At 34.4% G+C, this 72,089-nt stretch overlaps 1 pseudogene across 1 annotated transcript; it reads left to right on the top strand.

The window, feature by feature from the left end:
- Positions 1-43,297: 43,297 nt before the first annotated feature.
- On the top strand, positions 43,298-44,371 carry LOC307053745 (cytochrome P450 7A1-like; annotated as a pseudogene). The gene has a single exon. The product of its transcript is annotated as a cytochrome P450 7A1-like (transcript).
- The last annotated feature ends 27,718 nt before the right edge of the window (positions 44,372-72,089 follow it).

Raw genomic sequence — 72,089 nt, 5'->3', positions numbered from 1 at the left:
ATAATATACTTTTATAATTATTACAATCTACAAAAATACAAATTCTCAAGAAAACAAGTATTGTTTACTTAGAAATTTTTTAAGTTGACAATGAAAAGTCAGTCTAGGTTTATATAACAGGATAATGTCAAAGAACTTTATATTATATATCACATAATAATAAATTTTATTTTTCAGAAAGAAAACTAAATATGCCATGATAAAATTATTGATGGAAACTGAAATGTTAACCACAATTTTAGAAAGCCAACACTAAGTTTTAGAAATCCTACTAATGCTTCTAAAATATTATTATACCACTCTTAATTTAGACTGAAATAGCCTTGAGAACTGAGTCTTAGTTTAGACTAACAGATTAAGCTCTATGAATCCTTTGATTGAGATTTTCTATTGGTAGCTGGCAGCTCTCTGTGATAAAAAAAAAAAAAAAATCAAGTTCAGAAGCCTTTGTAGGGCAATCTGTTTGGTTTTGCAAGACTCTCTCTCCCTGCTAAAAGATTAAAAATATGACCTATGATTTGTGTCTCTTGCCCAGGATGTTATTTCATGATAATATACAGATTTTTATTTTGATTGCATTTCAGGCAATAAGAGATGTTACTAAAGGTTTTATTTTATATGCAGGTACATGTACAACATTTGTTTATATATCTCACTCCTAGGAAGCACTAGTATGATTTTCTTAAAGTCAAAATTAATGAGAAAATAATGGAGAATTATAGGCATAGCCATTATTCATAGATTAGATCATTAGATCATAGAAAAAGATCATTATCTTTTTTTTTCTTTTTTTTTGTGATATGCGGACCTCTCATTGTTGTGACCTCCCCCATTGCGGAGCACAGGTTCCGGATGTGCAGGCTTAGCGGCCGTGGCTCACGGGCGCAGCCTCTCCATGGCATGTGGGACCTTCACAGACTGGGGCACGAACCCGTGTCCCTTGCATCAGCAGGTGGACTCTCAACCACTGTGCCACCAGGGAAGCCCTATCATTATCTTTTATATATACAAAAGATTCTAAAAATATAACTTGGATTTATATGACAACTTCTTTCTTCTGTGTTTCCCTGTCTCCTTTTTAAAAAAATATCTTAAGTTCTTTTGGATTTAGGACTAGAGCCCCCTAATTTCTTGTGGGAAAACATTTCTAAATCTGTTTGTCATGTGTTACTCTTATATGATTCTTAACAATAAATTCAGTATCATAATTCTTAAAACTTCACCTTGACATCATGCATCAAATTTTATTGTCTCCTCTGCTGGCCTGAAATTACTAACGAGAGCCTGAATGTCACAAGGCAATGAGGATTGCCCATCAGTTGCAGAGCTCAGTCAACTGTGTAATGAACAGACTGTGTTTGTCTGCTTTCTTTTTTATAGCACTTAGTGAATTGCGGCACATTTTCAGCAGCTTAGTGATATTATTGCTCATTTCATCACTTCTAAACTTTTGCATCATTTTACAAACCATTACTGAACTTTATTTCATTCTGTATATCTAGTAAGGCAGTGCCAAAGTAATTGGCACTAGAGCAGCTAATAGGCAGTAAAATAGGATAATAACACTAGTACAAGATAAAGCATCAAAGATGATAAGAAACTGAAAACTACATTTACCATATTTCTTTACATATTTTTAAGGGTTTTAGCTAAAGTAAAAAGCAAATATATGCTTAGTATTAAAAATAAATACATACATAAATAAAAGGATTATAGAACAAAATATGTAAGTCCCCTTTTGATATATCTTTCCCATTCCTAATTTTAATAGTCTGGTTTGTATCCTTCTCAATGTTTTTCCTTTATAGGCTCAGAGCCTGACTTGATTTGAATTAAAGAAAAAGAAGTAAGGTGTCATACATATATTGCACAGATGAATCCTAGTACCAAAATTTAAATATGTCAGATAAATTTATAAGTAAAATACATTTCCTAGTTTTGATATTATATAAATGAGATTATACTTTTTAAAATCTTCGGATTGTTTTTAAGATAAACATACCATATTTCACTTAACCATTTATCATTGATGGGCATGTAACATTTTTCAGTTTTTCATTCTTGCCAACAGTGCTGTAAATAACATACATTTTATATATATTAAGGTATTTCTGTAAGATAGATTCCTTTCTCGGACAAAGAATATGCACATTTAAAACTGTCCTTCAAAAGGTGTGTACCAATATATGCTAAAACTTAAACTGTATGCTAGTCCCATTTCTTTAGGATCTCAGTTTAAAAAAAATAAAATTGCCAGTACACCAGTTGATACATATAAACATGAAACAAATAAGCATTGTAAACTTGCCTGTTATCTTAGAATCTCACATTATTTAAACTTATCATTTGTGGATAATATTAGATGACAATATAATATCATGTATAATATCAGGAATAGGTACTGAATTAGATCAAATATTTTTTTAGAAGTTGGAGATTTTTGATAACCTTTTCAATGTTATCTAAATTGTTAATTCTATTCATATATTTTTACCTTTTTCATCAAATTTGGTAATTAGGATATAATAAGAAATTGTCTGATAATGTAAAATCTCAAGGTTATTAGCTTAAAGTTATACAAAGTCTTCCCTGACATTTAAAAATATGTAATTATAGTTATGTTCTTATCCTATCCCTTATGTAGTTCATTATAGTATTTTTTTTAAAATTTGGCTAGTCCAAAAAATGTTTCTATTTTATTTATAATTCTTAAAGCCCACACTCTGTTTTATTGCTTGAATTTATTACTGTTGTCTAATTAAGACTACTACTGTTACTTCATCTTTATTATTTCATCCTTTTCACTTTCATTAGGCTCTTTGTTCTTTTAGTTTCTTGAGATAAAAATTTCATTTATTTTCAACCTCTATTTTCATGACAAATATTTTAAGACTAAAACTTTTCAGTTGAGTGCCATTTTGGCTAGATTCATAGATTTGTGAGATGGATTATTTTTACTCTTTTATTTCTAAGTAGTCTATAATTTCTGTTTTGATTTCTTCTTAAACCACCAAGAGTATTCTAAAATTTTGCAAGTTTATTATCCTTTGAGTTTTTTGTTGTTGTTAATTTCTATTAACAAATTAATTTATAGATTTGTTAATTTTGAGCTGCATTTTACTTTGGTTTGATCATATTACCACTATCATTTCCATTTTTTTCTTTGTGGAATAGCTTGAAATTATCTTCTCAGCCTAATGCATGTTCTTATTTTGTAAAGTTAGCATGACTATTTGAAAAACAAATATATTTTTTTGTATTAGGTACAAAATATCATGGTTATTATTTTTAACACTCAGTTTTTAAATAATTATGATTTTGTCCTGAAAGACATCTATTTATATATAAGCCTGCAATTTAATTTTTGAATAAAGTTTGATTTATGGAGATTTTTTTTCTTTCTATAGTTATAAAGATTAAAATATAAATAATATATTCTATGACAAAATTTATGATTGTTATCTGTTATATATTTTTGATAGTGTCTACCTTTTATTAATATAAACTATCTTTTTTTCCTATTGAATCGTTTTGCTTTGAATTCTATTTTCTTAGTATATTTATGATTCCCTTTATTTTCCACCTTTTTAGCACTCTACTTTTAATACTTGTATATAGAATCTCAGCAATTTTTAGAAGTCCGACCATGATTCTTTATTTTTTAAGTTCAAGAAACGTTAATTATGTCCTATCACATGTGTTCACACACATAACCTGCACCAAATATTTTAAATACAGAAGACTTTCTGCCTGTAAGAACTAACAAACTACTCTTTTTTTTTCATTTTAAAGTTTCCATTTTAATTAATATGTCATAGTATAAATAGTATTAGTACAGCAGTGGCATGGTTATACTTTATAAATGAGTGAGTAATTATACATTTTTGGTATGCCTTCAGCAATTTTTTATTAATAGAACTTTATTGGAGTATAATTGCTTCACAATACTGTGTTAGTTTCTGTTGTACATCAAAGTTAATCAGCCATATGCATACATATTTCCACATATCTCCTCTCTCTTGAGCTTCCCTCCCACCCTCCTTAATCCACCCTTCTACGTCATCACAAAGCACCGAGCTGATCTCCCTGTGGTGTGCTGCTTCTTCCCACTAGCTAACTATTTTACATTTGGTAGTGTATATATGTCAATTCTACTCACTTCACCCCAGTTTCCCCCTCCGCTACTGTGTCTTCAAGTCCATTCTCTATGTCTACGTCTTTATTCCTGCCCTCCCACTAGGTTCATCAGTACCTTTTTTTTTTTTTTTTTTAGATTCCATATATATGCATTAGCATATGGTATTTGTTTTTCTCTTTCTGACTTACTTACTGACTTACTCTGTATGAGAAACTCTAGGTCCATCCACCTCACTACCAATAACTCAATTTCATTTCTTTTTATGGATGAGTAATATTCCACTGTATATATGTGCCACATCTTCTTTATCCATTCATTTGTTGATGGACATTTAAGTTGGTTCCACTTCCTGGCTATTGTAAATAGTGCTGCGATGAACACTGTGGTACATGTCTCTTTTTGAATTATGGTTTTCTCAAGGTATTTCCCAGTAGTGGGTTTGCTGGTTCCTATGATAGTTCTATTTTTAGTTTTTTAAGGCACCTCCATACTGTTTTCCATAGTGGTTATATCAATTTACATTCCCACCAACATTGCAGGAAGGTTCCCTTTTCACCACATCCTTTCCAGCATTTACTGTTTCTAGGTTTTTTGATAATGGCCATTCTGACTGGTGTGAGGTGATACCTCATTGTAGTTTGGATTTACATTTCTCTAATAATTAGTGATTTGGAGCATCTCCTCATGCACCTCTTGGCCATCTGTATGTCTTCTTTGGTGAAATTTCTATTTAGGTTTTCCACCCATTTTTTAATTGAATTGTTGGTTTTTTTGATAATGAGCTGCATGAGCTGTTTGTATATATTGGAGATTAATCCTTTGTCTGTTGTTTCCTTTGCAAATATTTTCTCCCATTCTGAGCATTGTCTTTTCATCTTGTTTATGATTTCCTTTGCTGTGCAAAAGCTTTGAAGTTTCATTAGGTCCCATTTGTTTATTTTTGTTTTTATGTCCATTTCTCTAGGAGGTGGGTCAAAAAAATCTTGCTGTGGTTTATGTCAAAGAGTGTTTTTCCTATGTTTTCCTCTAAGAGTTTTATAGTGTCTGGTCTTAAATTTAGGTCTTTAATCCATTTTGAGTTTATTTTTGTGTATGGTGTTCGGTAGTGTTCTAATTTAATTCTTTTACATGTAGCTGCCCAGTTTTCCCAGCACAGCTTATTGAAGAGGCTGTCTTTTCTCTATTGTATGTTCTTTCCTCCTTTGTCATAAATTAGGTGACCATATGTACATGGGTTTATCTCTGGGCTTTCTATCCTGTACCATTGATCTATATTTCTGTTTTTGTGCCAGTAACATACTGTCTTGATTACTGTAGTATAGTTTGAAGTCAGGGAGCCTGATTCCTCCAGCTCCGTTTTTCTTTTTCAAGATTGTTTTGGCTATTCGGGGTCTTTTGTGTTTCCATAAATATTGTAAAATTTTTTGTACTAATTCTGTGAAGAATGCCATTGGTAGTTGGATAGGGATTTCATTGAATCTGTAGATTGCTTTGAGTAGTATAGTCATTTTCACAATATTGATTCTTCCAGTCCAAAAATATGGTATATTTCTCCATCTGTTTATATCATTGTTGATTTCTTTCATCAGTGTTTTATAGTTTTCTGAGTACAAGTCTTTCACCTCCTTAAGTAGGTTTATTCTTAGGTATATTATTCTTTTTATTGCGATGGTAAATGGGATTGTTTTCTTAATTTCTCTTTCTGATTTTTTGTTGTTAGTGTATAAGAATGCAAGAGATTTCTGTGCATTAATTTTGTATATTGAAACCTTACCAAATTCATTGACTAGCTCTAGCAATTTTCTGGTGGCATCTTTAAGATTCTCTATGTATAGTATCATGTCATCTGCAAACAGTGACAGTTTTACTTCTTCTTTTCCAATTTGTATTCCTTTTATGTCTTTTTCTTCTCTGATTGCTGTGGCTAGGACTTCCAAAGCTATGTTGAGTAATAGTAGTTAGAGTGAACATCCTTGTCTTGTTCCTGATCTTAGTGGAAATACTTTTGGTTTTTCACAATTGATTATGACGTTTGCTGTGGGTTTGTCATATATGGCCTTTATTATGTTAAGGTAGGTTCCCTCTATGCCGATTTTCTGGAGAGTTTTTATCATGAATAGCTGTTGAATTTTGTCAAAAGCATTTTCTGCATCGATTGAGATGATCATATAGTTTTTATTATTCAGTTTGTTAATATGGTGTATCACATTGATTGATTTGCATATATTGAAGAATCCTTGCATCCCTCAAATAAATCCCATTTGATCATGGTGTGTGATCCTTTTAATGTGCTGTTGGATTCTGTTTGCTAGTATTTGGCTTAGGATTTTTGCGTCTATGTTCATCAGTGATATTGGTCTATAATTTTCTATTTTTCTGTAACATCTTTTACTTGTTTTGGTATCATGGTGATGGTGGCTTCATAGAATGCATTTAGGAGTGTTCCTCCCTCTGCAATGTTTTGGAAGAATTCGAGAAGGATGGGTGTTAGCTCTTCTCTAAATGTTTTATAGAATTCGCCTGTGAAGCCATCTGGTCCTGGGTTTTTGTTTGTTGGAAGATTTTCAATTATAGTTTCAATTTCATTACTTGTGATAGGTCTGTTTATATTTTCTAATTCTTCCTGGTTCAGTCTTGGAAAATTGTACCTTTCCAAGAATTTGTCCATTTCTTCATGGTTGTCCATTTTATTAGCATACAGTTGTTTGTAGTACTCTCTTATAATCCTTTGTATTTCTGTGGTGTCAGTTGTGATTTCTCCTTTTTCATTTCTCATTTTATTGATTTACGTCCTCTCCCTTTTTTTCTTGAGGAGTCTGGCTAAGGGTTTATCAATTTTCTTTATCTTTTCAAAGAACCAGGTTTTAGTTTTATTGATCTTTGTTATTGTTTTCTTCATTTCTACTTCATTTATTTCTTCTCTGATCTTTATGATTTCTTTCCTTCTACTGACTTTGTGTTTTCTTTGTTCTTCTTTCTCTAGTTGCTTTAAGTTAGGGTTAGATTGTTTATTTGATATTTTTTCTTTTTTCTTGAGGTTAGATTGAATTGCTCTAAACTTCCCTCTTAGAACTGCTTTTGCTATTTCCCATAGGTTCTGGGTTGTCCTGTTTTCATTGTCAATTTTTCTGTGTATTTTTTAAATTTCTTCTTTGATTTCTTCAGTGATCTCTTGGTTACTTAGTAGCACACTGTTTAACCTCCATGTATTTGTGCTTTTACAGTTTTTTTTTCCTGTAATTGATTTCCAGTCTCATAGCATTATGGTCAGAAAACATGCTTGTTATTATTTCAATTTTCTTAAATTTTCTGAGGCTTGATTTGTGACCCAAGATGTGATCTATCCTGGAGAATATTCCCTGTGCACTTAAGAAGAAAGTGTATTCTGCCACTTTCCAGTGGAATGTTGTATAAATATCAATTAAATCTATCTGGTCTATTGTGTCATTTACAGCTTGTGTTTCCTTATTTATTTTCTGTTTGTATGATCTGTCCATTGGTGTAAGTGGGATGTTAAAGTCCCCTACTATTATTGTGTTACTGTCAATTTCCCCTTTCATGGTTGTTCGCATTTGACTGATGTATTGTGGTTCTCCTATGTTGGGTACATAAACATTTATAATTGTTATATCTTTTCTTGGATTGATCCCTTGATCATTATGTAGTGTCCTTCCTTATCTCTTGTAAAAGTCTTTATTTTAAAGTCTGTTTTATCTGATACAAGTATTGCTACTCCAGTTTTCTTTTGATTTCCATTTGCATGGAATATGTTTTTCCATCCCTTCACTTTCAGTCTGTATGTTTCCCTAGGTCTGAAATGGGTCTCTTGTAATCAGCATATCTATGGGTCTTATTTTTGTATCCATTCAGCCAGACTGTTTCTTTTGGTTGGGCATTTAATCCATTTACATTCAAGGTTATTATTGATATGTGTGTTCTTATTATGATTTTCTTAATTGTTTTCGGTTTGTTTTTGTGGGTCTCTTTCTTCCCTTGTGTTTCCAACCTAGAGTTTCTTTAGCATTTTCTGTAAAGCTGGTTTGATGGTGCTGAATTCTCTTAGCTTTTGCTTGTCTAAAATGTTTTTTTATTTCCTCATCGAATCTGAATGAGATCCTTGCTGGGGAGAGTAATCTTTGTTGTAGGTTTTTCTCTTTCATCACTTTAAGTCAATCCTGCCACTCCCTTCTGGCCTGCAGAGTTTCTGCTGAAAAATCAGCTGATAACCTTATGGGGATTCCTTTGTATGTTATTTTTTGTTTTTGCTGCTTTTAATATTTTTTTCTTTGAATTTAGTTTTTGTTATTTTGATTAATATGTGTCTTGGTTTGTTTCTCCTAATGTTTAACCTGTATGGGACTCTCTGTGTTTCCTGGTCTTGGGTGACTCTTTTCTTTCCCATGATAAGGAAGTTTTCAACTATAATCTCTTCAAATATTTTCTCATAACCTTTCTTTTTCTCTTCTTCTTCTGGGACCTCCATAATTCATGTGTTAAGTGTTGTGCCAGAGGTCTCAGAGATTGTGTTCAATTCTTTTCATTCTTTTTTCTTTATTCTGCTCCTTGGCAGTTATTGCCACCATTTTGTCTTCCATCTCACTTATTCGTTTTTCTGCCTCAGTTATTCTGTTATTGATTCCTTCTAGTGTATTTTTCATTTCAGTTATTGTGTTGTTCATCTCTGTTTGTTTGGTCTTTAGTTCTTCTAGATCTTAGTTAAACATTTCTTGTATTTTCTCAGTCCATGCCTCCATTCTATTTCTGAGATTCTGTATCATCTTCACTATCATTACTCTGAATTCTGTTTCAGGTAGGTTGCCTATTTCCTTTCCATTTATTTGGTCATATAGGTTTTTACCTTGCTCCTTCATCTGTGACATATTTTTTTTGCCATCTTATTTTTTTTTTCCTTTCTTTTATGAGTGGGATTTTGTTCCTGTCTTACTGGTTGTTTGGCTTGAGATTTCCACCACTGGAGTTTGTAGGCTGTTTGGTAGAGCTGGTTCTTTGTGCTAAGATGAGGACCTCTGGGAGATATCACTCCAATAAATATTCCCTGGGGTCTGTGGTTCTCTGTTATGCCAGTGATTCAGACTCAGGGCTTGCACCACAGGAGCTTCAGCCTGACCCCCAGTTTGTGAACCAAGATCTTACAAATTGCATGGGGTGCCAAAATAAGAAAGAAAGAAAAAGAAAATGGAAAACAATAACAAAGTAAAAAATAAAATTAGACTAGGAAACTAACAGATACATTAGAAAAAAATAAAATAAAAATATAGATGAAACAACAACCAGAATTTAAAACATAACCACAATAGTGAAAAAGAGGAGGAGAAAAAAAAAAGGTGGAAAAGGCCTTGGCTGTGGAGGGCAGGGCCTCAAGTGGGGGGAGCTTTGGGTGGTGGGTAGGTCCTATGCTTAGGACCCACAGGGCTGGAAAAGGCTCTGGAGAGTGTGGGGGTTTGTGGCTTAGGCTCAACAGAACAGAAAGGGTCCAGGCACAGAAGGGGACCAGGAGTGTTTCCTGCCTCTGGCCTCAGAGGGTGGGAGACCCCACCTGGGATCCCAGCAGGCTTCCTGGGCTCCAGTGGGTGGGGCAATCACCCTCTGCTCTTCTCCTGCTCCTCCGGTTCTGGAGGACCCTTCCCTCCTGCTTCTCCTGATCTTCCCAACCACCCTCCAATGTCTCCAGGACCCAGGCACCCTGGATGGGGATTTGGAGGGAAGGGGACCCGCCTGGGAGCTCAGCAGGTTCCCTGAGCCCAAGTGGCAAAGGAAAACGCCCTCTGCTTCTCTCCCTCCTGCCTCTCCTGTTCTCTTCCAGCCTCCCTCTTATGCACTCAGGACCAACCCTGCCCAGAGGGGACCTCTGAGGGCATAGGACCCGGCCTGAGAGCGAGGCAAACATCCCCTGCAACTGGGCAGGGAAAATGCTGTGTGTGCTTCCCCAAATGCAAGCCCCCTGAGGGTCCTTCCAGGCGTGGGAACCTCTCCCCCCTCTCAGCCACCCCTCAGGGGCACCGGTCCTGTCCAGCCTCCACTTCTCCTCCCCCCTCAGTCCCCCCATGTCCTACAGGTTCACTTGGGGTTTCCTCCTGTCTCCCTGGGTGTCGGGGTCCCCCACCAGAGTCCAGCAGGTGCCCTAGTTGTGGGGACTTATGAACTCTGCATCTTCTTACACCACCATCTTGACTCTGCCTCACAATCTACTCTTAATATATTTTTTGCTGATTATTAATCACATATACCTTCACTAAAAAGAATTAATTTGACAGCACTATTTCTAATAATTGTGTAATCATAATATTTGTAAACATATTTCTAAAAATTTACTGAGACTGCTTCAGAAATATCTTATAAATGTATTATCAGATATTAGTCAGTAATCTTGGCTGAAAGCATAAAAAACAGAATGCTTGAGATGTAAGTTGAAAAGAAATTTATTGAAAGGATATTTAGGAACTAAAAAAAAATCACCAAACACAAAATGGCAGGAATAAGAGAAGGTAGGCTGTACCCAGCCCTATAGCCAAAATCATTTCAGCAAAGTGTTCCCCACTGCTAGTGCTGCTAAACACTGGATGCCACAGCTTGCTTTACTGCTACATTAGACTCTGGATATGCCCCCTGACGTCATTGCCACTTCCATCCCTGGAAACCACTGCCACATCCTGGCACCATAATGCATCCGCCACTCTCAGTAAGAGAATCTGAGTCTTGTACTTAGGTCACTTGCTCATGCCTCAAAATAAGGAGGCCTGGGAAGAATTTCTTTGTCTTTCTGAGCTCTTTGACTTCTAGAGTCAGGAATCAGTTCTGTCTGCAAGCTAAGACTCATAGAATAGGTATATTCCAATATAAAAGGAAAGTTTGTATTCAAGGTAACAGAAGCAATAACAACAAGAAAAAAACAAATATGCACTAATGTACAGAAGAAATTAAAGAGACTGATGAGTTAAGATCTGTTGAACTTTGGGACATAAGAGGTCCATATTGGTTTATTAAAATTTAAGCTGTAAGGAACCATGGAAACCATCTAATTTAGCTGCTTCATTATTTTTTTCCTACGAGGCAACAAAGTTTGAGTGGTTAAGTGACTTGTCTATTGAAAACTAGCATGTTGTTCATTAATTCATACATTTAGCAGATACTGAACATCTAATATGTATTAGAAATAATTCCTTTCAATGGGAAAATAGAAAATAATAATAATAATAAAAGAAGGAGGAGGAGACATTTTCTGTCCTACATATCTTATATCCTAATAAAAGAAGACTGATAAAAAGTAAGTAATCAGATTAGAAGTCATGATATTTTCAGTAGGTGATAATTTATGTAATGAGGAGTGACCAGGAAGTGGCTGAGAATGGAAGTCAGAAAGAAAAGTCAGGTTACACTGAAGAAATGACTTCAGAATCAAAGCTTGGATGATAAAGAGGCAGCTATCAAAGATCCAAGGTAAGGGCATCTCAAGCACAGGAACCAGCTTATTCAAAAGTACCAATGAATGAACAAGCTTGGGGTGTTCAAGATACAGAAAGAAGGTTTCTATTCTTGCAGCATATGGTGCAAGAAGAGTAGTGATATGAGATTGAAGAGACAAAGTCTAGAATCTAGCTCATTTAGTATATTATAGGTCATGACTGTAGATGAAAATTTAATATGACTACTATTCCCTTGTGAGTATTTTCTTTTTAATTTGCAATTATCTTTTTATCTTTGTATTCAGTATTCAACAGTTTCACATTTATATGTTTTTCAGGTGATTTTATTTTCTTCTGCATTTGGTGGTACTTTTCATTCTAAAGACTCTTATCTTTCTTCAGTTCACAGGTATTTTTTCACATTATTTCTTTGATTATTTCCCCCCTCCATCCTGTCCATTTTATGTAATAGAATACCTTGTCAGTGGAGACACAGATATATATGTCATATCTCTTAGCATTTAATTTCAATTTTAGAATATTTTTGCTGGTTCTTCCAGTTTACTGTTATGTATAATTCTGTCTCATTTACTCTTTAGAGTTTATATTAAGAATCAAGTTTTGTTATTGTTTTGTGGTGGGAGAATAGATTCACATTTTATACTGAGCTTTAACAAATATTCCATTCTTTCTTTTTTTTTTTTTTTTTTTTGGCGGTACGCGGGCTTCTCACTGCTGTGGCCTCTCCCGTTGCGGAGCACAGGCTCCGGATGCGCAGGCTCAGCGGCCATGGCTCACGGTCCCAGCCGCTCCGCGGCATGTGGGATCTTCCCAGACTGGGGCACGAACCCATGTCCCCTACATCGGCAGGCGGACTCGCAACCACTGTGCCACCAGGGAAGCCCCTTTCTTATTTTTAATTTAGAGTTTTATCATATAATTTTAAAAGTTTTACTTACTTATTTTATTATTTACTGTAAAGCCTATTTATTTTCATACTTCACTTATTTTAATAATAATATACAAACTTAATATAAGATAAAAATTACTTATTTTAATATTTTATTATTTACTTATTTATTTATTTACTTTAAAGTTATTTACTTATTTTAGTATTTTAGTCTTTTTTTCTGTTAAATTTTATTATTTTCATTAACTTCATTTCCTTGGACCCTGGTTAGTTCTGTTTTTTTTATTGTTGATGGTGATGGTTTTGTTTGTTATTTTTACTTTGGTTAAAAACTTTCTTTAATGTTGCTGTTCTGAAATGCTTGATGTCTCCAGATTTTCCACTCTATTTTAAGGAAAGGAGTTTAAATTGAACCATATTGGCAGCTGGTAGCTAGGGTGTGTTTTCTCAGTAAAGTGAGAGTAAAATATTTTATTTTCATCCAAATTGACTTTCAAGTATATAATCTACGAGCTATGATCAACAGGGAGGATTCTTAGTATTGACATAGGTTATGATTCCTAGAGACTTAGTTTCAGTGGTTGAGAAATAGTTAAGTTACAGGAAATCTCTAAGGAATATAGGTAGCTCATTATCTGTGTAGGAGGTTCCACATCCATTGTAATAATACAGCTCATAACATACTTGGGGTCACTGTTGTGCTTCTCTGTTATCATTAATCACTGAGAATCTTCAGTGTCTGAATTTACTAATTTAGCTTTAGTTTTTGATGCAGGGAATCCTTAAACTACGTCTTTGAGATTTTAAAAAGCACTTTAATTAATTGCCCAATTACATTGAATTTAATCACATGATTGACTGCAATTTTAATTAATGTAATAGTATGATTGATATACTTTTAAGCTAGAATTTTGAGCAAGTGTAAGGGTAGAAGAAGTGCATTTTCAACATGTAACAGCTCAACAATTTATCTCCCATCCTTTCTCAAGAAGCTCCTGGAACATCTGTTCCACCAAAACAGTAGGGGAAGACAAGAAAGAGGACACACTGGATATGATGCAGGGAGAAAAGTCTTATTTAAAAATACTATATGTCATTTACCTTTGTAAATTAACTGCTCTAAACACTTTATACACATTATTTCATTTATATCTCATAACACCCCTGTGGAGTAGGATTTGAACCAGTTAGAATTGGCTGTAAACTCTACAATAGGCTGCCTCTTCTTATGCAGTACTGGGAAGGAAGTTCTTATAATTATGGTAATGAGATATTTGAGGCCACAGCTATGCAGAAGGCTTTGAAAGCTATGTGCCTCCCCAGGTCTTTTGGTGACTAAGGAAAACTCACAGAACACGTGATGTTTGATCTTACAGTTAATTGAATTCACTGTTTTACTTCAATTAAAGAAAGATATAAAAAGAAAATTTAATTGAGGGACTATTGGATGATGTGAGAAGGCACATTATAAAGGACCAAAGGAAACTGAAAATGTGGGGGAAAAAAGTAGTAATTAAAACTTCATGAAAAACAAAGAAACTTTGTCTAAAAAGAAGAACAAAATGTAAATTGAGTTCACTAACTGGGTCAAGGATAACAGTATTTATCTACTCATAATAATGAAAGTACCAAATGCTGACTTAACATTAATGTGACATAATTGTATTGTGATTATAGAATAAGTGAGTATAAGAACTAAATATTTATCTTAATGGGAGGCAATAGGTAATCTATTAATTGATAAGTTCAGAGTTGGTAGAATTTGCATATAATTTCAAAATACAAAAATAATTAAAAGTGCTTCAAGTCTCCTAATCCTGGGGAGCAGAATTAGAAGGCAGTGTTCTGTTTGTCTTTTGAATAAATTTTAACATTTCCCCCCTATAATCTGAAATTTTAAAACCAGGACATATTTCCTTAAAAAAATTAATATGTAATAATAGAGGAGAAAGCAGGAGAGATGAATCTACAGAGGAAATCTCTTCACAAACCAAAGTAGAGGGGAAAGAAGAGAGAGAGTCAGTTTTGATGTTATTTGATAGATTTTATTGTTATTTGGGCTTAGAGTTCAATCATTATTATAGCTAATTATATCATTTTACCTTAGCAATTTTGGTAAATTTAATCTCTCCAGATATAGTCATCATCTTCTGTGCAAAATATATTCTTCTGTGCTCCCATCTAAGTTAATGCATCACTTCTTCCTGTGTCTCATGTCTCAGTTATGACATTCACATCTACTAAGTCATCTCAGCCAGAATCTTGGAGTCATCTTTGGCATCTCTACCCTTTTTATGGCCACAGGTCACAGACTCCTGCCAATTCTATCCAATAATACATCCAGTCTCTCCTTTCTATTTCTCTCATTATTGACATGTTTCAAGTCTTCATTGCCTCGTCTGTTTTTTTGCAAGACCCTCTAAACTGCAAACTTCAAAATTATCATTTTTATTAACATTCTTATTATGAATAATTTCAAACATATGTGAAAGCAGAAAGAAAAGTATAATGAATCTGCTCAGGATCTAGTTTAAAATATTATTATTTTACTTTATGTTAATAATAATTAGGCAATCTGTGAGTTTATTTTCATTTACTCTCTGTATTCTTCCCACACCATTTTTTGATAGTTGTATATTTTCACAGTGTATAGACACTATATACTATTTAATTTCCTTATATCATCATTTAATTTTAGGTATGGTTTATACTTAATATTTGCTACAAATCCTTATATGTACTGATATTTATTCAGTCATATTAGTTGCATGAAGCTTGCTCTCAGAGAAGGGCTCATGAAGAACAGTATTCCCTGTTTATAATAGTTTGTATCTTATTGACTTGAAAGTAAGTATGGCTGTAAATAACATCTTTGGCTCATATTTTCTTTCCTTGAGTTTCAGAAATACATTATTCTGTTGTTTTCTGGCATGTTAAGGTTGAATAATCTGGTAGTAATCTGATTTTTTTTCCTTAGTCACTTGGTTTTTTTGCCAGAAAAATTCTCTGTTTTTAAGGTTCAGTGGCTTTACTGGTATACGTTTTGTTTTGGTTCTTCTAGGTCAGTCTTCTCAAATATGTCATCGGCCATTTCAATGTGTTGTTTGAAGTCTTCTTTTATTTCAGAAAAACGTTTCTTACATTTCATTGCCTTGCTTTTATTTGCCTCTCTCAATATATTTTAAGGACATTGTATCTGTTTATTCTCTTCTTTTTGATAAAAAGAATTTCCTCCTTTCTTTAAGCAGAAGTATAAAACTTCTAATGTAGTTTCTATTTCTGAAATAGTTTCTTTTCTTTCCTTCTAATTGTTTCTTAAATTGTGTAAGATCTTTTGTAGTTCTGGCTTCTCCAATCACACCATATATGAGTTTTTCTAATTTCAATGTTTGTTTTTCTTTCATTGTTCTATCATTTTGTTACGTTTCTTTAGCTTGTTTTGAAATACTAAGTCAGTTTTTTTTTTTTCTGGTGTGCCATTATTTGTTATAGGTAAGTTATTCTGCTCTTGTTTTTATTTAGTTTATAGTATATTTGCATGGGCTTTAGTACAGTATTTTCTATTGCTCATATATAAATGAAATTAGTCTTCCTTTCTATGCTCTTAAAGAAGAGAATATGTCGGGCTTCCCTGGTGGCACAGTGGTTGAGAATCTGCCTGCTAATGCAGGGGACACGGGCTCGAGCCCTGGTCTGGGAAGATCCCACATGCCACGGAGCAACTAGGCCCATGAGCCACAACTACTGAGCCTGCGTGTCTGGAGCCTGTGCCCCACAACAAGAGAGGCCGTGATAGTGAGAGGCCTGTGTACTGTGATGAAGAGTGGCCCTCACTTGCCACAACTAGAGAAAGCCCTCACACAGAAACGAAGACCCAACACATAAAAAATAAAAAAATAATTTAAAAAAGAAGAGAATATATCAAGATAGCATTCCCAACTTCATGGCTCTAGAACTTCTTCTGTTATTTTTATAGATGTTAAAAATATAGCCATCACATATATACAGTGGAATATTACTCAGCCATAAAAAGAAACAAGTTGTTTGTAGTGAGGTAGATGGACCTCGAGACTGTCATACAGAGTGAAGTAAGTCAGAAAGAGAAAAATAAATACTGTATGCTAACACACATATATGGAATCTAAAAAAAAAAAAAAGTTCTGAAGAACCTAGGGGCAGGACAGGAATAAAGACCCAGACGTAGAGAATGGACTTGAGGACAAAGAGAGAGGGGAAAGGTAAGCTGGGATGAACTGAGAGAGTGGCATGGACTTATATATATTACCAAATATAAAATAGATAGCTAGTGGGAAGCAGCTGCATAGCACAGGGAGATCAACTCAGTGCTTTGTGACCACCTAGAGGGGTGGGATAGGGAGGTTGGAGGGAGACACAAGAGGGAGGAGATATGGGGATATATGTATATGTATAGCTGATTCACTTTGTTATAAAGCAGGAACTAACACACCATTGTAAGGCAATTATACTCTAATAAAGATGTTAAAAAATGTATATATAGCCACGAATTTTTAAAATCTGTTGGCTGTCTTTTTCTTTCACAGTTCTTTCTGAACCTTCTCAATTTAGATTCTATATCCTATAGCTTCTCTTAATGTAGAACTGTTCTAAAAAGGACATCTTGTTAGTGGGTTTCAAGGATCCATAGGGCCCAGCGTCTTCCACCACAGAATTTAGACAGTCTCCTTACAGATGCCTTTGAATTAGAATGTGTTCAACCCTGACCCAGTTTTGGCTCCTGTGCTCTGATTAGCTGGTCATCTGTCTGTAGGTGATGTGAAGCTCTCAGGCTCTCAAGTCTATCTAAATTCACTTTTCCATCCCCCTGTTTCCTTTCTTATAGCAGCTGATACCACATGGATCTTGTTTTGTTTTTTGTTTGTTTTTGCATTGTGTGTGTGTTGTATAACAGTTTTATTGAGATGTAATTTATGTATTATCAAATTCACATTTTAAAATATACCATTCAATATTTTTTATTATATTTATAAAGTTGTGCAGTTATGATTATCTAATATAAAAAATTTCATCACCTTAAAGAGAAATCCATTAGCAGTCACTCTGCATTACCCCTTACAGACAGTCCCTGGAAACCACTAATCTACTATCTGCTCCATAGATTTGCCTATTCTGGACAGTTCATAAAATGAAGTCATAAAGTGTGTGTGCATGTGTGTGTGTGTGTGTGTTATAATTGGCTTCTTTCATTTTAGCGTAATGTTTTCAAGACTCATCCATATTGTACCAGTTTTTATATTGCTGAATAATGTTTCATTATATGGTTATACCACTTTTTGTTTATCCATTCATCAGATGATGAACATTTGGGTTGTTTTATGCAGGTCATGTGTTTACTTTCCAGTAACTCCTTAGAGAATTTTATTACTTCTAGATCTCTATATTTTGCTGTATCAAGCTCATAGTCACTCTATCAAGTTTTATTTTACCTAAATAAAGACTACTTTGAATCTATTTAAATATGCAAGTTCAGAGAAAATATAAGTATAAATGAAAGTAAAAATGAAAAAGTAAGATTTAAATATATTTCAAAAAGCTGTAATTTAGAAACCATAGATGGTTATAAGACTCCAGTTTGAACGAGCTGTGTTTTATAGTTCTGAGTGTTTCTTCAATAGAAATCTTCAAACAGTTACTGGATAAAAATCTAACAGAAATATTATAAGGAGGTTTCCTGGTCTAGTCTGAAAGTTTAACAAAAGGATCAACAAGATCACATCAAATTCTCTGCTTCTGTGATTTTATATATCCTAGAAATTATGAAGTAGCTTTAAATAATCATTAACATTTTATGTGCTGTCAATTGTTATATAGAATTAAGTTTTTTGATGGGGTATCTACTCACATAAAATATAGGCATTTCTATCATCTCACAAAATAGTCATTCCTAAAAAATTTTTAGCTCTTTTGCCAAACCTCACATTAATAATGTCAGGGCTTTTTAGTGAAATCAAGGATAGGCAAGACCACTCAAAATCTGTAAAACTTTGCAAATGGAACAGAAACACAAACAAATAATGACATTCTTTATAAATATACTGCTACCATAAAAAGATATATAAAATCTCTAATAAGTATGAACATTACTGTACAATAGGACTTTATTTACAAAAAAAAGGGAAAAAAAAGGTAGCTCCGGAATGAGGAATAAAGAAGGTCTGGGTTAGGTTGCTCTATTATGGAGACAAAAACAAAAATTATAAGGTGTATTAGTTTTCTAGGGGTATCCTAACAGATTACCACAAACTGGGTGACTTAAAATAACAAACATTTATTCTTTTACATTCTGGAAGTCCTAAAATCAAGGTATTGGCAGGCCATCACTCCCTCCAGAGTCTCTAGGGGAAATTCTGTTTCTTGCCTCTTTCAGTTTGTGGTTATACTACTGCAGTTTCTGCCTTCATTATTTCATATGGCCTTCTCATTTTCATGTATTCTCTTCTTCTGTCTGTCTCAAATCTCCCTCTGCCTTCCTCTTATAAGGACATATATTATTGGATTTAGAGCCCATCTGGATAATCCAGGTTAATATCATCTCAAGATCCTTAATTATCAATATATTTGCAAAAACCTTTCTTCCAAAGAAGGCAATATTCACAGGTTCCAGGAACTAGGATGTAAGCCTAGCTTTGGGGGACTACCATTCCATCTAGTACACAAGTATCACAGTGAACTCTATAATAATCATTTTCAAGTTAGAAGAGTTGTCCAACTTGATCCAAAAGGTTGATTGTGGGATCAGTGGGTACCACATAAAATACTATATTCCTTCATGGCTTGCTGAATTCAGCAGATACTTGGCACCAAGTACTAAAGTGCTAAGGAATATCATGTATGAACCAATCAATTTACGCATCATATTGACATCATTCCCCTGTTTATCAATTGTGTATGACTAATCTACTTTACAGAAAATACACATTGTAGCAGAAAGTCTCTATCTTTCAGAACAAGCCATAACTCAAATATAAATTAGCTGAAAACTCTGCTCTAAAAACTCTAAAATTTTAGGTCCCTATCAGTTTTAGAATTTTTAGAAGAGCAAAATTATGTTTTAGTTATTAAGAAAATTGACAGAATGGCATCTTACAAATCACTTAACTAGAATTTGAGGTGCATGTATACCGCAGGGGGAAAATGATATTTTATCATATGGCACTACAAGTTATATATATAAAATATAACCTTATTCCTAAAGAAAGTAGTTTTTGGAACCATTTAAGTAGGGATATAAAATAATAATACATTGAGGATGGTTCATTTCTCATACATATATTATTTTTTCAAAGAAGGTATCATCAAAATACAGACTTAATGACTCTTTTCAAGGTTCACAATGAGCTACTAAAATTCAAACTTTTCTAGCTTGGTTTTTTTACCCTTAGACTATTTTTGTCAACTTTAACAATGTGGAGCATACTGAGATTAGTATTTCCATTAATACATTTTGTTGACTCAGGCTGAAACAGAATGAAATCCACTGCATATCTATAGGGACTAAGGAGGAAATCTTTCATATTTTATTTCTGTCAGTATTCTTTTAAAGAGAATATAAAATACCTTACAGGTTAAGAAATTATATTTAGAAGAGTCTCTGAAGGATTTGATTACCTTATTGAAACCCTGCACTGGTTTCAGTGAAATCATCTTGAGATACACTAATACATTACAGAGTATTTCTTATTTTGGAGTAAAAATAGAGATATTTTGAGATATGACCACAGTAGAGTGACATTGTCTGATATTTGCTTCAACAAACTGACAGTTAAAAATACTTTTTTCCTTACTAAGTAACTACTTAGGCTACATTTTATAATTTCTTTTAGTAGCACAATTGTGTTAAATAATGTTCTGTGCTTATAAAAATCAAAATATTTCTAATATGAGAAGGATACAAGCTTTGGATTCACAAAAGCATGCATGCTTTGCACAGATAGTGTAAGTAGATTACCTTTCAGAAGTAAAGTTGGATTTGCTTTTGGAAAGGGCTATCAATATTTATCTTACTATTTATAATGATATCATTTTAATGATTTATTTTTTCGTTTTTAAGACTAAGGACTTTCAGATATATAGCCTGTACTCTAAAGAAGGGAAGGAATATCACAGGCAGTGCCCACCATGTATTCCCCTTTGTTTTGCTCCGTCACTCAGACTTAAATCCTTAATTACATTTTTTATGTCAGTTTACTCATTCATTTGGTGAATTCCAAAAAGTATAATAATACATATTTAAGACCTTTTACCATGTATGTCTTTAGAAATTTCTTAATTATTATATTTCATTTTAATTCAACAAATTCTACAGTTTTTAGCACTTAGTATTATATATGATGCTCTGTTAATGACTGTGTGGGTAAGTTGGATAGGACATGGTTCCTACCCATATGACCTTTAGATCAATGAAGAAGAGCTCCACAAGTCAGAGGACCTTGAATATAACAAATTTATTAAAGAACACACGACAATTTCTGCTCAGCACACCACATATCTTAAACATTTGCTGTCAAGATTAACACCATTCAGATCCCTGGAAAAATTTCACTACATATCTTGGCACTTGTTCTTGAAGCAAAAGGTGATTGTAGCCAAATGTTTTGGAAATTTGTGGGCTCTACCATTTTCAATGTCAAAGACTGACATACTTCTTCAGAGTGAAGAGAAAGTTTGAAAGGTAGAAGCACTTTAAAAAAAAATTGACAGGGGCTTCCCTGGTGACGCAGTGGTTGAGAATCTGCCTGCCAATGCAGGGGACACGGGTTCGAGCCCTGGTCTGGGAAGATCCCACCTGCTGTGGAGCAACTAGGCCTGTGAGCCACAACTACTGAGCCTGCGCATCTGGAGCCTGTGCTCCACAACAAGAGAGGCCGCGATAGTGAGAGGCCCACACACTGCGATGAAAGAGTGGCCCCCACTTGCCGCAACTAGAGAAAGCCCTCACACAGAAATGAAGACCCAACATAGCCAAAAATAAATAAATAAATAAACAAATTTAAAAAATAGACTAATTAATTTTTAAAATCCTTTCTTTCAGCTAACATAAATGTGTTAGATTCTTACATAACAAAGTACTGTTTCCCTAGAATGCAGAGTGTTCATTTTCTTGCAACTCTTTGTTCTCCAGTTTGCAGTCCTTAAGGTACTTAGAAATAAGAACACTTTTTACAGCTGTTGCACATTCTGGCTGAGGAATTTTTTCAATATTTAACAATTCATATTACTCTTAATTTTGAATAAATGTAGATCTAGATGTAATATGCATAAAGCTTGATACCAATACTTTACATGGGTTACTAGATGGACACTGAATGACAGACTTGTGAATAGGTCTACTTTTATAAAAATAATTATTTTAAATAAACATTTCATAAAATTTCATAAAATTAAATCTATCTAAAAAATTAAAAAATTTTGATAATCATTAATGATCATTTATATATTTATTTTAACTTACAAGAGTATTTTGAATATTTTAGTATATTAAATATATGTGAAAATATATTTTTTTAATTTTTGCATTTAATTTTAATTACATATTTGATTAAAATGTATTGAACTTTCACCTCCTTTGGAATAATTACATTTTATTAATTTCTTAAATCATTATGTGAAAATCTTGATTATCACCATGATTAGTGACTTTGCTGAAATGAAGGCAAGAAAAGTATGTTTTATGAAATAAGTGTGTAATAATTTATGAAATATCCATATATGTAGTTTGTGTGTGCATACGTATTTATGCATCTAATGTCTGAAATTTATCCACACAGCATCAGGCATGTGTAGTGATATTTACATTTATTCATCTTTGATACTTACTAACTTTTGAAAATGATAGCTTGACACGGTTTTTTGATTTTGTCATTAGAAGGGTATATTTGCTAAGGTAAGGGGCTAGAACATATATTAATTTACAGTTTGTTTAATTTATAGTTTTAAATATTGAGACATATAATAGGTGGGCCTGCATTTCTAGTCATGTCTCAGGGCCTGTTGATGTCAGGGCCAGGCCAGATTTGCTCTTTTAGGAGATTGCGGGTCAGTTGAGGAGAATGATGTACACAACTGACCCAAGCCAGTATCTGTGAAGGGCTCTAAGGGCATGATCCAAAACGCCAATTAGGCTTAGTCAGGATGAAAAAGAAGAGTACCATGACAAAATATACTATATTCACTAGTACATTTCTTATATTATAAAAATGAACACTCATTGTGGAAAATTTGACAAATATAGGAAGGTATAAAATTTTACAAATAAAAATATCCACAGTGCTAACATCTTGAGAGAAAACTACTGCCAATGTTTTTAGCTACATTTTTTAATTTAGTTGTGATTATTTATAAAATTTTAAAATATTGACCTGTTAATCTTTTTTGTGTATGAAAAAATATTTACTTTGAAAAATGTGTACATTAAAAATACTAAAGTTTTCTAAAATTCTACAAGTCATAAATAGCAACTCAATATTTTTGGTATACTTCTTTTATACTATACTATTCTTATATATGCATATGTATTTATATACTGAATATTAGTTACTGAAGGAACACCACTGGCCTGAGATTCAAGAGAATATGAAAAGGAGGCTATATGACAGATAATATTGATGTCATATTCTAAATGATTTTTTATTATTTCTCAATTAAAATAGAAGTAACACAGTGGATCGAGTAATTCAATGTGAGTTTTAATTATCAAGAAAATCATTAATTAAGTTTGTTGGCTATTAAGCTGGCTTTTTTTTTTTTTCTAAGCAAACCAATAACTTTGAGAGAGACAAAAATAAAAAAAAAAAACTTTGGTTTAATAATGCACTGAGCCTAGTAGCTCAACTGTATAGTTTCAATATTGTTAGCAAGTGCCTGGAGGAAAAAGCTGTATTTCATTTTTAAACTTCTATCAACTCAGGAAAAAGATCTCAACCGCACTCTTGATGAAGGAAGTATACTCAAGAGATATCCCCTGGTACAGGGGAAGGAGAAAAAAGAAACAGCTGGAGGTAGTATCATAGGATTAAGCCTCATATTTTAGGCTGAAGAATTTATTTTTGTCTTTAGAATCCAAACAGAATAAGCAGTTCTGTTAATCTATTAATATCATGATTTTTTTCATTTTTAAATTGTAAGTTATATACTTCCTGATTTTTTCTTTTTTTTGGAGTTAGAGTCAATCAATTTTTATTTTTAAGAAGATTTATTAGTCCCATTATTTCTGAGCCCATACATATCTGGGGATGTCTTTTAGTTTTCTGTGTGAATGGGAAATAACTTGAAAGGCATAATATTTCTAATTCTTAATATTTTATTTTAAAATCCTACCACATTACTCCATTGTTTTCTACAGAGGAGAGATCTGAAACTAACTTGTTATTTACTCCTTTTTCTATATGGATGATTCTCAGATTTATTTCTTTATAAGTAAAAAATTTGCTAGGCTATATATGGTTCAAGGGTCCTTTTATTTATTTATTTTTTCTTTAGAATGTAGTAAGGATTTGGATCTGCATTCTCAGTTCTCTTTAGTCTAAAGAATTTTTATGGTTAATTTATGATGTACATTATTGCTTCTGCTTCAGTTCATCTCATTTCCTTCTTGGAAACATCTCGCATGTTCTCTTCACTTTTCCTTTTTATAGGCCAGCTGTCCCCAAATTTTTGGTCCCAGGGGCCAGTTTAATGTAAGACAATTTTTTCACGGACCTTGGCTGGTGGTGAGGAATGGTCTAGGTGGTAATGGCAGCAATGGGGAGGGCAGATGAAGCTTTGCTCGCTGGCCCCTCGCTCACTTCCTGTGGCCAGGCTCCTAAGAGGCTGCAGACCAGTACCAGTCCATTGCCTGGGGGTTGGGGACCCATGCTCTAGGCCACGGGAAATGCAAGTTCTTGTGTGATCTCCATTTTACTGAACTTCTCAAGTCCTCATAGAATCTACTTTCTCTTTCTTTGGATATTATGCTTGCTGTTTGACTACAGGGATTGATTTTGAACTCTTGAGACATTTTTACATTCTTTCTCTTACCTAGAACATATGTACCATTTTATACTTTTCTAATTCTCACTGGTATATTTCTAAACTGGTTATTTCCATCTCGCTCTGAATTCCTAAAAGGAAACCAAACTGTTTTTTAAACGTTCATATATATATATATATATATATATATATATATATATATATATATATATATATTAGTTTCTGCTTTATAACAAAGTGAATCAGTCATACACATACATCTGTTCCCACAACCCTTTCCTCTTGCATCTCCCTCCCTCCCACCCTCCCTATCTCACCCCTCCAGGCGGTCAAAAAGCACCGAGCTGATCTTCCTGTACTATGCGGCTGCTTCCCACTATCTATCTACCTCACGTTTGGCACTGTATATATGTCCATGCCTCTCTTTCACTTTGTCACAGCTTACCCTTCCCCCTCCCCATATCCTCAAGTCCATTCTCAAGTAGGTCTGTGTCTTTATTCCCGTTTTACCCCTAGGTTCTTCATGACATTTCTTTTAAATTCCATATATATGTGTTAGCATATGGTATTTGTCTTTCTCTTTCTGACTTACTTCACTCTGCATGACAGACTCTAGGTCTATCCACCTCATTACAAATAGCTCAGTTTCGTTTCTTTTTATGGCTGAGTAATATTCCATTGTATATATGTGCCACATCTTCTTTATCCATTCATCCGATGATGGACACTTAGGTTGTTTCCATCTCCGGGCTACTGTGAATAGAGATGCAATGAACATTTTGGTACATGTCTCTTTTTGAATTATGGTTTTCTCAGGGTATATGCCTAGTAGTGGGATTGCTGGGTCATATGGTAGTTCTATTTTTAGTTTTTTAAGGAACCTCCATACTGTTCTCCATAGTGGCTGTACCAATTCACATTCCCACCAGCAGTGCAAGAGTGTTCCCTTTTCTCCACACCCTCTCCAGCATTTATTGTTTCTAGATTTCTTGATGATGGCCATTCTGACTGGTGTGAGATGATATCTCATTGTAGTTTTGATTTGCATATCTCTAGTGATTAATGATGTTGAGCATTCTTTCATGTGTTTGTTGGCAGTCTGTATATCTTCTTGGAGAAATGTCTATTTAAGTCTTCTGCCCATTTTTGGATTGGGTTGTTTGTTTTTTTGCTATTGAGCTGCATGAGCTGCTTATAAATTTTGGAGATTAATCCTTTGTCAGTTGCTTCATTTGCAAATATTTTCTCCCATTCTGAGGGTTGTCTTTTGGTCTTGTTTATGGTTTCCTTTGCTGTGCAAAAGCTTTGAAGTTTCATTAGGTCCCATTTGTTTATCTTTGTTTTTATTTCCATTTCTCTAGGAGGTGGGTCCAAAAGGATCTTGCTGTGATTTATGTCATAGAGTGTTCTGCCTATGTTTTCCTCTAAGAGTTTGATAGTTTCTGGCCTTACATTTAGGTCTTTAATCCATTTTGAGCTTATTTTTGTGTATGGTATTAGAGAATGATCTAATCTCATACTTTTACATGTCCCTGTCCAGTTTTCCCAGCACCACTTATTGAAGAGGCTCTCTTTTCTCCACTGTACATTCCTGCCTACCTTATCAAAGATAAGTTGACCATATGTGCGTGGGTTTATCTCTGGGCTTCCTATCCTGTTCCATTGATCTATCTTTCTCTTTCTGTGCCAGTACCACACTGTCTTGATTACTGTAACTTTGTAGTATAGTCTGAAGTCAAGGAGCCTGATTCCTCCAGCTCCGCTTTTCACTCTCAAGATTGCTTTGGCTCTTCAGAGTCTTTTGTTTTTCCAAACAAATTTTGAAATTTTTTGTTCTAGTTCTGTGAAAAATGCCAGTGGTAGTTTGATAGGGATTGCATTGAATCTGTAGATTGCTTTGGGTAGTAGAGTCATTTTCACAATATTGATTCTTCCAATCCAGGAGCATGGTATATCTCTCCATCTATTTGTATCATCTTTAATTTCTTTCATCAGTGTCTTATAATTTTCTGCATACAGGTCTTTTGTCTCCTTAGGTAGGTTTATTCCTAGATATTTTATTCTTTTTGTTGCAACAGTAAAAGGGAGTGTTTTCTTGATTTCATTTTCAGATTTTTCATCATTAGTATATAGGAATGCCACAGATTTCTGTGCTTTAATTTTGTATCCTGCTACTTTACCAAATTCATTGATTAGCTCTAGTAGTTTTTCGGTAGCATCTTTAGGATTCTCTATGTATAGTATCATGTCATCTGCAAACCGTGACAGCTTTACTTCTTCTTTTCCAATTTGGATTCATTTTATTTCCTTTTCTTCTCTGATTGCTGTGGCTAAAACTTCTAAAACTAGGTTGAATAAGAGTGGTGAGAGTGGGCAGCCTTGTCTTGTTCCTGATCTTAGTGGAAATGGTTTCAGTTTTTCACCATTGAGGACAATGTTGGCTGTGGGTTTGTCATATATGGCCTTTAATATGTTGAGGAAAGTTCCCTCTATGCCTACTTTCTGCAGGATTTTTATCATAAATGGGTGTTGAATTTTGTCGAAAGCTTTCTCTGCATCTATTGAGATGATCATATGGTTTTTCTCCTTCAACTTGTTAATATGGTGTATCACATTGATTGATTTGTGTATATTGAAGAATCCTTGCATTCCTGGAATAAACCCCACTTGACATGGTGTATGATCCTTTTAATGTGCTGTTGGATTCTGTTTGCTAGTATTTTGTTGAGGATTTTTGCATCTATGTTCATCAGTGATATTGGCCTGTAGTTTTCTTTCTTTGTGCCATCCTTGACTGGTTTTGGTGTCAAGGTGATGGTGGCCACGTACAATGAGTTTGGGAGTGTTCCTTCCTCTGATATTGTATGGAAGAGTTTGAGAAGGATGGGTGTTAGCTCTTCTCTAAATGTTTGATAGAATTCGCCTGTGAAGCCATCTGGTCCTGGGCTTTTGTTTGTTGGAAGATTTTTAATCACAGTTTCAATTTCAGTGCTTGTGATTGGTCTATTCATATTTTCTGTTTCTTCCTGAGTCAGTCTTGGCAGGTTGTGCATTTCTAAGAATTTGTCCATTTCTTCCAGGTTGTCCATTTTCTTGGCATAGAGTTGCTTATAGTAATCTCTCATGATCTTTTGTATTTCTGCAGTGTCAGTTGTTACTTTTCCTTTTTCATTTCTAATTCTATTGATTTGAGTCTTTTCCCTTCTTTTCTCGATGAGTCTGGCTAATGGTTTGTCAATTTTGTTTATCTTCTCAAAGAACCAGCTTTTAGTTTTATTGATCTTTGCTTTCGTTTCCTTCATTTCTTTTTCATTTATTTCTGATCTGATCTTTATGATTTCTTTCCTTCTGCTAACTTTGGGGGTTTTTTGTTCTTCTTTCTCTAATTGCTTTAGGTGCAGGGTGAGGTTGTTTACTCGAAATGTTTCCTGTTTCTTAAGGTGGGATTGTATTGCTATAAACTTCCCCCTTAGAACTCCTTTTGCTGCATCCCATAGGTTTTGGGTCGTCGTGTCTCCATTGTCATTTGTTTCTAGGTATTTTTTAATTTCCTCTTTGATTTCTTCAGTGATCACTTCGTTATTGAGTAGTCTATTGTTTAGTCTCCATGTGTTTGTATTTTTTACAGATCTTTTCCAGTAATTGATGCCTAGTCTCATAGCATTGTGGTCGGAAAAGATACTTGATACAATTTCAATTTTCTTAAATTTACCAAGGCTTGGTTTGTGACCCAAGATATGATCTATCCTGGAGAATGTTCCATGAGCAGTTGAGAAAAATGTGTATTCTGTTGTTTTTGGATGGAATGTCCTATAAATATCAATTAAGTCCATCTTGTTTAATGTATCATTTAAAGCTTGTGTTTCCTTATTTATTTTCATTTTGGATGATCTGTCCATTGGTGAAAGTGGGGTGTTAAAGTCCCCTACTATGATTGTGTTACTGTTGATTTCCCCTTTTATGGCTTTTAGTATTTGCCTTATATATTGAGGTGCTCCTATGTTGGGTGCATAAATATTTATAATTGTTATATCTTCTTCTTGGATCGATCCCTTTATCGTTATGTAGTGTCCTTCTTGGTCTCTTCTAATAGTCTGTTTTAAACTCTATTTTGTCTGATATAAGAATTGCTACTCCAGCTTTCTTTTGATTTCCATTTGCATGGAATATCTTTTTCCATCCCCTTACTTTCAGTCTGTATGTGTCTCTAGGTCTGAAGTGGGTCTCTTGTAGACAGCATATATATGGGTCTTGTTTTTGTATCCATTCAGCCACTCTGTGTCTTTTGGTGGGAGCATTTAGTCCATTTACATTTAAGGTAATTATTGATATGTATGTTCCTATTCCCATTTCCTTAATTGCTTTGGGTTCGTTATTGTAGGTATATTCCTTCTGTTGTGTTTCTTGCCTAGAGAAGTTCCTTTAGCATTTGTTGTAAAGCTGGTTTGGTGGTGCTGAACTCTCTCAGCTTTTGCTTGTCTGTAAACGTTTTAATTTCTCCATCAAATCTGAATGAGATCCTTGCTGGATAGAGTAGTCTTGGTTGCAGTTTTCTCTCCTTCATCACTTTAATTATGACATGCCACTCCCTTCTGGCGTGTAGAGTTTCTGCTGAGGGATCAGCTGTTAACCTGATGGGGATTCCCTTGCGTGTTATTTGTTGCTTTTCCCTTGCTGCTTTTAATATGATTTCTTTGTGTTTAATTTTTGACAGTTTGATTAATATGTGTCTTGGCTTATTTCTCCTTGGATTTATTATGTATGGGACTCTCTGTGCCTCCTGGACTTGATTAACTATTTCCTTTCCCATATTAGGGAAGTTTTCAACTATAATCTCTTTAAATATTTTCTCAGTCCCTTTCTTTTTCTCTTCTTCTTCTGCAACCCCTATAATTCGAATGTTGGTGTGTTTAATGTTGTCCCAGAGGTCTCTGAGACTGTCCTCTGTTCTTTTCATTCTTTTTTCTTTATTTTGCTCTGCATCACTTATTTCCACTATTTTATCTTCCACCTCACTTATCCGTTCTTCTGCCTCAGTTATTCTGCTATTGATCCCATCTAGAGTACTTTTCATTTCATTTATTGTGTTTTGAATCGATGCTTGATTCATCTTTAGTTCTTCTAGGTCCTTGTTAACTGTTTCTTACATTTTGTCTATTCTATTTCCAAGATTTTGGATCTTGGAAATAGAATCTTGGATCATCTTTACAATCATTATTCTGAATTCGTTTTCACATAGACTGCCTATTACCTCTTCATTTGTTAGTTCTGGTAAGTTTTTATCTTGCTCCCTCACCTGCTGTGTGTTTTTATGTCTTCTCATTTTGCTTATCTTCCTGTGTTTGTGGTCTCCTTTTTGCAGGCTGCAGATTCATATTTCCCGTTGTTTTTGGTGTCTGTCCCCAGTGGCTAAGGTTGTTTCAGTAGGTTGTGTAGGCTTCCTGGTGGGGGTTACTAGTGCCTGTGTTCTGGTGGTTGAGGCTCGATCTTGTCTTTCTGGTGGACAGGTCCACATCTGGTGGTGTGTTTTGGGTTGCCTGTGGCCTTATTATGTTTTTAGGCAGCCTCTCTGCTAATGGGTGGGGTTGTGTTCTAGTCTTGCTAGTTCCTTGGCATAGGGTGACCAGCACTGTAGTTTGCTGGTCGTTGACTGAAGCTGGGTGCTGGTGTTGAGATGGAGATCTCTGGGAGATTTTCGCCACTTGATATTATGTGGAGCTGGGAGGTCTCTTTTGGACCCGTGTCCTGAAGTTGGCTCTTCCACTTCAGAGGCACAGCACTGACTCCTGGCTGCAGCACCAAGAGCCTTTCATCTACTCGGCTCAGAATAAAAGTGAGAAAAAGTAGAAAGATAGAGTTAGTAGAAGAAAGAAAGAGAGAGAGAAAGAAAGGAAGAAGGAAAGAATGGAAGGAAGGATGGAAGAAAGAAAGAAAGAAAGAAAGAAGGGAGGGAGGGAGGAAGGAAAGAAAAAGAAAGAGTGAAAGGAAGAAGGGAGGGAGGAAGGAAACAAAGAAAGAAAGGAAGAAAGAAAAAAGAAAGAAAGAAGGAAAGAAAGGTAGGAGGGAGGGAGGGAGGAAGGAAACAAAGAAAGAAAGAAAGAAAGGAGGGGCAGAGGGAGGGAGGGAGGAAGGAAAGGTAGGAAAAAAATAAAGAGAGCAGGTAAAGTAAAATAGAATAAATTATAAAATATAGTAGCATTATTAAAATTAAAAGTAATTATTGAAAAAATATAATGGACAGATAGAACCCTGGGACATATGGTGGAAACAAAGCTATACAGAGAAAATGTCACACAGAAGCATACACATACACATTCAGAAAAAGAGAACGGGGGGGTGGGGAAATCTAAAATCTTGCTCTCAAAAATCACCTCTTTAATTTGGGATAATTCGTTGTAAAAAGAGGAAAAGGGGATAAAGCCTGAAATCTTGCTCTCAAAATCCACCTCCTTAATTTGGGATAATTTGTTGTAAAAAGAGGAAAAGGGGAAAAAATCTTAAATATTGTCCTCAAAGTCCACCTCCTCAATTTGGGATGATTCGCTGTCGATTCATGCACCACAGACGCAGGGCACATCAAGCAGACCGTAGAGCTTTAATCTGCTGCCTCCGAGGCTGCACAGAGACATTTCCCTGTCTCTTCTCTGCTCTCACAGCTCCCAGGTCTCAGCCTTGGACCTGGCCCCGTCTCTGCGCGTAGGTCGCCGGAGGGCGTCCGTTCTTCGCTCAGACAGGACGGGTTTAAAGGAGCCGCTGATTCAGGGGCTCTGGCTCACTCAGGCCAAGGGGAGGGAGGGGCATGCAATGCGGGGTGGGCCTGCGGCGGCAGAGGCCGGCGTGATGTTGCAGCAGCCCGAGGCGCTCCGTGCCCTTTCCCGGGGAAGCCATCCCTGGGTCCCGGGAACCCGGCAGTGGCGGGCTGCACAGGCTCCCCGGAAGGGGGGGTGGACTGTGACCTGCGCTCTCACACAGGCCTTGTGGTGGCGGCAGCAGCAGCCCCAGCATCCCACGCCCGTCTCCGGGGTCCGCGCCTTTAGCCGCGGCTCGCGCCCGTATCTGGAGCTTCTTTAAGCAGCGCTCTTAATGCCCTCTCCTCGTGCACCAGGAAACAAAAGGGAAGAAAAAGTCTCTTGCCTCTTCGGCAGCTCCAGACTTTTTCCCCGGACTCCCTCCGGGCTAGCCGTGGTGCACTAAGCCCTTCAGGCTCTCTTCCTGCCGCCAGCCCCAGTCCTCTCCCTGCGCTCCGCCTGAAACCCGATACCCGAGCCTCAGTTCCCAGCCCCGGCGGCCAAGCTGACAAGCGTCTCGGGCTGGTGTGTGCCTGAGGGCACCGATCCTCTGTGCCGGAATCTCTCCGCTTTGCCCTCCACACCCCTGTTGCTGTGCTCTCCTCCGTTACTCCGAAGCTTTCCCCTTCTGACACCCGCAGTCTCTGCCGGCGAAGGGGCTTCTAGGGTGTGGAAACCTTTCCTCCTTCACGGCTCCTTCCCACTGGTGCAGGTCCCATCCCTATCCTTTTGTCTCTGTTTATTCTTATTTCTTTTGCCCTACCCAGGTATATGGGGAGTTTCTTGCCTTTTGGCGTGTCTGGGGTCTTCTGTCAGCGTTCAGTAGGTGTTCTGTAGGAGTTGTTCCACGTGTAGATGAATTTCTGTTGTATCTGTGGGGAGGAAGGTGATCTCCGCATCTTACTCTTCCGCCATCTTCCTCCGTCCCCTCACTTCAAGGCCCTTCAATATATATTTTGTAAAGATTTTGAAGCTATACCCATAGTAATGATAAAATAATCAGAGCCTTTCCCAACAAAATTAGGGTATCAAATATATTTTGTTACTTAACTTCAGTAATGCTAATCAGATGTCTCATAATGTCTTCTGTTTTCTCTACTGTTAGTTACATTATGTATTGGGCTTTAGAAAATGTTAGATATCATTCTGTTTATCTCCTTCATTTAGAATTACTGAGTCACAGAGAGATTAAGCTACTTACCTCTATCTCTCAGGTAGTTATTAGAGGATATGGAACTTCAGTCTCCTCTTCAAGGACTTTTGTACTAAAACTTATTATGTCATTCTGGGTGAAAGATGTTTGCCAGGTGTATCATTTTTAGAGTCATTTCTTTCCCTTCATTTCCAATTATTTTATCATATCCTCTGAGAAAACTGGGTAGAATGTTCTAACAGCAAGGCAGTGTCCAATATCTGTGGTCCTCATTTAGCTGAATGTCACAGGACTGGACTTAACATTGGTAAATATTTAATCATCTGTCAGCCTCTTGTTGGTGACTTTGAGCTAGTCAATATCCAATCATGCATTTATGCCATCTGTATTCAGCTCAGCTTCAACCACGGGCCTGAATCTATTTAGATTGGCTTTGGATCTGTTGTACTCTGCACTCCTGTTATTACTACTGAGTATTTCTTATTACTGTAGTTTTCTGAATTCTCCTTGTCTTCTTTTCAGGCTCTCTTCTTCAATGCTGATTCAAGATACCTTAAAAAAGAGTATCTGATCATACCCACAAAGCAAAAGCCTGGTTTCAGAGATGTAACTCATCAATTAAGATTTAGGTTTATAGACTTGAAAAGAACTATAGAGATCTTCTAATCCAGAGCTATAGAGATCTTTTAATCAAAATCTAGGCATCCTGAGATTCTTTCAGGGATACTTCAAGATCAAAACAATTTTTTAATAATTTAAGGTGTTATTTCCTCTTTACTTTCATCCTCACTTGAGTATCCAGTGGGGCTTTCCAGAGGCTACCTGACTGAATGCTAAAGATATGCTCAGTTGCCTTCTATTAAACTAATAGATTTGCAAAAATGTATAATAATATCATGCTTATCAATATTTTTGTTACAGAATGCATAATTTTGTTTTGTTCCTATAAATGTTTTTATATAAATATGTATGGAGGTTTTTTTTTTTTTTTTTTTTTTTTTCCGTACGTGGGCCTCTCACTGCTGTGGCCTCTCCCATTGCAGAACACAGGCTCTGGACGCACAGGCTCAGTGGCCATGGCTCACGGGCCCAGCCGCTCCACGGCATGTGGGATCCTCCTGGACTGGGGCATGAACCCGTGTCCCCTGCATCGGCAGGCAGACTCTCAACCACTGCGCCAGCAAGGAAGACCTATTTTTTTGTTATTTTAAAATGAATTAATAAACAAATTTAAAATTTTTCTGTTTTAACTTCTAATGCAGTAGTAGTTATCTCCCTCTTTAAGTTTTCAGTTTGATTCTTGACTTTAACATTTACAAGGTACAACTAACTTAGGGCAAGTTAATTAATCATGCTAAGCCTTCTATTTCTACATAGGAGACTAAAATAGGATCAACTAAATATGCAATAAATGCTATTTATTATTAATAAGTGAGATTCAGGATATTTATGTTGCCTTTCTTTTAGAATTGTGAAAGCATTTTGTAAATGGTAAAATTTTATAAGAATATTTTACCTGATTGTCATTATCATTCAAGTTTGTAGATGCCTTGAACTAAATCCAATGACATAATTTCTAAAATCAGAATTCCGGGTGCCATTTTAAATTGTCTACTCTTTCTGTGTCAGGAATAGCACCACTTTATCCCATGGCTTTCCATTTTCTAAATTTGGATCTAGAGTTATAGAAAACTATATGTCTATAAGAATTCTAAAAAATAATAATATTTCTAATAAGTAGATCTGCTTAGTCACAGAACAACTCAAATAAGCAAAGTGATGAAATAATTGTTCTTTGCATTCTTAAATATTTAAGATAATTCTCCATACTTTCTTTGAAAAATTACCTTTTTAATGTTCTTTCAAGACTTCAAAGTATAAAGTCTCAGTTAGTTGTGCTTTAATGATTGTAACTTGTCTGAATCTCTTTTTAAAGAGTGAGGTGTGTTCTAGTGTATGAACCAGCAACAACTAATTGCAGTTAACAAAGTGATTAGAAGATGGGCTCAGCAATCCTGGGCCCATCTTTTAATGGGCTCAAAATCAGGAATCCTGAATACATAAGTCAGGACAATCTTTTAAAAAAGAGAAAATGTAACATAGAAAAATATAGTATACTTTCAGTGATGCAAGTCCTTTGCTTTAGGCATATCTTCTGTATTATAGCTATTCTGTACATAAAGATTTAGGTTTTAACAAGAAATAAGTAAAGAAAATTTAAACAATGACAATGACTTTGTGGCTTCACTAACTTTCATATAAAAGGTCCATATAATTACCCTGTCTGCTGTTATCACACTGTTTTTCTATTACATTTTGTACAGTGGCATGCTTTTGCCTATGGCTCTTAGGAACAGTTCAAGTCTAGATAGTCAAATGTTAAACTAGTTGACATTGGAATTAAATTCTTGATCCTATCTCTAATAGTGCAATGCTCCAACAAATTTAAGAAGTGGCAGCCTAAACACACATTATACCTAGAAATTTAAGGAAAGCAAATGTATATAAAGGAAATCTATGAATTTTAACCCATTCTATAGTGTACATAAACAGAGAAAAAGTAACTGCTTTGTTTTTTTCTCTATTCAATTTGTGAATATTTCTCCTGAATCCCAAGCTTTGAACAGTGTGTATGTGGCAGAGGGAAGGGGAGTGACTCCCCAAATGATGGTCAAGAAACAATCCAATTAAAGTGTCATGAAGTGTTTGTTTATTTGGGGATAAAACTTTTCAATTCTCAAATTATCTCCCCACCCCTAAAATCACCATCATTTCATATAAACAAGAGGGGTGAGGTTTTTGTGTCTTTGCAAACTTGAGGATAAAGGAACTTCATGTTTGCTTTTGGGTACATAAAGGGCAATGACTTTTCTTCTTTCTAGAGCCACATCCTACAGGTGAATTTGCATCCTATTCTTTTGTTTGGGTACTGAAGACTTCTCAGCCATCTTCCTATTGCTGACTCCCTTCTCCTCAGCAGTCTCCAGCTGTCAACCACTGCTATCAGCCCATGGTGACAGATATCACCTCACCACACCATAACAGATGCCAAGGGGCACGGAGGGGGAGTGGTTCTGGTTCTCAGTTTACTTCCAATCTATAGAGGAAGTAAAATTTAAAAATTTAGAAAGCTAACTTCAAAGCTTCTCCCCCGTCAATCACATTTTGCTCTAGGTTATTTATGACACACCCCGCAAAATCACCCCCTACCAGTGGTTGAATAGGTAGTCAGGGGAGAAATTCCTACTGTTAAGGCCCTTTTCAGCAAAGCATTTCTCCTCCTTTCTACCATTTTTCCAGGATTAAAATGGGATGAATTTTTCTTTTACTTCTTCTAAGTAATACACCCCTTCTTACTGAGTTGAGCTAAGACTTAATTGTAGACACAAAAGGAGAAATTATTGAGACTGACTCGGCAGGCCTATCCTTGATGTGTTACATCAGAACTAAAAAATCTGGTAAATTATCTTTTAAGAAAGTATTCAGGCTCGCAAATTCAAATATATGTATATATGCATGTGAAAAAAATGAGCACAGCAAAAAGACAAAATAGAAATGTCTCAAGATATTCAACCCCTGGGTGGTGACATAATGAGTTACTATTATTTATATTATATTCTTTGCTTTATTTCCCATATTTTACATTACTTTTATGATCAGAAAAAATATACTAAAATGTCCTTTTATTCTCAGAAATACCACTAAAATGACTTTTTCCAGATATTTCTCCCCCCTCACCATAACATAAAATAGAAAATGGAACAAATAAGAGATAACATGTGATAGGAATTATTGGGTTATAATCAAGAAATTCTTTAGGATAAAACTATAACATGTAGATGTAATTTAAAGATTACTGTCTGTAAAATTTTAAATAAAAAAAATGCTACTTTCTTTCTTTCCTGAATGTGGTAATGCCTGATTGAAGTATAATACCAGTTAGCTGGCCTTATATAATAGTGAGATTGTTTATGTAAAGAAGATATAAGAAACTTACTTAAGTGTACAAAAAAGGATAAACTTTAATCAGAACAAAAGAGATTTTTCAAAAAGCATCATCTTTCTAAAATCCCTTTTTAATCTCTAAAATAAAAGGGCTGGGCAAATGATCTCTAAGGTCCCTTTCTACCACAGTGTTCTCTGATAACATGAAATCCGACTCCTTAATGAAGGATAATACTGCACTGAATCAGGCCAAAGAGATTTACTGATAGGAAATAATGAGAAACCCAAATTAATCAGCAGAATGAAGGAAACTAGGAATGGCTTATGGCTTATTTTAATAACAAAAACAAATTAAGTAGAACTGCATCTGAGTTGAAATAATGATGCTAAAATAATGTTAACATGTGAAACCAAGAGTTCCAGTATTTCAATGTTAACGTTAGACTAAATTGCAAGTATAGATAATATATAATTTTGCTTATATTTATGAAATTGCTTTTTAAAGATAACCAATACTACAAGCAAAATAGTTCATTCTTTTATTTTTTTTATATCCCTTATAGGACCAACCAGATGGGGCTTGATAACATTAATTAATTACAGTGACACTTCATTTGTCAGGAAGCTTCTTTTCTGGCTGACTCACTTGTCTGAAACCCCATAAAATTATGGGAGATTGTCCCCAAACCACTTAAAATACATGTCACATTAATATAAAAACTTGAAGTCAAAATAAGATGATAAGAACACAGTAAGAGATGACAGGACGATAGTAAGGGAGAGGAGAGATAACTATAAACTACAAACACAAGGGCAAAAACTTACTGATTTGAGGCCATCTAATCCAAGAAAATCATTCTTATGTATCTGTCTTAATGCCAAATGAGGAATCTTTGTATTTTCTTAGCATAATAATTGAGGCTCATAATGATGGTAATTATTTTTTAAAAACAGTGTCATTTATAATGTTTGTATAAAAGTTTCATCAAAGATTATTAAAGAAATACAACTTTGGCTGTTAAATGGATATATTTAAATAGTCCAAAAAATACACTTTTGTAAAACTAGTTCATTTCATTGTAACAAATTATAATTAAAACTAATAGAGTTTTTGAAGTATATTCTCTTTATTCTTTCAGTGGGACAATTTATTAATTTCTATAGAGTCAGCTAATGTTGGTTTAAAGTCTTGCTGTTACATTTGAAATTTTAAATTCTTTTTTAAATTTTATATCGAATTTTTTTTTTAGTTACAGAACAGAAGATATTAAGATTTTGAGAGTATCTCTTTGGACGCTGTTTGATCTAAAAGGCCATTTTTAAAACCCTGCTATTTGTAAACTGTTGCTAGATCATAGCTAGTATAGGTTAGTAATCCATAAGTGATAGTTATAGGACAAGTGATGGCTATAGGACAACTGGGAATAATGTATTACAAAAATATTTACTGTAATTATTATGCATTTTGTATGTATTATAAATGAGAACATTTTTATAATATTTAAAGAAGTAAAGAGTTCTGCTTAATTCTCTTCTTTCTCCCTTATGTGGAGAACTATTAGGAGAAGGACTTGGGGATGAGAAAGGCAGGAACAATTTTACATGAAGTTTCATGGAAATGAATGGTAGATCCAGAGATCTTTTCTTTGAGTGTTGCCAACATTTCAAGCTGGTACAGACAATAGTAAATGTTACCTAGACAAAGTCTAGGAGCCAAGGAATGGAGTTAAACATGGGCAATGGAACCAACAGTATTGAGAGATGAGTAGTAACAGAGAGTAAACAGTAAAAATGTCTGGAAATTTCCAAAGTGGCATATAGACACCTGAAAAAGTTCTGGGGTGTATTTGTGCGACAGTTGGCATGTGTATGCTGAATATATGTAAATGAACTGAGGTGGGGTGGAAAATTCTTCTGAGACCTGTACATCTGTGTACCTAGAAGGATATATTTAAATAAAAATTGAATGCCATTTAATTTTTTAATGTTTTACTTTGTGCACACTTTTATAATACCTCTGAAAATGATTTTTATGTGTAAAATAGTTATATTATATGCTATAATATTCCCAGGTATTATTAATAAGATTACATTAATGATGTCTTCAAATACTCTTTCCTGAGTATTATTACTGTAAGGCAGTTTGTCATGTCAGCATTAAAAAGACAAATCCTAATTGTTGCAATAAAAGCCCATCTAATAATTGTTGCATTAATTATAAGTACCATTTTCTTATAATCTGGAAAATTTGGTAATACATTAAAAAAGAGAAAATTTTTATTTAATTATACAAATTACTTTTAAGCAAAGAATTACATCTCTTCATATAGAATGGGAATGCTCTTCATTTTTAAGAACCTGTATAAATTTCTATAAATTTTTCAACTTAAATTCCCAAACCTAAACTTTATATGGACTACAGTATAGTCACAGTAGTAATAAACTGGCTCTTGCTGAGGCCAATTCAAAATTTTCTTCCAATATCACCATTATCTAGCAATTGTGCCATTGAATGGTCCTTTTAATTTATCTATTTCTTTGAATATCTAGACTATAAACTCTGTGAAGGCAGGGACCATGTTTGAAAATTCAGCTCATAGCACAGTGCTTAACATATAATAGATATTCATTATATGCCTATCCAGTGATGAAAATAATGAGTGAGTGAGTGGATTTTCCCCTTCTTTCCCAATTCATTTGGTTGAAACTTGAGCATTCTTCCTAATTCTATTCATTGCCATTCCTGACTGGTTCTTGAAAGCTAATGCTAACTGAGACCAGATGTCCCAGAATAATGACCCCTCATTTCACCATACTGCTCCACTTTCCTGAACAATAACCTGCAATCCCCACTTTTACAGTTAGGTTAGCCTGTTTGATTCCTCAAGTACTAGGCCCTGTAGCTGAATTATTTCCCCATAGCTCAGTTACAATATGCAGAATGAATCAAATAACAATATGTAGAATGTAAGAAATACTCATTCATTGATTTAGATTTTCAAGTAATTGTGCTCTTTTTTCCCAGTGTCTTGTGGGTAGTGGTTATGTCTTGTATTAAGTAATTCTATATAACATCTTAAACAGCTTCTCACATGAGCTTGATAATAAATAAATATTTATTTATATTGATTTACTTTAAATTAATCATAATCATAAATATTTCTCTCCTTTTGAATAGCAAACATTTGAATCTTTTAGCCATTTTTTATCAGATAAAATATAATCTCCAGCATATATTGAACAGAACTATTAGGTTAAAATACTATCCATTCATTCATTTTCACATACATTTATTCATTCATAAATATTTACAAAGTATCTACTAAATACAAGATTTCATGTAAGGTAGAATGGTAAGAGCAGCAATAGCCTCAACAATGACAGTATGGCCTCTGACCAGATGAGTTCACAGTCTAGTAGAGGATGTAAGAAAAATACTTTGGCATCAAACAGAACACAGTAGTCATAAAGGGTGTAATGCTGTGTTTATAAAAGAGTTCAAGGATCTGGTCTTATTCACTTCACTTCTGTCTCCTCAGTTCTAGCACAAAGTCTAATTCTTTTTATTAAAACAGTGCATTTTTCTTGTTTTTTTTATTATTTTTGATGATATAAAACAGTTATATTTTAAACCTTACATTACATAACTTACTAAGGCACACTTATTCAACATTTTAGAGGCAAAATGGAGACTTATGGTTTTCATACCCTTTCTATTGCTGATGAAGCCTTTTCTGGTATGACACTATTAATCATGAGACCGGTTAAGCTCATATTATATTCTTACATAGTACATTAACACATTTCTTCTATGCATAAATGGAAAGGATTGTAGTCTAGGGTTTCAATCTTGGCACGTGTGTTAAGGTTGATCACCAGCAGCTCAGTATTGTGCTTTCCTATTGGAGTCTTATCAGACAAGGTTTGTTTTCCTTAAGGTCTAAATATCTATTTATGCATCTTTTTTTCCCTCTCTCTTTAGTAGAGATTTAGAAAACATCACCACTCTTTCACCTTTTGGCTTTGGATCAGAAGCTTTCCTTTTCTCTTTGGATCAGTCTCATGTCTTCCACATTAACATCTAACAAATTATCCCATAGTAGATATTTCATCCACTCAATCTTGTCACGGGAGAAACTGAAGTTGCTTACATGAAACCATCAGTATAGAGGTTATAGCAAATGCATGGAACACTTTAGCATTTTTTTTTAAAAATGGAGAACTGTGGGTTTTTTTTTAATATACAATTTTTTAAAATAAATTTATTTATTCATTCATTTATTTATTTTATTTTTGGCTGCATTGGGTCCTTGCTACTGTGCACGGGCTTTCTTTTAGTTGAGGCAAGCGGGGGCTACTCTTTGTTGCAGTGCGTGGGCTTCTCATTTCAGTGGCTTCTCTTGTTGCGAGCAGTGGCTCTAGGCACATGGGCTTCAGTATTTATGGCACTTGGGCTCAGTAGTTGTGGCTTGCAGGCTCTAGATTGCAGGCTCAGTAGCTGTGGCACACAGGCTTAGTTGTTCCGAGGCATGTAGGATCTTCCCAGATCAAACCCGTGTCCCCTGTACTGGCAGGCAGATTCTTAACCACTGTGCCACCAGGAAAGCCCAGAGCTGTGTTATTGATTTCACAATGTCTGGGTCCTTGTTCTCTCTAATACCAGCTTCAAGCAAACAACACAGCAGTGTGGATATAAAGAACTTAATATTTCTTTAAAAATACCAAATATTCTGTTAACAAGTCTAAATCTGCCCCACCCCAAACTTAAAGAAACATAAAGTTGTTCTAATATCTAAAACAACCAGTATTACAAATAGAATCCTCACATATTTAAGCTATGGTAGTAATAATTATAGGAAAGAAAGTGTATTGACCTTGGAGTGTTTCTATAAATATTACTGTAACTCTTTTATTTTTGCTCAGCCAAGGTGTCTTATAGAAACATGGTCATTCTGTCTTCACTCCATAAATATAACTTTATTTTTTTTCTTTCATGTTTTGTTTTTCTTCCCTATTTGTGCTTTTTCTCCCATTCTTTTCTCAATGAGAGATTCACTAATCCAACAGCAAGAAATACTCCAAAATGAATAGAGAAACCAGGTCAAATTTAAAGTGTTAATAGAGGAGATGAAGTAGAAATTTTTTTATATTCAGAATTTAGAGTCACATTTGTAAAATAAGAAAGCTGCTATAATAAGAATTGAAGAACATTTAAAAATTCATTTGAATAAAAGTGCTAAAATAAAACAAACAAACAAACAAATGTAAGGGCTAGATAAGGAAATAAAAACACAAAATGAACAATTTAGTCATCTGGAAATTGAACCAAAGTATTTTCCCCACCATCATTTTTTTTTTTTTGTGGCAATTGTCATAAGTTGACTTAAAATAGTTCCCAAATTAGAATTCATATAAGTAATAGTCTTCAATCAAATGTAATTGATAAACAGAATAGTTGCAAAAATATTAAACCAACTTAGAAAAAATTTAATCTTCTGAAATACTTTTGGATTCAGAAAAAAAGCAAAACTGAAGTTGCAGAATATTTAAAATTAAAGTATTTTGAAAATGCAGCTAATTAACACACATAGTGTAAGGCCTGAACAGTATTCAGGAGAAAATTATCTTTCAACATGCTCATTATAGAAGAAGAGACTAAACATATGTGAACAAAACACTCAACAACAACGATAAAAATCTAGAAAGAGAAAAATGAATGAAACCAAAAGAAGATATTGGATTAATATGCAAAAACCAACAGCTTTATCACTCTTATGAAAGATAACATTAAGGTTAAAAAAATAAAAAGGGGAAACTTTCCAATAACAATATAAACCATAATACTCCAGAACTGTATGAAGAAAAAATATAATTTCTTTACTGCTAGTCATAATTAAAGACCAGAATAAATGGAGATGACCATCAAGGTAAAATGAATTGATATTGTGAAGTTGTGGTGAACAGTGTTATGTACCATCTAGATTCTTCTTCGCTGAAAGAGTTGTTCCCATAACTGCTAAGGGTGCTATTGACAGACAGTCTTCAGCTCTCTTCCCCTTTATAAATTGCTTCAGCTGAAGAGAGCCACCTTGCCCAGGGTCATAGCCCTTCCCTGTTCTTTCATTCCCAATGACTATCGATGAGGGAATTGGGCTATTTCTGCCTAACTTTGGAAACCTCTGACTGGCCAGGGACCATTCTAACTCCAGAGCTCCCATTGAGGTTGACTGAGGCTGTTACTGGACCTGCAACATCTCATCTCCTCCTTCTGACAATTACTGTTTACTTTGTTCTCTTTTGAGAATATAGTACATGCTATCTTGGTCTCCAAGTCTGTTTTCCAGTGAACGTAGCCTATGACAGTTATAGTTATCCCTTCTTCCCCAATTCATTTAACAAGTTTAACTTCCTCAATCTATGAGAGAAAGTAATTGAAATCAAATTCTAAAAGGATTGGTATGTATGTGTGGCAGGGGGAAAGAGGTTACATGATAGTTTTAAGGTTTAAGATTTGTTTAGAAGATTTGTATGTCAAACTTTGTGGTTATTATTATTATTATTATTATTATATTAAAATTATTGGCATGGAGATAAGGAGTAACACTTTGAAATAAATATAAAAAATTCTTAAATATTACTGTAGCTGCTCAGATGCCACAAGCATAGAGTTAGACAAGTAAATGAGTGAAAGAATCCAAAATCTTATCTATGTGTATTTGTGAATATACTATATGATGACTTTGAATGGATGAGGAAAGATAGAATATAAAATAAAACTATTGGATCCGAATTCCCACTCATCAGATTAGAGGCTGCATGTTAGGGGTGTGATAGAAGCCATCTGTGTACATGGGACAGTAATGAGAAGTGACATCCCTAGAAGGAAGACATAAACCACTCTCCTCCTCAGAAGTTTTACGTTAGATTTGCAAAATGACGAGCATCTTTTTGATCTGGGGGATTGTTGTAGCAGTGGGTTGTTGTTTGTGGCTTGTCCTTGGAATGAGGAGAAGGAAAATGGGTGAACCGCCTCTGGAGAATGGGTTGATTCCATATCTGGGTTGTGCTCTGCAGTTTGGTGCTAATCCTCTCGAGTTCCTCAGAGCAAATCAAAGGAAACATGGCCATGTTTTCACCTGCAAACTAATGGGAAACTATGTCCACTTCATCACCAATCCTTTGTCATACCATAAAGTTCTGTATCATGGAAAATACTTTGATTGGAAAAAATTTCACTTCACTGCTTCTGCAAAGGCATTTGGACACAGAAGTATTGACCCCAGTGATAGAAATACCACCGACAACATAAGTAAAACTCTCATCAAGACTCTGCAGGGCGATGCCTTGAATTCCCTCACAGGAGCCATGATGGAAAACCTCCAACTTGTCCTGAGACTCCAGGTGGTTCCCAAGCCCAAGACGCCCGCCTGGATGTCAGAGGGGATGTATGCCTTTTGCTATCGAGTGATGTTTGAAGCTGGGTATTTCACGCTCTTTGGCAAAGATCTCACAGGGCAAGATGCACAAAAAGCATTCATTCTAAATCACCTGGACCACTTCAAGCAATTTGACAAAATCTTTCCGGCCCTGGTAGCAGGCTTCCCCATTCACGTGTTCAAGACGGGCCACTACGCCCGGGAGTAACTGGCAGAGGGCTTGCGGCTCCAGAAGCTCAGAAAGAGAGACCACATCTCGGAACTGGTCAGGTTTCTGAATGACACGCTCTCCGCCTTGGACGACGTGGAGAAAGCCAATTTGTTCCTCGCCGTCCTCTGGGCCTCGCAAGCAAACACCATTCCAGCGACTTTCTGGAGCTTATTTTAAGTGATTAGGAACCCGGAGGCAATGAAAGCGGCCACTGAGGAAGTGAATAAAATGCTAGCGAACGCTGGTCAAAAAATTAGCTTTGAAGACAATCCAATTTATTTGAACCGGATACAACTGGATGATATGCCCGTGCTAAGTGTGTTTGCTGTGTTGTTACATGTCATTTACTCATCCTCCTAACAGGAATTGTCAGTACACATCACGCACTTACTTGTTGCATACTACTTACTTCTTCGGAAAAACCCAACAGTTTTTGGCCAACTCAATATTTGTATATAACAAGGGGGAAATGGGCGCTGAGAGGTGAAGTCACTGCCTGGGATTGGATGGTGGAGCCAATGACAGCGATAACGTGGACCTCTTGACTCGGCACTTTCAGCCTCTTCTCTGTGCTGCCCGCTCTGCCTCATTTGTTACTGCTCTGACCAGCAACCTTATAATTAATGGGCTACTCATTTTCGTGAAATGAAAAGGGAAAAAGTACCATCATGAAACCACAATTAGCTGCATGGGTTGGGTGGTGGGGTGGAAGGTTATTTCATTGAAAAAAATGTTTGCTTCTCTGGATTTTATAGAAATACAAAACTCACCTCTGGGTGGGACAAAGCCAGACAGTGCAAGATTTCATCACACTACTCTGAACAACATGGCAATTTAAAACTTACAAATTATTTATTTCTGGAACTTCAATTTAATATTTTCAGACTGCAGTTGACCACAGGTAACTGCAACTGCAGAAAGTAGAACTGCAGATGAGGAGGGACTAATGTACTCCATTTAAATTTTTTTTCTGGAGGTTATAGAGATCTTTATTACCTACCATAAGTTGAGTAATAGTATAAATGGAGTAACTAGTATTACTCAACTACTAGTAGTGGAGTAACTGCTATAAATTGAATAACTACTTAATATCAGTTGAGTAGACAACTTATATTGAGGCTTAGGCATCTTACTTCCTTGTCCAGGCCCATCTTGTAAGCCTGGATACCCTATAGCAGAATCTGAAATACAACCTAATGTTTGGCCAGTAAATACTGAGTTATAAGTCTATTTTACCCAAGCCCAGATATCCTAACTTACCTGGGAGCTTCTTGAAGAGATTGCACTAGGGACCAGAGTTACTTTTCACAAGGCATGCCACATACCGACATCAAGAGAGCATTTGACATTCATCTAACAGATGCTGAAGGCTGCTTTTGGGGAAATTTGAGATTCCAGTACAGCTTGATGCTAATATGTGAGTTTTAGTAACCCTTCTCCAGGTAGAAATAGCCTTACTGTTATAAAAATTGAGGTGCCCAGAGGCTGAGGCTTTTATATGGAAATGGCATATTAGCTTTTACTTTCTACAAGGACATGCTCAACATGCACTGGAACACACAATAAAAGCTACACAATTTTTTGAAATAACACCTTTATGTACATTATTGTGCTCTTTGTGTCTCTGTTGTACCTTAACCCCGTTCCTGAAACTCTAGAATCAACTAAATTCTAGAATATAGTCTTTTTTAAAATTTTTATTGGAGTATAGTTGATTTACAGTTTTGTGTTAGTTTTAGGTGTATAGCAAAGTGAATCAGTCATATATATATATATATATATATATATATATATATATATATATATATATATATATATATATACACTGTAATTCAGGAGAGTCTCTCTCGGCCTCTGCTTCTCTCCACTTTCAGCATCACTGCCAAAGTTGAACTCATTATTCCTCACTGGGGCTTTCATAACTGCTTACCCTTTGGTCTACCTAATATTGCTTATCTTTTGGTCTTCTTGCCCCTGGTGTTTCCTTGTGTTAATCTTCTCCCACTTTAGTTACTTTTAAAAAGGTAATTTATACTCCCCAGTAGCTTAAAAAAGTAAATCAGACTTCCTTAGGCTGGCAAATGGGCCTCTTCCCAGTCTGGTGATCTTTACCTTTCTCCAGTTCATTGTCCTCTGTTATATCCCTTGTCTTCTCCTCTGTAAATATTATGCCATTCATATCTTTCTTACACATTTACAAATGGTCTTTTTCTTAGACTGTGTCTTTTTTTTTTTTTTTTTTTGCGGTATGAGGGCCTCTCCCATTGCGGAGCACAGGCTCTGGATGCGCAGGCTCAGCAGTCATGGCTCCTGCCCGGGCCCAGCCACTCTGCGACATGTGGGATCTTCCCGGACCGGGGCACGAACCCGTATCCCCTGCATCGGCAGGCGGACTCTCAACCACTGCGCCACGAGGGAAGCCCTAGACTGTGTCTTTTGCCATTCTATTTTTCTTTTCAGATTCACTTCCCCTCTCTATCTGGCAAACTGCCTTTGAGCTCCATCTTAAGTGCCATTATCTACTGTGAGGCTTCTTTGACTCACACAGAGGTGGACACTAAATTTATACCTCTGTCATAGTAAGCATCACTTATACTGTAACTCATCTGTTTATATGCCAATCTTCACCACTAGTCTGTGAACTCACGAGTCATTTTCACTTGCGACTACTTTATCTTTATAAACCTGGCATATTTGCTGATCCTCATCAAACTTTTGTTCAATGAACAAATTATCTTGAGAGGCCAGCCCCTCAGCAACAACAACAACAACAAAGATAATTTCCTAGCTTTGTTGGAAGACTTTGTCTAGAAACAATAATCTAGAGTACTTAAACCATATTAACTAATAAATCATTGAAACAAAAATCTTACATCAAGCATAGGGCGAGTACAATCCTAGAAACAATACAGAAGGCTTGTAATAATTATATACTGATTTCGGAGTTTTATATCATATTAGGTAGAATTATACTTTTAAGAGTTTAGTGAATGTCCCAGTAAAGAAGTATGAGCTCACCAAGGTTTTAATTTCCACAGAAGTAACTGTTACTAATAGATTCTTCAAGAATTGGTGTCCGATAAAATCTGAGTACATGGATTCAGAGTGAATGTGGATTAATTGGTTGCCCAAGAGAGATAATATAAATGAATAAATGCAAAGGGCTGAAATCAGAAACCTAAGTACTGACAACATTTTTGGAATAGTCAGAAGAAAGTCATTTGCTAAGCAAACTTATATCTGCTAGAGTGGATTGATGGACTGATAGCCCCATCTAGCTATTCATTTACTTTTTAAAAACATTTATCTCTTACTATTTACCTGGTTGTGCTTGGAATGGTCTTATAGAAGCATAATTGTGCATGACATGCTAGCATCACATTTAAATTAAGGTATCATCATCATCAACATCATTTGAAACTTGCCTCGATCTACCCAGACCCAACACATGCTAACTACTTTTTCCTACTTGAGTTATACTGCTGGCTTAAGCCATTTCTTGACTGAGTTTAAAGCAAAACAACTAAGAGACTTGGAAAATTCTCAGGTTCCTATTCATATGTACAGAATTATTGGCTGATTATGTTCTAGGAATGATTCTGGAAAGTCTATATTTTCCCAATTTAAATTCTAATACTAAACTCTTATACTCCAAGGTATTAAGTTGTTCTTTAACACATGTATTTCCTAGGATAAATATGAACATTCACACATGATTTGTTATTCTAGAGCATTTTGATTTTGGTTAGTAAGTATAAGATCATATACATATTAATTAATTTCTAAATTGAAGACTAGAAAAACTTAAAATAAGTGTTTTTCTATGTAGTGATTCTATTCAATTAATGAAATTCTAGAATATGAACTCCTAAGAGGGTATTGATTAAGTTGTGAATGTTTATTTGGATATGTCAGAATCCAGAATTCAATTTAATTGTTTAAATAATAGTTAATAGGACATATTCTCTCATTTGGAGACATTTTAGGATCCCAGAAGATTTAAAATATTCAAAATCAGTGATAGTTTTGCATATTTATTTGACAATTTCCATATAGTCAGGAAAATAAATCCATAATGACATACAAATCTAAATGAAATATAAATACTATTATTTGTATATTATATCACATGAAGGGAAACAACATAACACAAATTATTACAGCACTATAGAGAGAAAACAGTTACAACAAGAGCCAATATATTTGTATCATATAATAGAAAACGCAACCTTGTGGTAACTCTGCTAAAAACAAGTGTTGTAGCAGTGTATGTACAATTCTGTTTAGTTCTATTGCATTGTTACTTCTGAGGTACCTTGTTATTTTACATGTTACATGGTAGAATTGTGTGGCAGCAAAAGCACCATAATATGATGTGACAGAAAATACATAGGTAAAATTTATCTGCTTATGTGTCTCTGCTGCTTACTTTCAGTTTAAGTCAGAATTCTGAGTTATGAATAGAGTTGACAGTTGTAGGCAAGTGTAGGACTTCTGGCTTATAGGCTTCTGTACCTTTGGAACCCTTTTTAAAAAAATAATTTTGCACACTTTTTTCTCTCTTTAATATTAATGTAATTTAAAGAACTTGTTTTCACATATGTATTTCCTAGTAAATCACATTTCACTCTTTACAAGATGCAATTTTTTGAACATAGCTGTAGGGTTATGTTGTTGACACCTGGAAGTTCTATTTACTAGCCTCATATTTCTGTAGTGTTAAATCTGTGATTTTGTGATTAACTCACAAAATCTGACACTGGGGCATCTTCAGATGGCCTGTGGTGCTGTGTCTTTCAAGAATGTCTAAATGTAATTTTAGTGAAATGTGCGTTTAAGTGTTCTTTTTCTGTTTTTTTTAAGAAAGATGTTTTAAAGGGATTAAAACAAGGATTTTACATTTTTGTATTAAAAATTGTATTTTATGAAAGAGGAAGAACATTTATTCTGTAGGATTTTTATTTTAACATAGTTATTTTAATAACTGAAATGATACAGATAATTTTTTTTCATTTCTATTAATACCTGGGCTCTTTTTTATTTAGCAGCATCAGCAAAACATGAAGTAAATCCAGTGCTAATGAAATGGAAGTGATAATGATCCTATCTTAAAATAGGAACAATGTAGCCATGTAATAAGGAGTAGCAGTTCCTTTAGTGTATGCCCTAGGGATACAATTCTGCTATGTCACATCCCTGCTAATCATAGACTCAGGGCTGGTAGAAACTAGATTAATGTGGGAGAACCTTTGTTCGATTAACTCTAGTAAAGGAAAACTCACTACTTCATGAGTTCTCAATTTCTCTTGAGATGTTGACAACTCCATTAACAGAATATAGCACTGAAATGTGTCAGATACGCCTGAGTTAGAGATCTGCAAAATTAAGTTTGAAATCCAGCTAAAGAAATAATTTAAATTCAAGTTTTTGGGTGTCATCAGGTCTATTTATATCCTGTTGTACTAATACAAGTTAAATCAAATGTGTGTGTGTGTGTGTGTGTGTGTGTGTGTGTGTAGGTAAAAGATGTAAGAATAGAAACAAGAGGTGATATCTTTCATACTGAGAGAAGGAATGAATGACACATCGTACTTCACTGCTCTGCCCTAATCTATAATTTAAGATTGATTGAGTAACCTCAATATTACATGTTCCATCTGTTATGAGACAGGCATGCTCTGAAGTCTTTGGGTTCTGCATCAACTAAGCTTTCCTATCTGTGCCTTCATAAAACCAGATGGAGAATATTACCTGCTAATTTATGATTTCAATAAGAAAAATTAAAAATAATCCCTCCTAGGTATGATGACAGATTATCGGTGCATTGCTGTAGATAAGAAGGCCAAATTTGTAACAGACTACTGAATTGTAAAAATAAATAAAATATAGTGATTTATTGAAAATATTTCCTCATAATTTCATTAATTTTGTATTTTTTGTTCTGCTTTAGGTCATTGGTCTCTGAGCTAGATAGATGACAATCACTTTAGATAAAAGCTAATCAGATTGACTTCAATTTTCTCGTGATCACAAGTAATAAGTTAAACACAAACATATTATAATACATATTTTTGAATGGAAAAATCTGTAAGTCAGTATTTCTAAGCCTATTGAAAGTGAGTCGTAGGTAAAGAAGAAAATTGTTTTTTGCCCTGGGTCTGAAAATTCATAGGGACACCAATAGTTCTATAAGGAAGAGTACTTACCTCCCGCCTCAACACTGCTTTTTATTTATCCCTTGTTTTAGTATTTATTGCAGGCTAATTATGTGCCTGGCTCTTACTTAGGTACCTTCTGAGATACCCAGTTATTTCGCTCAAGGATCTAAAAATATAGAAAAATAGGGATTACTTGAACACAAAGAGTTATATAATAGCAATATGTGATAACTGCCATATATAAAACATACATGTCCTATGCATATCAAATCTTGTAAATGTGTAAATACATTGTAATAAATGTTTTAATATTCATAATGTTAAAATGCTATTTATCTTTAAACTGTGAAGTCATGTAGCACCTCACTTCCGTCTTCTGCAAAAAGGGATGGTAAAAATAAGACCTAACTCATAGAATTATCTTGAGATTAAAATGAGAAAATAAAAGTTCATATCACAGTACTTGTTCAAAAAACATCAATTATCATTAAAGATGTCTGTTAGTTTCTATGAATATTTTTTAAATGTAGTTCTCATTTCTATGTTTTCTACAGATTTTAATTAAAATTGTAAGTAACATTTTTGTATATTAAATCCCACATTTTCAATTTTCTTCTGCCATTCCTTTAGGCAGAATTCTATACCTTGAATATATACACCAAAAATATCCTTATTTTCTTTATGGGCATGAAAGAGAGTGAAGAATATAGGTTAAAAAGGAAATGATTTTTTAAAATGATCCATGTCCCCAGGAAGGCAGTATTTTGCAATAAAAAACAATGTTCACTAGACATTAGAAAACAGACTTTTGTTAACTAGGAGAGTAGTCTTGGGTAAGTCACTTTATTATAAGCCTTACTTTCTTCTTCTGTAAAAATAAGAGGCAAATGACTTAGATGGTCTATAAATGTTATGATTCTAAGAATCCCACAATGTAAATGTAATGGGCAAATATATTACAAAAAAACTTAAGGAAAATTTGCCAGGCAAACTAAACAAGCATATTTAAATTATAGAAGCAAATGAGTTTATGCTTTACTTTAAAAAAAAGCTTTACTTTAAAAAAATAAATGTAACTAAGAATGGTCTTCTTTCCAAAAAATGAATGCATGCATTCTGCAGATGAATTATAATTTTTTAAAGCCCTTGTATCTCATCTACCATGGGTTCAAAGGCATGTTCTGGTCCTCGTTAGGGAACACAGTATTGTGGGATTTATCCCAGCTAATAATCAATGCAAGACCCTGTGGCAAAAACTCAACACAGATGCTTAGATGGATGCTGATCTCGTGATATCTGCAGAATTTCACTAACCCTGGTTTAGCTACTAATAAATGAATGCTTGAGTAGTTTAATACACAGAGGCTGAAAGCAAGTAGAGGAGATGGCTCCAACAGATGTCAGGAATGATAAATGCTAAAAACCTAGAAATGTAGTTGTTGATGGCCTGAGATAGTGTTCCAGCACAGTGAGTCCCAGAAACTGACAGCCAGATATCAAAGTGAGAAAGATCACTTTTAGATTTTTATGTAACTAGGGAAAAAAAGCCTTTATACAGGAACTACAGATGTATATAAGCAGTATGTTATGAGAAAGTCATTTTCAAAGGCTACAGGGTTTTGTGATTTTGTGATAACTATTAATGCACTTTTGTGATAGATTTTTATATACCAGAGAAGATGACCCTAGCTGAACTTTGCCCTGAAATCAAGAGTTATAAATTTGTTAACATTTTCAGTTTAACTTGTTTATGTTAACGTAATTTTTCTCACTAAATCTCCTTTTTGGATGCTTGTTTGTAAGAGCTTGGAGGACAGAAACCAATACTCTATTCTTTCTATATTTTCATAGCCTAGGAAATGCCTAGCAATGTAATTAGTACATGATGAGCTCACACTGATAAAGTGTTATATTTAAAAATGCTCTCAAATATATTTATATACCTTTTTCTTATAACAGTCTCATAGTGAAAACAAAACAGATATTATACATGTTTTACAGAGGGAAAATACACAGAAGTTCACAGATTTTAAATGACTTGATTGAGGTCAACAGCTCCTAAATGATATAAGTAGTACTTAAGTTCCATTCTCTTCTTTTTAAACTTAAACCTTCGGTCATCGTATCACCCGGATTTTCCCCATTTCTTCATGTGTGCTAACTTATATTCAGCAACCCTAAATGATTTCCTCTGTGTGACATAACTAGCAAGGAGGTGAGGCAGAAGAGAAGCCTATGACTACATAAAAGTTTATCATATTATTATGGGGTTGGTAGAAAGGCTCTACTGAACATCAAAGGTATATCATTCTACTGAACACTTTAAATGGGAATACAGTTTGTCTCTGGAGAGCCTGCCTAAAGAGATTTCTGGCTTAATTTACATCAGTTTCTTTGGACATTAAAAAAAAAGTAATTGTAGAAGGGAATATTAGGGAAGGAGTTGAGGGAAATTAAGTGTGACAAAAGTCTCGACAGCATGAGAAGAAAGCCTCTTTCAGTAAAAATAGCAAAGAAATAATAATTGTATTCACTGGACTAAGAAATAAACTAGCTTCTGAAAGACAGGAAACAGGTTACTTCTTTCTTCTGGATAGGTGTCCTGTCCTCATTTGTGAAATGGGTATAGCAATGTGAAATTTCTTCTTGTACTAATTGGAAAGGTTGACTTGGTTTTAGATATATTTAACTTTTCACATATTGATTCCTTATAGTTTAAATAAGACTAAGTTTAGCCATTTGGTTATTTTTTTATTGTGCATATATATATATATATATATATATATATGTATATATAATTAGTTATATATATATATATAATTAGTTATATATATATATATATATGTATAACTAATTTCTCTTGGATGGTGGGTATCACAAGCTATATTCTCAAGGAGTATCACTCTATTCTAGCAAACTTCCACAAGTTTGCTTTTGGGCCCAGAGGGTGAGTCAGAATTGTTTGGGCACTCCTGAATTTACTTATATACTTGGTTCTCTCATTAAATAACAAATCTCTGTAATAACTCTCAGTAAGTAGTTTAGTATTGAGGCATAAAGTCTAGAACAATCTACAAAACCCAGAATTATGGGCATGTCATTTTTAGCTCTAATGATATGCAATATTATGAAAGATATCACAGTTTGTCTTCATCACCTTTCCTTTTGATAAATCTTCCTTTTACTTTTGTACTCCTTCCTAGGCTTTCCTTCTACCTCTCTGGAATTCTGGAGTACTGCCTATGCCTGAATGTCCTTGGTTCTTTTTGTTCTTTCTCTATCAGAGCTATTACAATGTTAGGACTGTAAATGACACCCTAGTTATGAAATTCTTATGAAAATATTAACTTTATGTTCCCTATCCAAATCTAATTGATATCTCTCTTCCATTGTAAACTCACAATTAATAAAAGTATTGGTGAAATAATTCATGCTAAGATCTTTATAGCTATTCCTAAGTGAATGTATAACCTATAAGGCAGTACTTACACTTAAGTAGAGTATTGTTGCCAAACCCCAACTAATAGTGAGATTTCACATATTAACACATATTGTGCATTGTAGGGTGTGCTTCCATATATTAGCATATGTTCCAAGCATCCCTCAAGCACACTGTCTTGGGTAATCACCTACTCCATCCTCCCTATAAAGCCAACCCTTCCTCCAGCCCCAAAATGTCCATTAGAGAGCTCAGCTGCTGCCGGACTATCGGGCATGTAGCCAGTTGGCTTAAGCCTGCAGGATTCAGTGCCAGAATGTCACAGGAGCCTCTCGAAGTTGTTTGGTAAAGTGTACACTAAGATTACCTACAATATCTACTTTCTTTTCCTTACAGAAATGTGTCATGAGAATAAATGAGATAATTTAGGAGAAGCACTCTGAGATCCTAGGAAGAAAATGCATGCTATTTATTCAGATTATTGTCATTTTTAGTATTATTAATAAATACTACCTTGAAGGTGCCCTGAAGCTAAGGTCTGACACTTTACTATAGCTGTATTTGAATATAAAGCTTCTGCATAATTGGCTGCAGTTTGCTTCTATACTACCAAGATGTGGTGGGTCTTTCATTTTATTGAATTCCAAGTTGTGGAATAGCTTTACATTCTAAGGCTGTTTGTAATGTAAACAATTTGCTTTGTAAATAAACGGCATCTTTTGTAGCTGACATGTTGTAATTTCCAATAGAAATGTAAGCTAAATTGATGAATCCATTAGAAGGTATATTGTTAGGTGATGCTCAATTATTTTCAAGGGATGAATACTAAATGAATGCCTAGTTTGCTTTTATTTTTGTTTTCATACTGTGCAAAACAATGGAGAAAACTCAACTAGCCAAAGGGGGAAAAATAGGCCATTAGGACCTTGTGAATTGGAGAAAAAAAGAAAGACTTGCTATGGAAAAGATTGTATTAATTTAAAAGCAATATTTTCTTTTTTGTGCAAGTGTAGAAGGCAGATCCTTTTCTGTTCTGAGACATCCCTACATTCCTGTTTTCTCAGATTAACTCTCCTACTTTCCCAACTGCCTAAACCCTACAGAGAGCACTAGTCAAGGCTGCTCAACATCAGAGCATAAATGCAGGCTCTAAACAGCAAGAGGTCTGAGAATTACTTTAGCCTCATGACAGGCCAAATTTTTTTCCCTTTAATCATCTCCTTCTTTATTCTCATTGTATCATTTGTATCTGACAGGGAACAGCCTGCTTCCCAGAGCAGGAATGTCCTTATTTATCCCTGAACCAGACCCTCCCAGAGCAGAATTTCCTCTTCAAGAACGAGTTAAGGATTCTATTTCTCATTTGACGTTTCTGGATTAACAAAGATAGAAAGTTTTCCTCCATTCTCAATTATTTTTTCCTGCAAAGAAATAGACTGAGTCCCACAAAGTGCCACAATGTGTTCCTTATTTGAAACGTTAATGCATTACAAAAAGAATTATGACCCATTAAATAATGTCTGTGATAAAATTCATACAATGGAACAAAACATAATAAAAGTGCTGATATAATCCTTATACAGGCATAAATTTCTTTGAATTCAAATGCATATGTCAAATGATAACTCCCTCAAATATTAGAACATGATAGGCATTATCTTTATGAATAGTTATAATGAGACTACCATTTTCATGTCTGTATACTAATACCACTATCAATATAATGTGCTCATATTATTAGAGTTAGAAATGCTAATTCAGATTTACATTACTTTACCAGAAAATGTAAAAATGGATGCCAAATTCTGTTTTAAGAAAATAAACCCAAGGCCAGAGACATTTATAGTTTATATTTCCAAATAGTTGGCAAAAAAATAAAGAAAGAATGTATATATTTTGTAACAGAGATGAGTACTTTAAAATTGTGTGGGTAATTTATTATTATAACCAATGGAATTTTATTTCCCTTTATGCTTGAGATAATTTTTGGCAGGAAATTACTCAACTAGGAAACCATCAATTCTCTTAGACCACTAAAATCTCTTATAGTGCAAGGCTCTTCAAACTTCGACACATTTTTTGATTCCTTCTAAATCACTGATTGCAGGTAGATGCTCACAGTAATGTTTCTGAACCTGAGATAAGGTGGGGAGGAAGGGTAAGTTGAGGATCACCTATATTTTCCTGTTAGAAATGACTACAATCTGCAAAGAAGGAGTTTGAGGGTAATCTTTCTCCAAGCCTCCTTTATAGTATGAATAGCTCTACGATGGGAGCAGAGGTTGTAGTAGCTACTGACCTATGCTCAAAATTTACAAATTCTTAAGATTCACTGTTGAAGGATCTTTAACTTAGTATATTATTTATGTTTCAAATAGTGGATCCATGGATATTGAGACAGAAACACATATAGAGACATGTGTATGCATATAAATCCTACGTATTTGAATATTTGTAATTATATAGCAATATTTCATCTATAAATGGACTTTGACCCAAGTACAGTAAAAAATTTTTTTAAAGTAAGAAGCATGTATTGAAATAAATGTTTTATGATTATAGGGCCACTTTAATGATAGTGTGGGCTTCACTCTTCAAAAATCTAGGGGGTTGCCTTTACATCTTTATCAATGTGAATGATGACTCTAGTGTATATAGTCTGTGGAACTAACGAAATTTTCTCTCCCACCATGTGGAGCCCAGGGTTCTTGTAGATAAAATAAAGAATTAAAGAAATGGTAAAAATCATTATTTCCACCATTTCGTTTAAAAGAAAATTAGTTAAAAGTTCATTGCTGGGCTTCCCTGGTGGCGCAGTGGTTGAGAGCCCGCCTGCTGATGCAGGGGACACGGGTTCGTGCCCCAGTCCGGGAGGATTCCACATGCCGCAGAGCGGCTGTGCCCGTGAGCCATGGCCGCTGAGCCTGCGCGTCCGGAGCCTGTGCTCCACAAAAAAAAAGAGAGCTAATGGAGGAAGGGAGATTATGTTAGGGAACACAGAGCTAGAGTATCAGGAATCTAGTCACCAAGTCCTTCTCCGCAGTTTCAAAAAAAAAAAAAAAAAAGCTGTTGTGGTAAAAATTAGGCAAAATCTAATTTCAAATTTAGAAAAAAAACTTACTGAGCATCTTCAATGCACCTAACACTGTATTAGATAATTCCATATTTATTATCTCATTTAATCCTCACAGGCACATTTGGAACTATTAAAATATACAGTTGTATAGGGTTAACATTAAACCTTGTTGACAAGCATATTAATTTTAGATTTATCTACTGATTCCACATTCACAGTTAGAAATTAATTATTAAATCTTAATGACAGTCTGGTGTGAATAGTTGTACTTTGGCAAATAGAATTGTCTTTAGTTAAATATGGCTTCATATATCTAAGTATTTCTTAAGCCATAGGGTGTGTTTATATTACTATACAAGATATATACCCCACCACATCATACTCTAATTTATGGTTGATTTATGGGAGCTTCAAGGACAATTTTGATTACACATAATTTTTCCATGACTTTATAACTTACTCTCCAACTTAACTATATATTGTTATTAGAAAAAAATACTGAATAAATGTACACATGAACCAGAACCAAAGTTTCTAGATCGTTGTTGCTGCCATTGGAGTCCTCAAAAACTTGCATCATAATTACCTGAGCTGTTACTGGAAATGCACATTTCTGGGTCCACCCCCGATCAACTGAATCAGAATCTCTGAGGGCTTGAGCCATGTATGTGCATTTTTAACAAACCTGTGGGTGGTTTCTATGCACACTAAATTTAAAAACCTTGTTCTATATTCTCAATCCAAAACCTTCCCACACTGCCACCAAAGGGTTAAGTCAGCAGCTGTATAAGGTTTTTCTTTTTATTTCTACATTAATATAATGTGGGAGATCCCATCTGGTATGAATCAGGAAGGAACTTGTCTTGAGAGGAAAAATTCTCATTGTGGGGAACAATTATTTTCTCATTTTTTTTGAAATGTGTATATATCTACATATTTGTGCATGTGTTTGTGTGTGGCAAATAGAGAGAAAAAGTGCTTCCCTCATTCTCACATGAAGAAAACCTTTGTACAAATTAGGTAAATAACTTCAAGAAGAGATGCCACGTTTGTCTGCATTTTGTACTTATTTTTGCTTCCTCTATCTACACAATCCATCTTAATGGATAATGGGCGTCCTATCTTCTTTTGTAATACAGTCTTTGAATTGCAGTCATGGAAATTGTCTTAAAAAGTCATCTTGTCCTTCCCTTGACCTCAAAGCCTCAAATATTTAAAATTCTATTTTTAAAAATGTTCCACAGTTAAATGTTCTGATATCCCTTGGGAACCAATTTAGTGTTGAGCAGCCTCTTCCATTGTCAAAAGCTTCTTTCTTTCTTTCCTTTTTTTGCTCTTAAAATTCATTTTTGCCTGTTATGTTTTCAACAAAAACAAAAAGAGCTGGTCACCACAATCTGTGTAATATCTCTTCATTGAAGACTATTAATAATGATCTTTCTATCAGCTCTTTAAATAATATAAGTCATTTTTACCTTTCTTGGAGTTCTCATTTTCTAACCCTTCAATTATTTTTCTTCCTCTGTCCTGAACTCTCTTCATTCTTCTCAAGTTCCGAGGTGTGAAACTAGACACAGGAAATCTTACCGTTGCTGAATATGATAGGATTACCTGGCTACTCATATTTACTCTACTCCTATTTATGTATCCCGTAGAACTCTGAGAGGTATTAGATGTAAATGGGTGTCCCATGATGTTCATGGTCTTGAATAATTTCATAACACTTTTCATAAAGATATGGTTGTTATTCTAAGGAACCTGGGTAATTTGTATCATAGCTATTACTTTCTGCCTATCTATAGCATTTTAAGTTTCAGTTAGATGAATTATTCTTCACTTCCACACGCAAAGCCATTATTATAAAAAGTTGTTTGAGCAGAACACAACAACTCTGCATTTTATCAGAGGGAGAAAAGACCACTTTATATCCAGCCTGTAAAGAGTCTAGCATTCCTTAGAGAGTATGAAATGATACAGAGTCCTGCTTTCTCAACCAAAAGCACACAGTCCAACAGGCTCTTTATATTTTCTGTTATATTATTACCTTGCTTAGCTATCCTAAATCCTAACAAGAAAATCTACCTTGGGGCTTCCCTGGTGGCACAGTGGTTGAGAGTCCGCCTGCCGATGCAGGGGACACGGGTTCATGCCCCAGTCCGGGAAGATCCCACGTGTCACGGAGCGGCTGGGCCCGTGAGCCATGGCCGTTAAGCCTGTGCGTCCGGAGCCTGTGCTCCACAATGGGAGAGGCCACAACAGTGAGAGGCCCGCGTATGGCAAAAAAAAAAAAAAAAAAAAGAAAAGAAAATCTACCTTGACAGTAGCATTTATTTACTAATTCTAGTGAAATTTTAAATAAAAAATGTTTAAACTAGAACATGAAATTGACAAAGCTGTAAATCAGATTTACACTTGTTTCATCAATTTAAATAAAAATGCAGAGGACTTACTTTTGGTTTTGTTTGTTTGTTGTCTTGTTCCATATTGGAAATGGCCAATAAAATTATATATTCATTGTTCTATAAAAATATATTGAATACTTATTATGTCAATGCATGCAATCAGTTTAACTGCTGTCAGAGAAAGTCTAAAACAGATTAGCACAGTCTGGGTTTCCATGGGTTCTCTTTCTTATTTTCTATTGAAATAGATTTTTTTTTGCATTTTGTTTATTTACTTATTTTTAAATGTCTTCTGTGTTATCTCATTTATTGAAACTCCAAGGCTTTTCTTTTTGCATTCTCTCCCACCCAACTCTGAAATTCCAGGTCTTTGTTTTAACTTACTTGGCTCTGCATGCAGTCCAGAGACTCTTGGATGTAGCCAGTTTTTGTTGTACAGAAGGATGATATCACTAGCACATCCTTATCTCATTTCTCAGTTCTTTACCCTCCTTTCTACCCAGCTACATTCTTCTCACTCTCAAGTGGGCTTATGAGGACTTAGGGAAGTTTTACAAAGACATTGAATGTTTGAGATGTATCTTCAAAACACAAACGTCATCTTGTCATACCCTACCTTTAACAGAAATTATTGCTTGTAGGATAAAATCTATACTCTTTTCTATGCACTTGATAATTTGACACCATGTTACATCAAAATATCCCCCTTTTTAGTTTCTCTGCATTCTTCCACACACACCCCTAAACTGCTATTTTCCAGGTTATTCCTGTTGTCCACCTTTCACTCTGAAAGGTATGAATGAAAAATTATGTAATCATCCCTCTATTAAGATGCGGGTCATACATTTAATGCATTTGTGAAACTTCTCTAAGTTTCCATTAGCAGAACATTGTTTCCTTCTTTATGTCCTTATGGAAGTTAAAAAAAATGCCTGCTATAACATTTAACAATTAAGGAATGTGCTTTTAGATGCCAGGACTATATAAAGATTCATTCATTCATTCATTCAATAAATATTTTATTAAGACATACTAGAAGTCAGGTACTGTTATGTGATACAGTTAATGTTGATGAAGAAAACTAACAAGGACCATGTTTTCATGTTGCTTTTATCCTTCCTTCCTTCCTTCCTCCCTCCCTCCCTTTCTCTGTCTCTCTTTCTCTCTATCTCTCTTTCTCTCTCTCTTTCTTTCTTTCTTTCTTCCTTTCTTTCTTTCTTTCTTTCAGAGGAGGAGCCTTCAGATAAGTCAACAAATAAATTCATTTCAAGTTGTCATGGAAAATAAAATAGAATAATGTAATAAAAGTAGAGTTCAGATTTGGTCTCAGTTAAAGAAACTGTTCAGGAAAAGCATATCTGAGCATGTGATCCTTAAGCTGGAAACTGAATGATGAGACTATGTTAGCACCATGAAGATCTGGGAGAAAGGAGTTCTAGACAGAGGAGAGGCCCAGAACAACAGGAATGAGCTTGGTGGTTTGAGGAATTGAGAGAAGGCCTGTTGTGACTAGAATATGTACAGAAAGGCGGAGGAGCATAGTCAGAGATAGCATGGGAGAGATAGTCAAGAACTGTATGAACTATGCTATTAATAGAGGTTCTTCAGTAAAGGTATTTTCTTTAATGAATAGTAATTATAATTGATATTATAATAATTTAATGTTTTAATGGTATAATGAAGGGCAGTGGATGAAAAGGAAATGGATTAATAGATTTAGGTCCATAATCTTTAAATATTTCAACCCAATAATGGCCAAAGCACTATCATAAGTATGTAGTATAGTGTAGGATCCACATCACAAGCAATGTACTTTTTACAGCATAAATATAAAAAATGTGTCTGAAGCTATAAAAGAATTTTACTGTAGACAGTCATGACACTCTTTTTTTGTGATTCTAAAATAATTTGTAAAGGATAGACTAAAATGAATTTTGATGTCAAAGGAAGAGATGCATTAAAAATGAGGAAACAAACTGGGTAATTTGCGAATATAACTCTTTCTATGGATATATTCAAAATGCATTAGACTATAGTCTCTTAAAGGATAGGAACTACTTTATCAGTCTTTGTATAATATTTAATTAATATCTTTTACACAGATGCTTAATCAAATAAAAATATATATCCTAAATTATATTCTAAAAGTTCAATTTTGTTTCCTTAAGCAATTAACATAATTTTTTAAAACCTCAAAGATTGAAGTATAACTTTGTTCATTAGTCTTTTCATAGCAATTTTAAATAATTTTACTTTTTTAAAATAAAATGTGTTTGGATCAACTCCAAAATAATTTTGTGTATTAAATTTTTTTTCTTTTATAGAAATACTCATTGAGAGTGGCCTAGCATAATTAACAAGCAAAAAATATACAAAATAATATTCTAAAGACAAAGAAAAATTCAACATTACAGAATTGTCTTCTCTCATGAAATATCAGGCAGATGGTAGAGATCACTGTGGTTCTTGATGAGTGGGAAGTAAGAACATCTCCACATTGTACCATGGACAAGTGTCAGCAAACTAGTACTTTTTAGTGTAAAATTTAACAGAACCCAATATTCCACTTTTATAGTAAAGTGTCTGTGATCAAATAATCCTTATTTTGAGATTCTCTAATGATGCCTGATCCATAATTTAGGCCGGGAATTCCCTGTAATATTTCATTAGGTTTGTCAACCAGATTTATTCATAAATGAGAATAAATGAACATGTCAGCATAAGTTATTGTGGTAATTTGTGAAACTGTTAATGAGATATTTTCTGAGCTCATAAAAGGAAAGAGCTATGTCATTAAATTACTGCACAATAATTTTATTTTGATACAGTAAGTGAGCTGATATTTTATCAAAAACGACACCCTGATGCATCAGTGAACTGAAGATGAACAATTAAATGTTCCAATGAAGGAGGTCTGATGTTATTTAGATGTAGTTAAGACGGAATGTGGAGTTAAAAAAAAAAGTTATTATTTTGAATTAATTAGATGTGTTTTTTAACTTTTTAGAATGTAATTAGGAAACCATAATAAGAATTGCCCTATTAAAAAAAGATACACTCAAACATTTTACTGTGTAACAAGTATGTGGTGTTCTTGAATGCTTAAGGGATAAACAAGTCTTTCAGTGAGACTATAGGGACAATCAGATAATCATGAGTGTTAAATTTGGGTTCTGCTGTGCTACAAGGAAAGAAGGAAAAGGACATGGACACAAGAGAAAGAAGAATATGTGTGTTTATCTCAATTTGAGCAGTATTTAAAAATAAACTGTATAAGTACTCTAGCAAGAAAGGGTGGGTGGTGATATTAGTAGATAGCACAGGGCATTCTATCAGAAGGAGGGAAAAATTGAGTATTGGAATGGAAGACATCTCTCCCTGGATGGAGAAGAGGGAGCACCTGTAGTTTACTAGACACTGACATTGGAGCTACAGGGTTTGTGAAGAAACCAGTTCATTCAGTGTGCTCTTCAAACTTTTATTGTCATCACTATGGTATCCAGGGAACCTGTACAATTTTTGTGATGCCTCTGGGGACATGAGAAACCAACTCTTCAAGGTTTGAACATCTCAAAGGCAATACACAAAATGTTTACAATCTCTGCATATAAGGACCTAAGAGTAAAAACGGGAAAACATACATATAGATACATCTTCATAGTACATCATTATAAGTATAGCTCATCAATACTCTTTTTTTTCCCCCTTAAACTGGGTTTTCATTTTGCTTCTGTTAACGTTCCTGGGTAGATGAACACCTTTCTAAAATTTCTCCTACCTGTGGCTTTTATTTAACTCAGTAAGAATATCATTACTGGCTCTCTTCCTCAAATAAAAGCTAAGTCAGACTTATAAGGTTTGGAGTGGACTAATCTTAAACCTGAGTGATAGATGTAATCACTGATTTCATAAGAAAATATTTACTGGGTGCTTACTGGCTAGATGGCTGTAAGTAAGAAGCTGGAGATACACTTAAATATAAGAGATTTCCTGTGCTGTAGATCCTATAACTTAAGTCGGAATATAGGAGACACACGTAAAAAGGAAAATGAGTTATTAAATGAGTGCATTAAAAGTGTCATAATTCTTTAGAAAGGCCACAAACATAGAGGTATATGATAGTTAAGAAGGCTTTGTGGGGAGAAATGCCTTCAGTTGGAACATATAGCAAAGACAGTTATAACTTTAGCATGCTTTACATTTGTATAAAAATTTTATATGTGTTATTTAATTTGCTTTTTACAAGAACCATGAACATTTTTACTTTGCTCATTTTTTAAGTTACTGAACCTCAAGGAATTTATATTAGAGTTGGGAGTCAAATTCAGGCATTTTGTTCTCTTACTTATTCTATTTGATACAGTACCATTCAATGGAGGACTTAGACCATCAGATAAACTCTTTATAGGAACTTTATTACCAAAATCATGGAGGTAGTATAATATTAAACATCATGGGACCTGGTGTTCATATCCTGGCTTTATTCCACTTTAGCTATGTGACCTCTGAGAAATTTTTATACCTCTATTTCATCTATAAATCATGAAAATAATATTACTCATATGGTTGTTTTGAGGATTAATGAAGTAATACCTTCAAAGTCCTTAGACTAGTATCTAGCTCTATCAGGTCAATAGTTCTCAAATTTTGGGTTTTATGACCCTTTTACAAACTTAAAAACTGTAGTGCATCCTAAGGAATGTATATGTGGCTCATAGCTATCAATACTTGTCATATTAGAATTTTAAAATAAGTCTCTATTAATTAATTAAAAATTACAACAATATACCCCTTACAAGTTTAAATAAATAACATTTTTTAAGGAAAAGTAACTATATTTTCCAGACCAAAAAAAATTTAGTTAAAAGAGTGGCTTTGTTACATTGTTACACTTTTGCAAGTCTCTACTATTTTCCATAATGAAACAGAGATGGATTATCATATCTTTTTCTGTATGCAATCTGTGGTGATATGTTGTTTTTGTAGAAGTATATGAAGAGAATCTGGTCATACATAGATATGTAGTTGGAAAATGGAGAAATATTTTTTAAAGCTTTTTTCAGAATTGTGGATTTTCTTTTATAGTACACCAAATCTTGACAAATGATAGTTTCTTAAAGATTTGTTGCAATGTGGAATTTGAAATCATATTAGTGAACTTTTAGAGCTCTGTTACATTAAAATCCATTGATCTATCATGTACTTTGAATGGATTTTTTACTGATGAATAGCTTTATAGCATCATGCGTTGGTCACTTGAAAAATGTTGGTTAACTTAATTATGCTGATCTCCTAAATGTTGCCACATTTCATTATGCAATATCCAAAAATCACATTAATTAATGTCAGCACCAATTAAATTAGATTTTTTTTTCATTATGGGGAAGCTCTTATTTAATTAGTGGGAAGATCTTAAGCCTATTATGGTAGATGCAAGTTTTCTATACCTCTTATTTTTGCTTGAAATCCTGAATTTTATTATAAATAAATGATTGTTTTCCTTGAAGTATAAACTCACTTTGTTCCTTTCTGTGAAATGTTCTGCCAAATAACCATCTGAATAATTGTAGTTTGTCTATCAGCTGTTCTTTCAAGTAAAAATTCTTTTCCATGTAAAAAGCAGCTAGTACCACTCAACATAAATAATCACACATCTGATTTTTCTGGAGATGATCATCCTATGTTAGTATGCAGCAGAAATGCATATGTAAATTTCCCATTTTGTCACAGGGAAGAGTAAAAAAGACATATTCGTAGGTTGTGATTCAATAAAATTAATAATTTTTATTGTTTTGTGGATATTCTTAAATGAATCTGACTTTCTTTTTTCTTTTTCAACTGTATATGTGGTCTTAAAGGATACAGTTTTGTACCAGTGCCCTGGTTTGTGCTGAGACACTAGCAATGTTCTCCACCATTGCTTTTGCATCTTCCACAGTGAAAATGGCAAACAATATTTTAGTGCTACAAAAATAGATTTGAGCTCATGAACCCCATAAAAGTGTCTTGGGCACCTCCAAGATCCTTGACCACACTTTGAGAACCACTGTACTAGGCATTCATGTTATATATATTATTATTAAGAAATAAGATCCAAGGTCTGTTCAAAGAATTAATAGCATAGGTAAATGTGAATGGCAGATTCCTATCGGCAATACACTTGGGAGAAGTAAGAGCCAGTTGCAGAGAGTTCTGTTTTATAAAGGACTCTGTATTAAACAAAGCAAGACCTAACATTTTAGTTGTTTTTAAGGCTGTATCAGGATGTCTCCATGAAGCATAGCAGAATAATTCTATCCAAAAAATGCATAGGCCATATAACTGTATAGTCCACATAGTGTTTGCAGGTTTCAGTTGTTCACTGTTGTTCAAGTGTATTACTTTTGTATACATAATTTTGTCGGACTAGATGTGCATGCCTTTATGTAATATGTATCCTTCATGCCACTCAGTCCAAAGGACAAGGTATATATATACTTACTGAACAATTATTTGCTACCACACAAGCCATATTTTATAGTCAAACTTGGTATGTGGTTTTGTAACATAGACCCAGAAAGAGTGATTGTGTACTTAGTAGATGTAATCTTTGGAAGTTATATCTAGATGGCATTTCTTTTATATGCTTCTAAAAGAAAAGTATTATCCTATTCCTTCTATATGATCTTTTATTTACAATATTTATCTGGAAAGGAAAATTCACTAAGGTATTCACATCCATTAGGTTCATTGTACTGGAACCATTCTTAAAATTTATAATTAACTTATTTATATAGAACTTTGTATTTTACAGTAAACTTCTTTTTTAGAATAAATAAACAAATTTATTTTTTTAAAAGGATATAAGTAGGAGGGTAATTAAAATATTGGGTTGGTCAAAATATTCATTTGTTTTTTTCTGTATGATGGCTCTAGCAGCACTTAGCTGCCTTTAACTTCATTCAAAATAATTTTGTTAGACTGATTGTGACAACTGTCATATCAGCGTGCATTTAAAAAAAAGACTTCAAAATTGGTGAATTTTTGTGTAGCCATTTTAATATTGAAGATGGAAGAAAAAAATCAACATTTTTGGCATATTATGCTTTATTATTTCAAGAAAGGTAAAAACAAAACTGAAACACACAAAAAGATTTGTGCAGTGTATGGAGAAGGTGCTGTGACTGATCAAACATGTCAAAAGTGGTTTGCGAAGTTTCGTGCTGGAGGTTTCTCTCTAGACGATGCTCCACAGTCGGGTAGACCAGTTGAAGCTGATAGCAATCAAATCAAGATATTAATTGAGAACAATCAACGTTATATCACGTGAGAGATAGCTGACATACTCAAAATATCCAAATCAAGCGTTGAAAGTCATTTGCACCAGTTTGGTTATGTTAATCGCTTTGTTGTTTGGGTTCCACATAAGTTAAGCGAAAAAAACCTTCTTGACCATATTTCCGGATGAGATTCTCTACTTAAACATAATGAAAACCTTCTGTTTTTAAAACAAATTGTGATGGGTGATGAAAAGTGGATACTGTACAATAATGTGGAATGGAAGAGATTGTGGGGCAAGTGAAATGAACCACCACCAACCACACCAAAGACTGGTCTTTAACCAAAGAAGGTAATGTTGTGTATATGGTGGGATTGGAAGGGAGTCCTCTATTTCGAGCTCCTTCCAGAAAACCAAAATGATTAATTCCAACGAGTACTGCTCCCAATTAGACCAACTGAAAGCAGTACTCGATGAAAAGCGTCCAGAATTAGTCAACAGAAAACACATAATCTTCCATCAGGATAATGCAAGACAGCATGTTCTTTTGATGACCAGGCAAAAACTGTTACAGCTTGGCTGGGAAGTTCTGATTCATCCACCATATTCACCAGACATTTTACCTTCAGATCTCTATTAATTTAGGTCTTTACAAAATTCTCTTGATGGAAAATACATCAATTCCCTGGAAGCAAAGGAAAAAAGGCACCTGGGACAGTTTTTTGGTTAAAAATATAAATAGTTTGGGGAAGATGGAATTATGAAGTTGCCTGAAAAATGGCAGAAGGCAGTGGAACAAAAGGGTGAATATGTTTTTCAATAAAGTTCTTGATCAAAATGAAAAATGTGCCTTTTACTTTTACTTAAACACCAAAGGCACTTTTTGGCCAATGCAACAAATAGTTAAACTATGTCTTCAAGCACTTTTTTTTCTTCAAGAACATTTAAATTTTGTTTAACATGATTTTTTTTATTACACATGCCTATTTTATTACAGTAAACTTCCTGATACATCATCCTCTCATTCAATATTATTAAAATCATCTGAAATCTGAGCTCTTATCTTTATTTAATTGTTCTTCCTAAGTGACCCTCAGGCCAAAAAGCTGAGAAGCAAGGATCAAGCATTTAACAAAAATCTTCTGAATTTTGTTTAGTCCTAAAACAAACATACTATACTTATCCTCATTTTATATTAAAAATGTGCAATTTGTCACACTTCTGTATACAACAAAAATGTTAAAACCTTCCCCAAAACATACTTTTTAATACAACATCATCAAAAGACATAAAACTATAGTAAAAATGTTTGCAGCTCAGCCTCTGTTTGCCAGCAGAGGTTGCTCTTAGGTTAGTGATTACCTTGAGATTACTTGATATCAAGAATATTAAGCAGGTGAATGGAAGCTACATTATGATGTAATTATGCAGAAGTTAGATTTAAATTGAATAATAACTACTTGAGTGACTCTTACACGTGTGTTAATCTCCGTATCATCAGAAATTATGCTCTTTACAAAGATACTTCTGTAGCAGAGCAGAAAGCGACATTCGTGAAATGAAAACTGTTTATGGCTTGCCAGGAGCTAAGAATTGCTAATTCAGAAAATCAGAAAAAAATTGAGGCTAATCAAGATGGATTTATAAAATCATACACTTATTCTAATCATAGAGTTTCTTTGGTTTGCTAAAAAAAGTGCAAACCTGTGCACATCTGGTTAAACAAATGTAGAAGTACAGGTAATTGCACATATATGAGAAAAATATTTTGTTATAAATTTTAAATTAAAAAAATATTTACTTGGTGATAAGAAGAATGGATAAAACTAGCAATGATGTGCAGCCTATTTCATTTTCTTACATAGAATGTGCCAAGTTCATTTCACAAAGAATAATTGTAGAGTTTGAATTCCCTTGTGGTAATTCTGACATATAAAATTAATTAAATCCAATACTTCATTAAAATGGTACTTTAAAAACCTATTTAATTAAAATAAATTTAAATGTCAGAGAACATTATGAAATAGAACTTTTATCTTCATTGTTAGGAATTTGAAGCTTTGAAGAAAGAAAAACTTCCAAGAGTAATATGACATTTATTTTGCAAATATACATTTGAAACCAAGAAGCATATGAAATACCATTTTAAACCACTTTGTTAGTAATAATAGATTATCTATAACAATGCTCTATATTGGGGGTCAGCAAACTTTTCCTATAAAGAGCCAAGTAATAAATAATTTAAGTTTTGTAGGCCATATGGTCTCTATAATAACTATTTAGGCACATTGTAGCACAAAAACAGCCATAGACCATATGTAAAGGAATGAATGTGGCTTTGTTTCAATAAAACTTTACTTACAAAACAGCTGGTGGACCAGATCTGGTTTGTGGACAGTAGTTTGCCAATCCCTGAGCTATATCATAATATTACAGAAAAAAAAACTAAATGATTTCTATCAATAAATTTTTATTTCAACTCCACTTGTCATTGTTTCATAACATCTGTTGGGGACATGACATTTTTTGTTCTACCTTAAAATATGTTATAATTAGATTAATGTGCTTCCATTATCAATAGTTTTACACCTGATGCCATAGATTATACAATTTAAATATACAGTATATATATTTTTCATTCCAGTGTTACTATATTTTATATATGTAAAAATTATAAACAAAATTTAATTTTAAAATGTCACTCTTGGGAAAAATTTTCATATGTCCTATAGTTAAAGTTACTAGAAATTATAGCCCTTGTTTTCTTTCTTTTTCTATTTTTGCAGAAATATTTATTTTATCCCAGATTATTTTTGCTAATTTTTTTTGTTATTTTATGGTAATATATTAAAAATAATATATTGGGCTTCCCTGGTGGCGCAGTGGTTGATAGTCTGCCTGCCAATGCAGGGGACACGAGTTCGTGCCCCGGTCTGGGAAGATCCCACATGCCGTGGAGTGGCTGGGCCCGTGAGCCATGGCCGCTGAGCCTGCGCGTCTGGAGCCTGTGCTCCGCAACGGGAGAGGCCACAACAGTGAGAGGCCCACGTACCGCAAAAAAAAATAAATAATAATAATAATATATTAATATATGACTCATTGGTTTTATATTAGATAGGCAATAATAGTTTCAGTGCTAAGATATTCTGTAAGAATATGGATAAGTAAGGTATTTTAAACTCCTTCACAGAAGAGCTCAAATTCTATCTTTGTTATTTTATTTTATTTTAAAAATTACTATTGTTGTGATCATTTGGTTATTATAAAGAGAAATCTTGATTGAGCCATTCTCAGCATTGCTCATCCAATTTACAGGCCTGATGATAGATGACCATATTAAATATTATTTAGAAGCCATAGTCCCAATAATGTCTAACCAGTAGTAATGGGAGTAATAATACAAATAATAACAATTGGAAACAACTGTATTTCACTTTATGATTGCCTGCTTGATGTCTTGCAAAAGAAGAAGAGTCTTAGAAAAATTTGCTTATTTGTTCAGTCAACCTACAAAAACTGTTTATTGAGCTTTTTAGGTACATAGGCAGGAGCAAGTTACACAACTTGCTCAAAAACTGAGATGACAGAGTTGTGATTCACAACACAGCAGTCTGTGGCTGACTGCTTCTCAGCTTGGAAACCACATGGGTCTCATATGACTTTGCCTTTGTTCAAAAACATCTGATTTCTGAATTTATATACAAATCCTATTTGTTTGCTATTATGATCACATCACTACTGATTTAAACATATAGCTGCTATGTTACCATATACATTGGTATTAAAAATATAAATAACATGCAAGTCTACATATACATTTTAAATACTTTGAAATATTGAAATATCTGAACACTATCTTCTAAAAATATGTTTCTTAAATTTAATACATTTAAGGATATGTTTTAATGAATTCTTTAGAACCAACAAAATTAAAAATGTGATCTTCTACAGTATTTGTTATTAAGCCCTCTATGCATCATGTAAGAATTTTTATGTTTCTTGTAAAAAGTCATTGTTTATTTAGAATTTAATATATGTTAAAATATTTTTCTGTCACAAATATTAGCTCACAACAAAAATTTTATTTTATTATTATTTTTTTTGTGGTATGCAGGCCTCTTACTGTTGTGGCCTCTCCGGTTGTGGAGCACAGGCTCCGGACACACAGGCTCAGCGGCCATGGCTCACGGGCCCAGCCGCTCCGCGGTATGTGGGATCTTCCCAGACCGGGGCACAAACCCGTGTCCCCTGCTTCGGCAGGTGGACTCTCAAGCACTGCGCCACCAGGGAAGCCCAACAACAAAAATTTTAAAACTGAACTTTTAAACTAATTTCATGTAATTTCAGTTAACCGTGGGTCTGAAAACCGTATAAATGTAATTTTTTTAACTCAAATTTCACTTTGAAAACTGCCCTTTGGTAAACTAAATGCATGCTTTCTTCAAACCCTTAAAATGATTACATAACTAGCTTAAAATATTTTATTTGTTTAATATGTAAAAATATTTTCCTATGAGGTATTAATACTTTAATACTGACATTAAAATGAATGTTTTTCCATTAGGAAAAATAGTGATGTCATTCATGCATAGAGTGTTTTTGGACTTCCATTTCTTTAGTGGAGAAAACAATGTCATGAGTAATTTAGAAGAAAATTTAGATCACAATTGGCTTTTCTGCCAAGAAATGAAAAAAAATTAAATTTTATCTTCCTGATATGCATTCAGGATATGCATAAAGGATATGTCTATATTCAAATATAGGTAATTTTCATCTGAGAGCCCAAGCAATATGCATGTTAATATAAGACATTTTAAATACCATATCTTGATTTCATACTATGCATACTTAAGTACATGTGCCTTGTTTCTACTGAAATAACACATTAATTTTGGTCACATTCAAATGTTACCAAGGATATACATTGTATTTGGATCTATTGGAGCTGTCACTGGTTGTATGTTATCCTGGTTTATGGTAAGGGAGGGTAATATGGAATAAACTTGAGCCTAGACCTATACTTCATATATGAAGTTTATATTTATAAACTTCATATATAAACTTCATATATAAACATATTTATAAACTTCATATATAAACTTCATATGTTCATATGAATGAACATATTTCTCTGTATACTCTAGGATTAAGTCCATGTCTCCAGACAGTACTCACTACTTAAAAGCCATCTGAAAATAAAAGTGGGTTTTGTATTTTGTTCCTCAGTTTATCCTCACAAAATTTTAGCACTACAATCACTTCAGTTAATCTGTAAAGGTGTATATCCAAGCAATATGACTAGTCCATCTTTCTAAACTAAGTCTTATGTACAGTATTTTATTGAACTGTTAACTAGTGAGAAAATATTTAAAAATAAATAAAAGAGAGAAAAAGGAAAAAAGAGACACAGAGATAGAGAGAAATCAGTTATTAGATTTAAAAGTAAAATAGTTTGGGGAGGTTAGGTCTTGGCAGCTGAAGGTCTATCATATTCACAGTTGCCATAATGTTTTTTATTTATTTTTTAACATCTTTATTGGAGTATAATTACTTTACAATGGTGTGTTAGTTTCTGCTGTATAACAAAGTGAGTCAGCTATATGTATACATATATCCCCATATCCCCTCCCTCTTGCATCTCCCTCCCACCCACCCTACCCCACCCCTCTAGGTGGTCACAAAGCACCAAGCTGCTCTCTGTGCTATGCAGCTGCATTCCACTAACGATCTATTTTACATTTGGTA

Source organism: Hyperoodon ampullatus (genome assembly GCF_949752795.1).
Source record: "Hyperoodon ampullatus genome assembly, chromosome: 5".
NCBI lineage: Eukaryota > Metazoa > Chordata > Mammalia > Artiodactyla > Ziphiidae > Hyperoodon > Hyperoodon ampullatus.
The sequence above is the reverse complement of the archived record's forward strand: the minus strand, read 5'-3'. Positions and strand labels throughout refer to the sequence as shown.